Below are 72,089 nucleotides of genomic sequence, written 5' to 3'. Positions count from 1 at the left end.
TTCGTGTAAGACCCTATCTAGGATAGTGGCATTGATATTTGGTTAAATGTAAGACCACGTCTGGGACATTGGCATTGTATGTGTACCGCCCTGATTTTCAGGATTTTTCGGGTTTCTGTGATTTTTGGCAAATTTTGAAATTTTGGTGTTCTGAATATTGGAATTGTGTTTAAGTGTGTTAGAGGGCCTTTAGAAGGCCTAAGCCTAAGTTAAACACGGTAAAATATCAAGGTTGGATTTTAAGTGAATAGGAGACTTGGTTAAGTGGGCTTTTAAGAAGAACTTCGTAAATTATGACGCAAATAAGGCCTTGGTAAAGTGGCAAGGTGGCGCCACAAAGTTCCTAAAAAAATGGTGTCTGGAAAGGAATTAAAGGTCCAGGGTTCAAGTTGCAAGGTAGGCATATGGTTACTTTTTAATTTTAGGCATGTACCGGGCATGTGATCACTTAAGTGAATTTCGGCAAGGGCCTTAGGGAGGTTGGGCCGATTGTTTTAGTTGATATTAGGGTTAGGTTCTTTTCTTTTTCTGTCTTGGAGAATAATGGTTAGCCACCTGAAAGCTTTCACTGCCATTCATCCTTTCTGAGTTCTCACAAAAGCTGAAAACGCAAATTCCTTCTCCTTGGTGCCGATTTCTTCTTCCTCTCTTTTTCCTCCATTTTCTTTCTTCCTTTTTGCTTTTTCTTCTAGCCGAAACCTTCTGATCACCTTACTCACCTCCTCTGTCAATCCCATCCTCCACAAAACCTCCATAGCTGATTGCCATAAGAGCCGAAATCCCGAAAACTCACTTCTTGTACCGATTTCTCCAAGCCAAAATCCTTCAATTATTTTTGTTCTTTTTGATCAACTTTCATCTTCTCTAAACCCTTAGTATCTGTCGGCAACATTACTTCAAAGTTATAGCCTCAAATCATCATCTTCTTCATCACTTAAAAAAAAGCCGAAATACCATAGATTTAGGGACTCATAGCCGAAACTTCAAATCTCCTGGATTCGAGTTCTACTATCGATTAGAGGATAGATTTGCATCAGATCTGCGTAGAAATCAAAGAGGAATAAGTGGTAAGTGCTCATCACCTCAGATCTAGTCTTATTTTACAATTTAGAAAAGCCGAGTCCCTAAAATCTAGGGAGGCTGTCGATTTGGGCGTACGGCTTTAAGGGTCTTTAACTGACGATTTCTTTTGGTGATTAGTGTCTTCTAGAGGTTTGATCGAAGGCTTGGATCTTTGGAACAACTAGACTTAGATCTAGTCATCGATTTTCGACAAAAAGGTAAGATTCTAAAAGCTTTAGGGGGATGGTCCAAATATGGGTTGCTGAATATTGGGATTGGTTGTTGTGGGTTGCAATCTAAGAATTGTGGTAATCAATTGTAGGACATCGTAAGGGATCTCAGTAGCAGTCATCGCGAAACAGGTATGTATCGAACACCCTCTCATAGTTCAATTCAGCAAAAGCCGAAATGCCGAAATTCTAGCATTTTGTAGGCGTGTGAGTGTGCGAGTGCTCACAAGACGTTTAGAAATCATTAAATCTAAAATCGCAAAGTGGTAAGTTAGTCGTGTGTGAGGTTTCGTGCACTTCGGTAATTGGGCCTCGATAGGCTAAAACTGGGCCCAATAGGCTTACGGGCTCATACGGGTTAATAAATAATAATAATATATAATATAAAAAAAGGCAATAAGTATGTTCTGTTAGACTGTAGAATCGAAACTGCTTAAACCGGTAAACTGGTCATAAAACTTGAGTTAAATGAGCTTAAATTGCTAACGGACACTGTAGAGCTCATTAGGGGTTTTAGAGCCCAATGGCTAAAGTTGTGAAATTAAGATAAATAAATTACTGCGATGACAAATGGGCTAGTAAGGACCGTAACATTTATGAGAACCCTTAAAACTGATAAAAGTACTAAAATACCTTTATAGGTGGAAAGTTTACAGTTTTACCCCTAAGAGCAAAATTACTGATATACCCCTAGGGTTAAGGTTGACCTGAATGCATGTCTGACTGTTACTATTTACTGTATGCCATGTTATTATTATCTGATACATGGTACTGGGTTATTGATGGAGAAAGTACTAAAAGTGGCTTGACCACGTACTGGAGGCTTTGCCTCAACTTACTGATATCTAAGCAGCTATGCTGCAACTGTGGAGTGTAGGGCTGGGTGGGTTAAGCTATTCCCCACATGGAGTGAAGGGCTGGTACGGGCGGAGTGTAGCGGTTGGTTATAGGCTGGGTTGGGCTTGCATACACGAATATGTTTGTTCTATTCTAGAATGGGCCTATGGGCCATACTGTTATCTGAAAAGGGGCTAAGGCCCAGTTTATTATATTCTGAAAAGGGCCTCGGCCCAGTACCCGCTGTTATCTAAATAGGGTTTAGGCCCAATGGGCTTGAGCTGACTTGGGCTTTGGATGGGTTTTCCATATACACTGAGTTTTCCAAACTCACCCCCTTTCTCTTCCATCCTTGCAGGTGAGCCCTAGTTGGTGGACTTGGAGCTGGGCGGATTCAGAGTGGCCACGAAGATTAAATTTCTAGTTTTAAATAAGTTTCAAGTAGCTTCCTTTTAAATTTCGCATTTATTTTTGATTATTTCTATTTTGGTTAAAGTTGTAATAAGGCCGCTCTATTATTTTTATTTTGGGTCTTTAAATTACTTAAATCGTTTTTGACTTGAGATTCACATCACTTAGATTGATTCCTTGAAATTGGTTAACTCTGGGTTTATCAAAAATTACTTGCTTCAAATCGACACGGCAATCAAACGTCTTCAAAATGAAACTTTTCAAGGTGCAACAAAAGTCACGTTTTTCTGAACCCTTAACAATCGATAATGGATAGGACTCACACTAGTGAATCGAAACATTTCTCTTAAAACTTCATTATGGTTTTTGCAAAGCTCACCCAAACTTTAGTAAACTAGGTAACTTGGTTAGTGGTAGGTAATGTGACACCCCGGATTTGGCCGTAACGTCTAGGTCGGGTTTGTGGTGTTACATTTACTGGTATCAGACCCAGTTGCAACAACTCGGTTGTGGATCGGGTCCAAAAAGGTTTTTAAAACTTTAAGCCCAAAGAGGGTATTTTTGGAAAATTTTGACTTTTGAAAACAAATTTTCTGGTTAAAGGAGATAATTTTCAAACTTGGTTTCTTTAAATCAAATGTTTGAGAAATGGATTTTAAAAAGGTCTAAATCTTCTGAGTTTGTCTGAAATCTATAAGGTGGCACACTGAATCCCCCGCACCAAGTCTGTAAGTATCTTTCTGCTCTATATATACTGTACTGTACTTAAAATAATACTGTAGATAGTACTGAGCCTTAGATATAGTACTAAGATAATGTAGTATTAAGGCTACAAAACTGAGACTGTAGGGTAAACTAAGCCTTAGGAAACTGAGACAGTAGCTAAACTGCGATTGCGCGAGAACAACTCTGAAACTTTATCTGTTCATAAGATATTCTGTAATAAACAATTGAAACAGTAAACTAATGTTATAAAATTCATAATCAGATAAATCGATATGAGTACGAGAGCTGCTCGGGGAAGAGGCCGTGGTCGAGGCCGAGGTAGAGACTCAAGGTAGGATTTTCTGTGGAGACTTGATGGAGTTACCGTTCAGAGAATTCGATTTGATCCTAGGGATGGACTGGTTGACCAAGCATAGGGCAACTTTGGATTGTGCAGCTAAGAGGATGGTGTTAAGGACTGTCGAGGATGAAGAGGTAATGATTATTGGAAAACGAAGAGATTACTTGTCCAATGTAGTTCGGCTTTGGAGGCTGAGAAACTGATGCGTAAGGGATGCGAGGCATATTTGGCTTTTGTAAGCCAATCTGAAACTGAGGATTTGACTGTGGAGACAGTCAGAACTGTTAGAGAATTCCAAGATGTTTTCCCAGAAGAGCTTCCTGGATTACCTCCGAATCGAGAAGTCGAGTTTGGAATCGATTTGCTGCCTGGAACAGCTCCAGTGTCCATCGCACCCTATAGGATGGCACCGAAGGAGTTAGTGGAACTGAAAGCTCAAATCCAAGAGTTGTTGGATAGAGGCTTCATTAGACCGAGTGTGTCTCCATGGGGAGCACTGGTCCTATTGAAGAAAAAGAATGGGACGATGCGTATGTGCATCGATTATCGCTAATTGAACAAACTGACGATAAAGAACAAGTACCCACTGCCTAGAATTGATGATCTATTTGGCCAACTTAAAGGAGCTTCTGTATTTTCCAAGATTGACCTTCGATCTGGATACCATCAGCTAAGGGTAAAGGAAGTGGATATTCATAAGACAGTATTTAGAACTCGATATGGTCATTATGAGTTTCTAGTTATGCCGTTTGGGTTGACAAACACACCTAGAGCTTTCATGGATCTAATGAATCGAGTATTCCAACCTTACTTGGACCGATTCGTGGTCGTTTTTATCGATGATATTCTGGTATATTCGGAAACTGAGGAGAAGCATGATGAGCATCTACGTATTGTACTGCAAGTGCTGAGAGGGAAGCAACTTTATGCAAAGTTTAGTAAGTGTGAATTCTGGTTGTGAGAAGTGACTTTTCTAGGTCATGTGGTTTCTGCCGAACGAATTAGAGTGGATCCTCAGAAAATTGAGGCAGTTTTGGAATGGAAACCACCGAAGTCAGTATCGGAAATTTGGAGTTTTTTGGGTTTGGCAGGCTATTACAGAAGGTTTGTAGAGGGATTTTCTCTGATTGCTGCACCATTGACGAAATTGTTAAGGAAAGGAGTAGCATTTGTCTGGACAGAAAAACAGCAGAAAGTTTTTGACCAGTTGAAAAAGGTATTGACTGAGGCGCTAGTGTTGATTCAACCAGAGTCTGGAAAGGACTTCACTGTGTACAACGATGGGTCGCATGTGGGGTTAGGATGCATACTAATGCAAGAGGGTAAGGTGGTCGCTTATGCTTCGCGACAGCTTAAGCCTCATTAAGCGAACTACCCTACGCACGATTTAAAGTTAGCAGCAGTAATCTTAACGTTGAAAATCTGGAGACATGACTTATATGGAGAAAAGTGTATTATATACACAGACTATAAGAGCCTAAAGTATCTGTTGACTCAGAAGGAGTTAAACCTTAGGCAACGAAGATGGATAGAGTTGCTTAAGGATTACGACTGTACGATTGAGTACCACCCAGGTAAGGCTAATGTGGTGGTTGATGCTTTGAGTCGAAGGGTTGTTGCTGATTTGAGAGCCTTGTTTACACTTTTGAGTCTGTTTGACGATGGAAGTCTGTTAGCAGAATTGCAAGTGAGGCCTACTTGGACTGAACAGATTAAAGAAAAACAGTTGAAGGATGATTCGTTAGTTCTTCGGTTTTGACAAGTTAAGAATGGTGAGAATGAGGATTTTGGACTGAATACTAACGGAGTTCTGTGCTTTCGTGGAAGAGTTTGTATTCTGAAGGACCCTGAATTGAGGCAGACAATTCTAAAAGAGGCTTATGGTGGACCTTGTGCTATGCATCCTGGAGGAAATAAGTTATATCGAGACTTGCGAGAGGTGACTAAATTGGTTGGGAAATGTCTAACGTGCCAGCAAGTTAAGGCCGAGCACCAATTGCCTTCTGGATTACTGCAACCGGTGAAAATTCCACTATGGAAGTCGGAGAGAGTAACTATGGACTTCATGAGTGGGTTACCTTTGACACCCACCAAGAAAGATTCTGTGTGGTAGTTGTGGATAGGTTAACAAAATCTGCCCATTTCATACCTGTTCGTACTGATTACTCACTGCAAAAGTTGGCGAAGTTGTATGTGGCGGAGATAGTGCGACTGCATGGGGTGCCAGTGTTGATTATTTCTAATCGATACCCTAGGTTTACATCTCGGTTCTGGCAAAAGTTGGAGGAGGCGTTGGGTACACGATTGGATTTCAGTACTGCTTTTCACCTTCAGACAGATAGACAGTCGGAAAGGGTTATTCAAGTTTTGGAGGATATCTTAAGAGGTTGTATCATCGATTTTCGTGGTAGTTGGGAGGACTACTTGCCATTGGCGGAGTTTGCGTACAACAACAGCTACCAAGCAAGTATTCAGATGGCTCCATATGAGGCACTTTATGGGCGAAGATGTCGTACGCCTACGTGTTGGACAGAGTTGGGTGAACAACAAGTGCTTGGATCGGAATTAGTGGCAGATACTGAAAGTACGGTTAAGATGATAAGAGATCGGTTAAAGGAGGCATCTGATAGACAGAAGTCGTATGTAGATCTAAAGCGTAAAGAGATTGAGTTCGCTGTTGGGGATATGGTTTTCTTGAAGGTTTCACCTTGGAAGAAGATCTTGAGGTTCGGCAAGAAAGGGAAACTGAGTCCGCAATTTATAGGGACTTATCGGGATCTTAAACGGGTAGGGCCAGTAGCATATCAGTTAGAGTTACCACCGGAGTTGGACAGAATCCATGACGTCTTTCATGTGTCCATGTTGAGGCGATATCGATCGGATCCTTCACATGTTGTGTCAGTGGGGAAGATTGAAGTAAAGACTGATTTGACCTTTGAGGAGGAACCCGTGCAAATTTTAGATCGAGAGGTTAAAGTTTTAAGAAGAAAGTCGGTTCCATTGGTGAAAGTACTGTGGCGTAATCATGGAAGGGAAGAGGCTGCTTGGGAGTTAGAAGAGACTATGCGTCAACAGTACCCTCAATTATTTGGATCAGGTAAATTTCGAGGCCGAAATTTCTTTAAGGGGGTAGAGTTGTAACGCCCTGATTTTCGGGATTTTTCGGGTCTTTGTGATTTTTGGTAAATTTTGAAATTTTGGTGTTCTGAATATTGTAATTGTGTTTAAGTGTGTTATTGGTCCTTTAGAAGGCCCAAGCCTAAGTGAAACACGGTAAAATATCAAGGTTGGATTTTAAGTGAATAGGAGACTTGGTTAAGTGGGCTTTTAAGAAGAACTTCGTAAATTATGACGCAAATAAGGCCTTGGTAAAGTGGCAAGCTGGCGCCACTAAGTTCTTAAAAAAAATGGCATCTGGGAAGGAATTAAAGGTCCAAGGTTCAAGTTGCAAGGCAGGCATATGGTTACTTTTTAATTTTAGGCATATGTCGGGCATGTGATCACTTAAGTGAATTTCGGCAAAGGCCTTAGGGAGGTTGGGCTGATTTTTTTAGTTGATATTAGGGTTAGGTTCCTTTCTTTTTCTGTCTTAGAGAATTAGGGTTAGCCACATGAAAGCTTTTACTGCCATTCATCCTTTCTGAGTTCTCACAAAAGCCAAAAATGCAAACTCCTTCTTCTTGGTGCCGATTTCTTCTTCCTCTCTTTTTCCTCCATTTTTTCTTCCTTTTTGCTTTTTCTTCTAGCCGAAACCTTCTGATCACCTTACTCACCTCCTCTGTCAATCCCATCCTCCACAAAACCTCCATAGCCGATTGCCATGAAAGTCAAAATCCTGAAAACTCACTTCTTGTGCTGATTTCTCCAAGCCAAAATCCTTCAGTTATTTTTGTTCTTTTTGATCAACTTTCATCTTCTCTAAATCCTTAGTATCTTTCGGCAACAATACTTCAAAGTTATAGCCTCAAATCATCATCTTCTTCATCACTTAAAAAAAGCCGAAATACCATAGATTTAGGGACTCATAGTCGAAACTTCAGATCTGCGTAGAAATCAAAGAGGAATAAGTGGTAAGTGCTCATCACCTCAGATCTAGTCTTATTTTACAATTTAGAAAAGCCAAAGTCCCTAAAATCTAGGGAGGCTGTCGATTTGGGCATAGGGCTTTAAGGGTCTTTAACCGACGATTTCTTTTGGTGATTAGTGTCTTCTAGAGGTTTGATCGAAGGCTTGGATCTTTGGAACAACTAGACTTAGATCTAGCCATCGATTTTCGGCAAAAAGGTAAGATTCTAAAGGCTTTAGGGGCATGGTTCAAATATGGGTTGCTGAATATTGGGATTGGTTGTTGTGGGTTGGATTCGAAGAATTGTGGTAATCAATTGTAGGACATCGTAAGGGATCTCAGTAGCAGTCGTCGCGAAACAAGTGTGTATCGAACACCCTCTCATAGTTCAATTCGGCAAAAGCCGAAATGCCGAAATCCTAGCATTTCGTGGGCGTATGAGTGTGCTAGTGCTCACAAGACGTTTAGAAATCGTTAGATCTAAAATCGCAAAGTGGTAAGTTAGTCGTGTGTGAAATTTCGTGCACTTCGATAATCTGGCCTCGATAGGCTAAAACTGGGCCCAATGGGCTTACGGGCTCCTACGGGTTAATAAATAATAATAATAATATATAATATAAAAAAGGCAATAAGTATGTTCTGTTAGACTGTAGAATCGAAACTGCTTAAACCGATAAACTGGTCATAAAACTTGAGTTAAATGAGCTTAAATTGATAATGGACACTGTAGGGCTCATTAGGGGTTTTAGAGCCCAATGGCTAAAGTTGTGAAATTAAGATAAATAAATTACTGCGATGAAAAATGGGCTACTAAGGACCGTAACATTTATGAGAACCCTTAAAACTGATAAAAGTACTAAAATACCTTTATAGGTGGAAAGTTTACAGTTTTACCCCTAAGAGCAAAATTACTGATATACCCCTAGGGTTAAGGTTGACCTGAATGCATTTCTGACTGTTACTATTTACTGCATGCCATGTTATTATTATCTGATACATGGTACTGGGTTATTGATGGAGAAAGTACTAAAAGTGGCTTGACCACGTACTGGAGGCTTTGCCTCAACTTACTGATATCTGAGCAGCTATGCTGCAACTGTGGAGTGTAGGGCTGGGTGGGTTAAGCTATTCCCCACATGGAGTGAAGGGCTGGTACGGGTGGAGTGTAGCGGTTTGTTATAGGCTGGGTTGGGCTTGCATACACGAATATGTTTGTTCTGTTCTAGAATGGGCCTATGGGCCATACTGTTATCTGAAAAGGGGCTGAGGCCCAGTTTATCATATTCTGAATAGGGCTTAGGCCCAATGGGCTTGAGCTGACTTGGGCTTTGGATGGGTTTTCCATATACACTGAGTTTTCCAAACTCACCCCCTTTCTCTTCCATCCTTGCAGGTGAGCCCTAGTTGGTGGACTTGGAGCTGGGCGGGATTCAGAGTGGCCACGAAGATTAAATTTCTGGTTTTAAATAAGTTTCAAGTAGCTTCTTTTTATAAGGCCGCTCTATTATTTTTATTTTGGGTTTTTAAATTACTTAAATCGTTTTCGACTTGAGATTCACATCACTTAAATTGATTCCTTGAAATTGGTTAACTCTGGGTTTATCAAAAATTACTTGTTTCAAATCGACACGGCAATCAAACGTCTTCAAAATGAAACTTTTCAAGGTGCAACAAAAGTCACGTTTTTCTAAACCCTTAACAATCGATAATAGAGAGGACTCACACTAGTGAATCGAAACATTTCTCTTAAAACTTCATTAATGGTTTTTGCAAAGCTCACCCAAACTTTAGTAAACTAGGTAACTTGGTTAGTGGTAGGTAATGTGACACACCAGATTCGGCCGTAACGTCTAGGCCGGGTTTGTGGTGTTACAATATGAGCTTTTCGAGCTATCCAAGTATCCTTATTGATTACGAACGGTTCAACGGGCATTCTTAGAAAATGAATGACTATGTGAATATGTATCTGATTCAGGTATGTTTGAATTGTATATTATGTTTGAGAATAAAAAGTAAGTACATGTACCTTTGTGAACATATGTTATAAGTATGAGAAAATATGCTATATGTACAAATGAATTGGGAAATGTGTAGTGTATATGAACCATGTGGTTGATGATAGTATTTGTCTACGGAATATATGTAATTTGATGATGTTTATATGCTTATAAAGTTAAGTTTATTTTGTATATGGCTTACTAAGCTTTGGAAAGCTTACTTTGTATGTGTATCATCTATTTTATAAATATCGACGCTACTGAAAGCTCAGGGATCGTCGAGGATCATCACCACAGTAACAAACTTCTTTTTGGTACCTTTTGAAAATGTGAATATTAAAGTATGGCATGTATAGGCTAGAAGTACTTTGATTAAGTTTTGTGATGTATATATTTAGCCATGTGTATGGCTTGGTTTTGGTTGTGATTATGGTTTGATTTTGGTATATGAAATGTGATGCAATATGATCAATATGATTTGTTTATGAATGGCCAAGAGATTTGGTAAGTTTGGTAAGTTTTTGATATGTACTTAATTGTGGATTTGGCAAGAATGTGGTATGAGAATGAATGAGATAAATTGAAGTTACAAAACAAATGTTTCGGTTTGATTATGATTCATGATATAGTATGTTTTGGTATGGATGTTAAGTATGGAATTTGTTGATAATGAAATGGCATGAAAGATGTATGTTTTGGTTGTGAAATGGTTGAGAATTTGGTATAAAATGATGTGGTATTGATGCTTGTAGGAAGGACCTTAAATGGGTGGCAAATTGGCCTTGTAAATGGCCTATTTTTGCCCACACGGGCGTGTGTCTCAACCATGTTGCTCGAGGGCCATTTCGGAATGAGCCTGGGCAGACCACACGGTCACACACACGGGTATGTGCTAGGTCGTGTGGCCAAGTCAGTTTCAACCACGGGCTAGACACACGGGAGTGTGGTCAACCGTGTGGCCAAGTTAGTAGCCTCCCTAATTTTCACATGGCTTGGCACATGGGCGTGTCTTATGGCCGTGTGGACAAGTCAGTATGTATGCCCTATTTTGACATGGCCTAGACACACAGGCGTGTCTAAAGCCGTGTGAGGCACACGGCCTGTTCACACGGGCGTGTGACCTGTACAACTTTGAAAAATGTTTAAGTTTTGAAAAATTTTGTATGAGCTAGGTTTAGTCCCGACCCCTTTCTAAAGCATGTTTAAGGTCTCGTAGACCTATATAAGGGACAATTTTGAATGATTATTATATGTTTAGATTATTTTAGGATTAAGTATATGTAAATGTTTTGATATGTCCGGTAACGCCTTTAACCCTATTTCAGCGACGGATACGAGTTAGGGGTGTTACACGAATGTGCTGAAAACTGCATTTCAGACGAGGTATGGTCACTATGAATTCCTAGTGATGCCTTTTGGTTTGACAAATGCTCCTGCGGTTTTCATGGATTTAATGAACCGAATTTTTCGACCCTATTTGGATAAATTTGTTGTGGTGTTTATTGATGACATCCTGATTTATTCTCGTGACGAGTCTGAACATGCCGATCATCTGAGAACTGTTTTGCAAACCTTGAGAGATAAGCGTTGTATGCTAAGTGTAGTAAAAGTGAGTTCTAGCTTAGGGAAGTCAGATTTTTTGGACATATTGTGTCGGGGGAAGGGATCCAAGTTGATCTGAGTAAGATTCCGGCCATTGTTGATTAGAAACAGCTGAGAAATGTTTCTGAGGTTAGAAGATTTTTGGGCTTAGACGGCTATAACCGAAAGTTCGTTAAAGGATTTTCTATGATTGCCTCTCCAATGAAAAAAATTGTTGCAAAAAGATATCAAGTTTGAGTGGTTAGAAAAGTGCCAACAAAGTTTTGAGAAATTGAAAGCATTGTTGACTGAGGCTCCGATATTGGTGCAACCCGAGCCGAGAAAAGAATTTGTGGTTTATAGTGATGCATACTTAAATGGATTGGGTTGTGTGCTTATACAAGAAGGCAAAGTGATAACCTATGCCTCGAGGCAATTGAAACCACATGAGAAAAATTATCCGACACATGATTTAGAGCTAGCTGCCATTGCGTTTGCGTTAAAGATTTGGAGACATCACTTGTATGGAGAGAAGTGTAGAGTATTCACTGATCACAAAAGTCTAAAGTACTTGATGACTCAAAAGGATTTGAATTTACGGCAACAGAGTTAGAGTCGATAAAAGATTACAAATTGTTGATTGATTATCACCCGGGAAAGGTGAACGTGGTCGCCGATGCTTTGAGTAGGAAATCCTTTTTTGCATTGAGGGCTATGAACACTCAGTTTGGCCTTAGCAGATGAAGGTTCGATTCTAGCCGAGTTAAAAGCTAGACCAATGTTTCTTCAAGATATTTATGAAGCCCAGCAAAGTGGTGGTGATTTGCAAGCCAAAAGAGTTCAATGTGAATCAGGTATGGAATCAGATTTCGGATTAGTTCCAATGGTTATTTAATGTTCCGAGATAAGATTTGTATTCCTAAGAATATCGAGTTGATTCAAAAGATTTTTCTTGAGGCCCATAGTGGTTGTTTGTCTATGCATCTGGGTAGCACAAAAATGTATAATGACTTAAAGAAATTGTATTGGTGGCCGAGTATGAAAAGAGATATTTCTAAGTTCATTTCAAGATGTCTGATTTGTCAACAAGTGAAAGCTGAACACCAAGTACCTGCAGGCTAACTTCAGCCTGTGATGGTTCCTGAGCAGAAATGGGACCGTATTACTATGGATTTCATAGCATGTTTGCCTTTGACACTAAAAAAGAAAGATGTTGTATGGCTTATTGTTAATCGATTAACAAATTCAACTCATTTTATACTAGTACGTATCGACTATTCAATTGACAAGCTAGCCGAGTTGTATATTTTTGAAATAGTGAGGTTGCACGAAGTGCCTTTATTGATTATATCGGATAGAGATCTGAGGTTCACCTCGCGATTCTAGAAGAAGTTGCAAGAGGCATTAGGTACAAAATTGAATTTTAGTACCGTTTTCCATCCGCAGATCAACGATCAGTCTGAGAGAGTAATTCAAATTCTTGAAGATATATTGCGGTGTTGTCTCCTTGAGTTCCAAGGTAATTGGGAAAAGTATTTACCATTGGTATAATTTGCCTACAATAACAGTTTTTAGTTGAGTTTGAAAATGATGCCCTATGAGGCATTGTATGGATGTAAGTACCGAACGCCTTTGTATTGGATCGAACTCAGAGAGAATCAGATTCACAAAGTTGATTTAGTCAGCGAAACTGAAGAAAAAGTGAAGGCAATACACGATTGTTTGAAAGACGCTTCTGTAATAGCCCGATTTTGGGCCTAGCCAGAACAGTGGTTTCAGAACCACAAACTAGAGGTCAGAGAAATTATTTTTAATATTATTTTATGTGTGATGGCATGTTTATAAAGATACATGAAAATTTTGGTGAATTAATTTTAGCGTTTGTGAGCTTAATCGCGAAAAATGACTAAATCGCATAAAGTTCAAAAGTTTTAATTTGATAGATAAGGGAGTTATATTACAATGTATCATAAATTTAGGGTCTTTAAATGGAAAATATACCCTTAAAATAGAGGTGGTCGGCCATAGGGGGCAAAATGAGGCATGTTGACTAGGTTAGGTGGGTTTTGGTGACAACATTGGTTAAAAATAAAATTTAACAAAGAGAGAATGATATCTTACTTTATCTCATCTTCTTCCCACCGTTCATACCAACAAAAGAGGAGTTTTTAAGCTTCAAAAATTTCAGCAACTTAGAGCCTTCACAAGTAAGTGATTTTGATGATTTTCCTTGATGATTTTTACACTTTTAGAACCCTTGTAACATAAGCTTTCGAATAAGGGGACTATTTTGCAAAATGGTTAAAAGTCTAGGGTTTTACCATGAGTGTGTTCATGTTGTTTTTTCAAATTTTATGGAAGAAAATGAGTCATGGTAGTGTAATAAACAACTTTTGTGAAGTAGTTTCCATGAAAACCCTAACTAAGGACCATTTTGCATAAGTTGTAAAATAGGTGATAAATGTGTGAAATAATGAGAATTGTGGGATGCTTTTAGTATAAAAAGTGATCGGCTAGGCTTGGATAGTGAGAAAATATGATAAAAATTAATTTTCGAAACTAGGGGTAAAATGGTCATTTTACAAAAGTCTAGGGGTAAAATAGCCATTTTGACCAATTTTAAATTGTTGAGTACTTAGATTAATATAATGATTAAATTCATGAATTTTTATCATTATAGATCAAGAATTACAAAATCCGGGCCTAGACTAGGGAAAAGCCAAACTAGCAGAATAAGCTGAGATAGCCGCCAAATTTTGAATACCGAGGTAAGTTGTATGTAAATAATACAACTACATTGTTATTATATGTGTTTGAACTAATATACCATAAATTGCTAAATTGTGGTAATGAAAATACATTATGATAATTGAGATAATAGAACTTCCGGGTGAACCTTATGAACAAATCAGATATTCGTGCCATGACATTTGGGTCATTTGTGCGCTAGTGTAAGACATGTCTGGGACATGCATCGGCGTCAAGATGTGAGCCAGTGTAAGACCATGTTTGGGACATGGCATCGGCATTGAAACGAGAGCTAGTGTAAGATATGTCTGGGACACGCATCGGCCTCGAGATGTAAGCCAGTGTAAGACATGTCTAGGACATGCATCGGCACATATAGAGGTGTCAGTGTAAGACCATGTTTGGGACATGGCATCGGCACAGATATGTGAAAGCTAGTGTAAGACCATGTCTGGGACATGGCGTCGGCCTCGATTTCAATAGTCAGTGTAAGACCATGTTTGGGACATGGCATCGACTTAATGGATGAGCCAGTGTAAGACCTTGTCTGGGACATGGCATCGGCATTACACCTTATGTTTGAGGCTTAATGAATATCCGATAGCATTCCAAATGGTTCAACGGCGAGAGTTACAGTTTAAGTTAAACGAGAAAAGTATAACCATGTTGTGAGTGGTACAGGTACCTATTTGAAATGTATGAGATGTGAGCTCAATTTATGCTATGTGAGGTATATTGGCTGGTGATGAGTAAGTTGTGCTTATACCTACTTAAGTACTACGAGCATGATGATGAATGGTAAAGCTGTTGTTATATTTATTGCATGCAACTTACTAAGCTTTATGCTTACCCTGTTTCTTTCCATTTTCTTATAATGCCACCTAATTAGATCGTGGATCAACAGACGTCGGAGGATCGATCACACTATCAATCGAAGCACTTGGTATAGTTAGATCTATTTATTTTGTTTGTGGCATGTATAGGACCCTGACTTTATGATTTTGTATCTTTGTTAATTGGCCAAATGTGTTAGCTTACTTTAGCATTTTGATTCATTTTGTATAAGGCTATAGAAATGGCTAAAGTTAAAAGTTGTTATATGAATACAAGAAGTTATTTCATTAATGGCTAATTTGTTGGTTATTTTAGTAAATATGAAATGTGTAAAGGCCTTAGATGTGGTTGTTGGACTGAGGAATCTTATTATGATGATCTTTAGCATGATGGATGTTGTTATTTTGTGTTTCAGGGTAGTAAAGGGCTTGGTAAATAGCCCTATATTGTCCACACGAGTAGACACATAGGCGTGTGTCTAGGTCGTGTGTGACACACGGCCAGCCCTATGGGCGTGTTGTTTGGCCTTGTATCACCTGGATGTAAAAATTTCAAGTCAGTATGCATGATAGTAAACACACGGGCAGAGACACGGTTGTGTGTCTCAGCCGTGTGGAGGACACGGCCTCTGGCCACGGGCGTGTGCCTTGGCCGTGTACCCCTTATTGGATGCTAACGTCAGAAATAGAATGTCAAAGTTTTTAGACACGGGCTAGGACACGGGCTTGTCATGGTCGTGTGAGGGACAAGGGCCATGGACACAGGCATATGTCAGGCCGTGTAAAAACCCCTGTAGGTTCGAATTTGGAATTAAATTCACACAGGTATGGGACACGGGCGTGTCCCTAGATGCTTAGGCTATGTGTGTCACACTGGCCATCAGTATGGCCTTGTCATAAAGACCACAATGGCGTGTTACCCTTCCACACGAGCGTGTGCCCTATTTTCAAGGGTTAATTTTCTAAAGTTGGTTAAAGACCCGAACTGGTCCTGAATGGTTTCGAATGGATGTTAGAACCCTTGTAGGCCCATGTTAAGGAATTTAAATAAATTTGAAAAACTCTTAAGTTTGATCAAGTCTTAATGATTCAAAAATGTTGGAATATATGTGTTTAAGTGAGGTAACCCCTCGTATCCCGTCCCAGTGTAGGACTCGGGTGTGGGGTGTTACATTTATTAGTATCAGAGATATGGTTTAGTCAGTTCTAAGACTAACCTAGTGCGAGTACGAGCCTAGCTCTATATGCCATAACTGTAGATTGATAGTGTGACGACTCCTGACAAGATAAATTGTGTTTTATTCATATAGTAAATGGATCCTGACGTAGCTAGGGCGGATGATGTGGAGAGCAATGCGTTGGCCCCCGCTGAAGGGACCGCGCCAGTAGGTAGTGAGTCCGTGACGATGAGTTAGGGTAGAGGAGCTAGAGAAGCTTACCTCCATATGATGGACACATGGTATACGGAGTTTGTTCATGCGAATCCGACCACTCCACCTCCCCCACCTCCTCCGATTCCTCAGTATACCCCTGTAGCTCTGCAAGGAGTAGATATGGTCAGAAGAGAGAAACCTCCAGTGGATAAAATATGGAAGCAAGGGGCTGAGGAATCTCAGGCTAATGTTAATGATGACCTAGAAAGAGCAGATTTCTGGTTGGAAAATACCATTAGGGTATTTGAAGAGTTATCTTGTACGCTTGAAGAGTGCGTGAAGTGCGCAGTGTCACTCCTACGAGACTCAGCTACCAATGGTGGAATACCCTCGTGTCCATTATACTGAGAGAGAGGATAACATGGGAATTCTTCCAAGAAGAGTTCTGAAAGAAGTATATCAGTCAAAAGTTTATAGATCAAAAGAGGAAAAAATTTCTATAATTGAAGCAGAGCCAAAAGACCGTAATAGAGTATGAGCGTGAGTTCGTGAGGCTTAGTAAATACACTAGGGAGTGCGTGTCTACTGAAGCTATCATGTGCAAGAGATTTGAGGACGGATTGAATGAAGACATTCGTCTATTAGTTGGCATTTTAGAGATAAGGGAATTTGTGGTGCTCGTGGAGAGAGCATGTAAGGCCAAGGAATTGGCCAAAGAAAAGAGAAGAGCTGACATCAAGTCCCGAGACTCAAGGAAAAGACTGATGGGGAAATCACAGTAGACCTCATCTAAGAGATTGAGAGAGTTTCCTACCCGATCGAATGCGTCAGTGGGGTTCTCAAATAGGAACAAGAACAAGCAAAACACGGCTCCTAAAGCTTAGACCACTTCTGTCGCGAGTGTCGCTAGTGCTCAGCCAAATAGGTCGGAGTGTTCGCAGTGTGGTAGGCATCATTTCGGTGAGTGCTAATGGAATGATAGGGGGTCCTTCAAATGTGGGTCGCTAGACCACTTCATCCGAGACTGCCCTGAATTAGATGAGAAAGAGAAAAAGCAAGAAATGAGGGCGAATAGTGCTCCTTCAAGGGATAGACCACAGAAAAACCCAGGTAGTAGGGCTAGCAGTAGAGGAGCTCCTAGAGATTCAGCTGTGATGTCTGAAGGCCAAGCCCTGGCAAGGACTTATGTCATTCGCGCTCATAGAAAGGCATATTCACCAGATGTTATTACCGGTACTTTTTCTCTTCATGATATTTCTATTACTGCTTTGATTGATCCGAGGTCTACTCATTCCTATGTGTGCATGAAATTAGTACCCAGTATGAATATGTCTGTTGAGTCTACCAAATTTGTGATAAAAGTGTCAAACCCGTCAGACAAGCATGTGATAGTTGGTAAAGTGTGTAGAGACTGTCCTTTAATGATTAGGGGTTATTGTTTTCTAGCTAACCTCATGTTACTACCGTTTTATGAATTTGATCTAATTCTTGGCATGGATTGGCTGACTACTCATAATGTGATAGTGAATTATGGTGGCAAGTTCATTGAAATGAAATGTGAGAATGGGGATATTATTCGGGTTGAATCAGGTGAACTAGATAACTCACTAGTATTAATCTCATCTTTGACTGCCGAGAAATAATTGAGAAAAGGGTATAGTCCTACCTAGCATTTGTGTTGAGCACCAAAGAGTCTGAAGTGAAAATTGAGACAGTGCTTGTGGTATGCGAGTACACGGATGTATTTCCAGAAGAGTTGCCTGGGTTGCCTCCAACCAAAGAAGTTGAATTTAGTATCGAGTTGGTCCCTGGTATGGTGCCTATCTCGATCACTCCGTATAGGATGGCTCCGACGGAATTAAAAGAGTTGAAGGTACAGCTGCAAGAATTAACTGACAAGGGCTTTGGAAGACCGAACTATTCACCGTTGGGTGCTCCGATACTTTTTGTGAAAAAGAAAGATGGGTCAATGAGGTTGTGCATAGACTACCGACAACTCAACAAAGTGACTGTGAAAAACAAATATCCCTTGGCAAGGATCAATGATTTGTTCAATCAGTTGAAGGGAGCCACCATGTTTTCTAAGATCAACTTAAGGTCGGGCTACTACCAGTTAAAGGTTAACGAGCAAGACGTACCGAAAACCACGTTTAGGACGAGGTATGGGCACTACGAGTTTCTTGTCATGCCCTTTGGCTTAACAAATGCCCTGGCAATTTTTATGGACTTAATGAACCGTATTTTCTGACCATATTTGGATAAGTTTGTCGTTGTTTTTATCGATGACATATTAATTTATTCGCGTGAGCACGCAGAGCATTTGATGACAGTTTTACAAACCTTAAGAAATAAGCAGTTATACGCCAAGTTTAGTAAGAGTGAATTTTGTCTTAAAGAGGTCGGATTCCTAGGACACATTGTGTCTGGTGATGGGATCAGAGTTGACCCAAGCAATATCTCGACTATTGTTGAATGGAAACCGTCAAGGAATGTGACAGAGGTTTGAAGCTTTCTGGGTTTAGCTGGATATTACAGAAGGTTTTTGAATGGATCCTCTATGAGAGCCACTCCGATGACAAGGTTTTTACAAAAAGGATGTCAAGTTTGAATGGACAGAGAAGTGCCAATAGAGTTTCGAGAAACTAAAGGATTTATTGACCGAAGCCCCAATTTTATGCAATCGAAACCAGGAAAAGAGTTTGTGGTGTATAGTGATGCATCCTTGAATGGGTTAGGATGTGTGCTCATGCAAAAAGGCAAGGTTATAGCTTATGCCTCGAGACAGCTAAAGCCACACGAGAGAAATTACCCGACCTATGATTTGAAGCTAGCAGCTATAGTGTTCGCATTAAATATTTGGAGACACCATTTGTATGGTGAGAGATGTCGGGTATTCACCGACCATAAAAGTCTAAAGTATTTGATAACTCAGAAGGAGTTGAATCTACGACAACGAAGGTGGTTAGAGTTGATAAAGGATTACAAGTTAGTTATCGACTACCATCCGGGAAAGGCGAACGTGGTCGCCGATGCTTTGAGTAGGAAATCATTGTTCACATTGAGGGCTATTAAAGCTCAATTGTCTGTGACTGATGATGGTTCGATTCTGGCAGAGTTAAGAGCTAGACCGATGTTCCTGTAAGAGATTTACGAAGCCCAGAATAACGACAGTGAATTGCAAGCCAAGAGAACTCAGTGTGAGTCGAGTGTTGAATCAGATTTTTGAATTAGTACCGATGGATGCTTGATGTTCCAAGATAGAGTTTGTGTACCCAAGGATAATGATCTTATTCAGAGGATTTTATGAGAGGCACATAGTGGATGCTTGTCTATCCATCCGGGTAGTGTAAAGATGTATAACGACTTAAAGAAAACGTATTGGTGGTCGGCGATGAAAAGAGACATTTCTGAGTTCGTTTCTAAGTGTCTAGTTTGTCCGCAAGTGAAAGCTAAACACTAGGTACCTTCGGGTTTACTTTAGCCTATCATGGTCCCGAGTGGAAGTGGGACTGGATTACTATGGACTTTGTGACAGGTTTGCCAGTAACCCCAAGAAAGAAAGATGCAGTGTGGATTGTGGTTGACCGACTGACGAAGTCAGCTCATTTTATCTCGATACATACAGACTTCTCACTAGATAAGCTAGGTGACTTGTACATTTCTGAAATTGTGAGACTTCATGGAGTGCCCTTATCGATTATTTCGGACAGAGACCTGAGGTTTACCTCGAGGTTTTGGAAGAAATTACAAGAGGCTTTGGAAACAAAGTTGAACTTTAGCACAGCTTTCAGTCTGCAAACTGACAAATAGTCAGAGAGAGTAATTCAGATCTTAGAAGATATGTTGTGGTGTTGTGTTCTCGAGTTTCAAGGCAGCTGGGAAAAATATTTATCACTGGTGGAATTCGCCTACAACAATAGTTATTAGTCGAGTTTGAAAATGTCACCCTATGAGGATTTATATGGGCGTAAGTACCGAACACCTTTATATTGGACTGAGCTGAGAGAGAATCAGATCACGGGGTCACTTAGCCAGAGAAACTAAAGAAAAGATTAAAGTGATTCGTGATTGTATAAAGCCCGCATCAGATAGATAGAAATCCTATGTAGATTTGAAATTAAAAGAGATCAAATTTCAAGTTGGCGATAAGGTGTTTTTGAAGGTGTCCACATGGAGGAAAGTCCTTAGATTCGGTAGAAAGGGCAAGTTGAGTCCTCGTTTCATAGGACCTTATGAGATTATCGAGAGAGTAGGGCCCGTTGCCTATCATTTGCCTTTTCCCTTAGAATTGGAAAAGATTCACAACGTGTTTCATGTGTCCATGTTACATTGATATAGATCGGATCCTTCGCACGTGATCGCGCCAACTGAAGTTGAGATTCAGCTGGATATGACTTATGGCGAAGAGCCGATTAAGATTTTGGCTCGGGAGATTAAGCAATTAAGGAATAAGAGCATAGCACTGCTTAAGGTATTATGGCATAGACATGGGGTCGAAGAAGCCATATGGGAACCCGAAGAGACTATGAGAGACCAATACCCGAACCTATTCACCAGTAAGATTTTCGGGGACGAAAATCCCTAAGGGGGAGAATTGTAATAGCCCGATTTTAGGCCTAACATGAACAGTGGTTTTGGAACCACTAACCCGAGGTCAGAGAAATTATTTTTAATATTATTTTATGTGTGATGGCATGTTTATAAAGATGCATAAAAATTTTGGTGAATTAATTTTAGCATTTGTGAGCTTAATCGCGAAAAAAGACTAAATTGTATAAAGTTCAAAAGTTTTAATTTGATAGCGTTGGTGAATTCATGAATTTTTATCATTATAGATCAAGAATTACAAAATTCGGGCCTAGACGAGGGAAAAGCCAAACTAGCGGAATAAGCCGAGATAGCCTCCAAATTTTGAATACTGAGGTAAGCTGTATGTAAATAATACAACTACATTGTTATTATATGTATTTGAACTGATATAGCATGAATTGCTAAATTGTGGTAATGAAAATACATGATGATAATTGAGATAATAGAACTCCCGGGTGAACCTTAGGAACAAATCGGATATTCGTGCAATGACATTTGGGTCATTTGTGCGCTAGTGTAAGACATGTCTGGGACATGCATTGGCCTCAAGATGTGACCCAGTGTAAGACCATGTTTGGGACATGGCATCGGCATTGAGACGAGAGCTAGTGTAAGACATGTTGGGACACGTATCGGCCTCGAGATGTAAGCCAGTGTAAGACATGCTTGGGACATGCATCGGCACATATAGAGGTGTCACTGTAAGACCATGTTTGAGACATGGCATCAACTTAATGGATGAGCCAATGTAAGACCTTGTCTGGGACGTGGCATCGGCATTACACCTTATGTTTGAGCCTTAATGAATATCCGATAGCATTCCAAATGGTTCAACGGCGAGAGTTACAGTTTAAGTTAAACAAGAAAAGTATAACTATGTTGTGAGTGGTACAGGTACCTATGCAAAATGTATGAGATGTGAGCTCAATATATGCTATGTGAAGTGTATTGGCTAGTGATGAGTAAGTTGTGCTTATGCCTACTTAAGTACTATGAGCATGATGATGAATGGTAAAGCTGTTGTTATATTTATTGCATGCAACTTACTAAGCTTTATGCTTACCTTATTTCTTTCCATTTTCTTATACTGCCGCCTAATTAGCTCGTGGATCAATGGACGTCGGAGGCATCGATCACACTATCAATCGAAGCACTTAGTATAGTTAGATCTATTTATTTTGATTATGGCATGTATAGGACCCTGACTTTATAATTTTGTGTCATTATTAATTAGCCAAATGTGTTGGCTTACTTTAGCATTTTGATTCATTTTGTATAAGGCCATGGAAATGGCTAAAGTTAAAAGTTGTTATATGAATACAAGAAGTTATTTCATGAATGGCTAATTTGTTAATACAAGAAGTTATTTCATGAATGGTTAATTTGTTAGTTGTTTTAGTAAATATGAAATGTGTAAAGGCCTTAGATGTGGTTGTTGGATTAAGGAATCTTATGATGATGATCTTTAGCATGATGGATGTTGTTATTTTGTGTTTCAGGGTAGTAAAGGGCTTGGTAAATAGCCCTATGTTGTCCACACGGGTAGACACACGGGCGTATGTCTAGGTCGTGTGTGACACACGGCCAGCCCCATGGGCATGTTGTCTGGGCGTGTTGTCCGGCCTTGTATCCCCTAGATGTAAAAATTTCAAGTCAGTATGCATGGTAGTAAACAAACGGGTAGAGACATAGCTGTATGTCTCAGCCATATGAGGACACGGCCTCTGGCCACGGGCGTGTGCCTTGGCCGTGTGCCCCTTATTGGATGCTGACATGAGAAATAGAATGTCAAAGTTTTTAGACACGGGCTAGGACACGAGTGTGTCATGCCGTGTGAGGGACACGGCACATGGACATGAGTGTGTCTCAGGCTGTGTGAAAACTCGTGTAGGTTCAAATTTGGAATTAAACTCACACGGGTATAGGACACGGGCATGTCCCTAGATGCTTAGGCTGTGTGTGTCACATGGGCCATCAACATGGCCATGTCATAAAGACCACACGGGCATGTTACCCTTCCACATGAGCGTGTGCCCTATTTTCAAGGGTTAATTTTCTAAAGTTGGTTAAGGACCCAAACTGGTCTCGAATGGTTTCGAATGGATGTTTGAGGCCTCGTAGGCCCATGTTAAGGAATTTAAATAAAGTTCGAAAAACTCTTAAGTTTGATCAAGTCTTAATGATTTGAAAATGTTGGAATGCATGTGCTTACGTGCAGTAACGCCTCGTATCCCGTCCCAGTGTAGGACTAGGGTGTGGGGTGTTACAGCTTCGGATAGGTAGAAATCGTATGCGAATTTGAAATGGAATGAGATTGAGTTTCAGGTCAGTGATAAGGTATTTTTGAAAGTGTCTCCATTGAAAAAGGTTTTGAGATTTGGTAGGAAAGGCAAACTAGGTCCACGCTTTATTGGATCGTATGGGATCACTGAGAGAAGGGTCGATTGCCTATCGGTTAGCCTTACTATCCGAATTGGAAAAGATTCATGATGTGTTCCACATGTCTATGTTACGTCGATATCGATCTGATCTTTTGCACATGATTTCACTGACAGAGGTCGAGATCTGACCGAATATGACTATGGTGAAAAGCCGATTAAGATTTTGGCCTGGGAAGTCAAACAATTGAGGGACAAAAGTATTGCTCTTGTGAAAGTTTTATGGTAAAGACATGGGGTTGAAGAGGCTACATGGGAGACTGAGGAAAACATGAGAAACCAATACCCAAACGTTTTCACCGGTAAGATTTTCGGGGACAAAAATCCCTAAGAGGGAGAATTGTAACATCCCGAATTAGGGCCTAGTCTGAATAGTGGTTTTGATACCACAATTTTGAAGTAGAAATAATTATTTTATGGTTCTCATGAGGTCTATGATATGAATGCATGCTTGTGTAAAGGTTTCATAAAGAAATTCTATTGATAAAGTGTATAATTTGACTTTAAAGACTAAATTGAATAAGTTGTAAAGTATGTGTTTCTAGAAGCTTTTAGTATGAAATAGCTTTGGATTATTAATTAGAGGTCCTTAAATAGCAATTTGCCCAATTTCTATTTTTATGGACAAAAATGGGAATGAATAGGAAAATTTTGAAAGAAAAACCTTAAGGGCATTTTGGTCAATTAGTTAATAAAAGAATAAAAAGGGAAAAATAAGCCAAAAATCTTGTCCATCTTCCTCCTAGTGTGCCAAAAATTTCAAGGAGCCATAGCTAGGGTTTTGTTCATCTTTTCAAGCTTGAAAGTAAGTCAATCCCCCCGTTTTTAATGTTCTTTTTGTTTTTGAGATCTTTGAAGCATGATCTAGCTATTTCTACCATTATTTTGAGCTAGGTTTCATGTTCAAAAACTTACCCATGTGTGACATGCATGTATTTTGGTACTTAATGGAGGAATATGAAAGTTTGACGCATGATAAACATCTTTTATTAAATGGTTTTTCATGAAAACACCTAAAAAGGACCTTTTTGTAAAAGGTTTAAAATGGGTGGTAAGATGTATGGCTTAATAAGAAATGTGGGTTGTTATGAGTATGTCATAGGTTTGGCTAGGCTTGGGTAACAAAGAAAATGAACACATTTCATTTCACGATCCTAGGGACTAATTTGTAAATATATGAAAGTTTAGGGACAAAACTATAATTTTGCCTAAATATAGTTTTTGGACTGATTTGAATAATGTGATGATTAAATGAGCTGAATTTGGTATTATAGATCAAGAAAAATAGAGTCCAGACCTAGATCGGGGAAAGAACAAGATTTTGGACTAAATTGAATTAATTATCCATATTTTGTACCGAGGTAAGTTCATGTGTAAATAATGCAATATTGCATTATGTTTTAATGCTTTATTAATGTATGAGTTTCTACGTTTAATTGTTACAATGAGTGTATGAATGATACTATGGTTAATGAGAAGGACATTATGAACGAGTTCGACAAAGATGAGACATCGAGAAAATCTCGTTTGAACCTTAGGAACAGTTTAGGATACAACACTACAGGAAAATAGGGTTTTAGTGGCGTTTTTAGTGGCGTTTGGGTAAAAAATGCCGCAAATATTATATATTAGCGGCGTTTGTAATAAAACGCCGCAAAAAACTAAGCAATAGCGGCGTTTTTGGTCCAAACGCCGCTAAAAACTGAACAATAGTGGTGCTTTTGGAAAAACGCCGCTATAGATAGAGGTTTTAGCGGCGCTTTTGGAAAAACGCCGTAAAAAAAAGTAATTTAGTTTATGGGGTTATGGTTTAGTGTTTAGGGCCTAGAGTTTAGGGTTTGGGTTTGAGGTTTAAGGTTTAGAGGTAAATATGGTAAACTACTTAACTTGTGTATCTTGGATTTTTTTTATAATATAAATCTAAATAAGATAAATATAAATTATTATTTTAAAATATATATATCAAAATGGGTTAAATCCCAAAAGTATACATGAATAATGGTTTAGTGTGCAATGGGTTGAATCCCAAAAGCATAAATTATGAACACAATTATTGATATAACATCATTTTATATTTATATATTGCATACATAAATATTTATATTTATTCAATATAAAAATATATTGATGTATTTATTTTTTAAAATGTGTATGATTAAATCAAAATTAAAGTTTCAATTATACATTTAAACCACAATTAGAATTTTACATCTACAATTACACATTAAATCGAAATTCATATATAATTCTGAGATGTATCTCTATCAAAATTTAGGTGTGTACATATAATTAAATATCTAATTATGGTTTAAGGGTTGGGGTTAAGGGTTTATGGTTTATGTTTTATGGTTTAGAGTTTAGGGGATAGGGGTTATGATATAATGTTCATTATTTTGGGGTTTAGGATTTATGATCTAGGATTTAAGGTTTGGCGTTTGGGGATCAGGGTTTAATTTTTAGCGTTTAGGGATAAATATGGGGATCAGGGTACAATTGTATATATAAACTTTAATTGGATCTAGTTCTTGTAAATTATTAACACAATTATTGATATAACATCATTTTATATTTATATATTGCATACATAAATATTTATATTTATTCAATATAAAAATATATTGATGTATTTATTTTTTAAAATGTGTATGATTAAATCAAAATTAAAGTTTCAATTATACATTTAAACCACAATTAGAATTTCACATCTACAATTACATATTAAATCGAAATTCATATATAATTCTGAGATGTATCTCTATCAAAATTTAGGTGTGTACATATAATTAAATATCTAATTATGGTTTAAGGGTTGGGGTTAAGGGTTTATGATTTATGTTTTATGGTTTAGAGTTTAGAGGATAGGGGTTATGATATAATGTTCATTATTTTGGGGTTTAGAATTTATGATCTAGGATTTAAGGTTTGGTGTTTGGGGATTAGGGTTTAATTTTTAGCTTTTAGGGATAAATATAGGGATCAGGGTAAAATTGTATATATGAACTTTAATTTGATCTAGTTCTTGTAAATTATTAACACAATTATTGATATAACATCATTTTATATTTATTTATTGCATACATAAATATTTATATTTATTCAATATAAAAATATATTGATGTATTTATTTTTTAAAATGTCTATGATTAAATCAAAAATAAAAAACTTAAAAATTTAATACTTAAAATTTTAGATTATATTTCAGTTAAAAATATCAATATTCAAAATTTTTAAAAAAATTCAAAAAATGATTATCTCAACACAAAAATTGTGAAAGGAAAAAATAGGAAAAAAATATGTTAAAAATGAAAAGAATATTAAAATTGAGTTATAGTGGCGTTTTTATTAAAAATGCCGCAAAAAATCCAAAATTTTTTTTTTTTGAAAACGCCACAAAAAGCTATTATTTTTTTATAAAAAAAATCCCGCTCACCCCCAACAATTATTTTTTGGTTCCCCGCTCGTTAACCAAATCCCCCAAATAAAATTTATGTACTTATTTCTTTTCCCCGTTTACTCTCAAAATTTGCCCCCAAATTCTTTTTCCTTTTCATTTCACTGCACTGAATTCACCCACCATAGCTACTCCTTTTCTCTCAATCTGTTAGGGATTTAGAGAAACAAATGGAAGTTGAAGAGAAGGAGAACGAGGAAGAAGAAGAAGAGGAAGAGAAGAGGGGGAGGAGGAAGAAGAAGAGAGTGAAGATGAAGGGACTAAAAAGGTCAAAGGTAGTAGTAGAAAGGGGAGTTCTAGGAAATCTGGTTGAGATTCGGCTGAGAAGAAAGAGCCAGTGACGCCTAGTAGTGATAGACCTACAAGGGAGAGGAAAGTCGTAGAAAGGTATTCAGCTCCTTCTGTTGCAAGGTCTTCCTCGTTTAAAACTGTCAATTGAAAAGGTATGCTTTCTTTTCTGGGGTTAAGGCATGGGTTCATCGACTGCACCACTTCCATCCAACAATGGTACTGCCATTGATCAAGGAATTGCTTACATTCTCCTTTTACTTGCTCTGGAGATTACCTATCTCATCCATTGATGATCTTTTTTTATATTTTATTTTTATTGGTATATGAGCTATAAATGATTTTTTTATGTATTTTCTCCATATATCTAATGAGAGAAATTGCAGCAATTTTATATTTTTCTTCTCTCCTATCTCTGTGTTGTAAATCTATGCAGAAAATAAATCCAGTTGAGAATTTGAGATCACATAATCATTTTACTATATATTTTTTTGCTCCTTGTGGAATTTGGAATATATTTAGATTCATATGACCAAATCAATAGATCAAAACGTTTGTATATTAGCAGATGATTCTTGCCTTCTTATCCCTCTTTTTTGTTTTTAAATGAGTAAAGAGTGCATTTTATTTCCCTCTTTATTCTTGCATCTGCCATAGAGAGACCACCTTGTCGAGGAGCTGATTGGCTGTTAATGTATAATTAAATTTATAAGATGTAATATTTAGCCAATTGCTTAGTCTTGTAACTTGGGCCATTTTTGACTTCATGTACATATTTTTGTTAGATTCTTTTTTCCTTACTTTTGTTTTTTATCTTGCAGGTTTTTATTGTGGTTGTGCTTGCCATCTTTCCACTTGTGCCTAAAAGTCTTTCAAATAGGGCTTATCGGCTTTCATTTATGGGCACTGCTTGTTCTTCTGTATACTATTTGTATGCACGATATGGGGTAAACATATTTCTACTGACTTGTCATAAATTTGGTAAATATATGATAGTTTTATGGATAAGGAAAGTGCCTGTTTGGGTGGCTGGGTTACATTGTTTCTTTACCTTCTTTTTTTGGGGGGGGTTGTCTGTTTTAGTTTCTTTTGTTTTGAGAGAGTCCAGGCCTTGTTTTAATTTTAATAGTAATCCAGCCATTCTTTTTTTCAAAAAAAAATACGTATATATGATAGTTTTTTCTGTTGAACCTATTCTATATGTTATAAAGAGGCCAAAAGCATGGACTTTACAAGCTGTTCAAGTGTATTTTCAATCAGTAATTGCAACCAAAGATTTTAACTACTTTATCTACTGCCTTACATTTGTCACTTCACATCTTTGCCTTAAATGTAAGCATTCTTCTGCTCATAAACACTTTTTACATTTTTGCTCCTATATTCTCTTTATTATTATGTAGTATGATGAATTGATATGGACCTTCACTGCAGTTGCTTTGATTCCCATTTTATGCCGATCACTCGAATGCATTGCAAAGTTCTTAAGGCATAATTTTAGTCGTTCTACCTTGTACAGGTAGACCTTTATTCAAATAAACTATCTTCTGTATTACAGTGTTCTAGTTTAGTTTTTTTTAATTAATCTTGTGATCAGACATTAATGTTTACTACAAGAAATTCAGTTAAATTTGCTGGGTGATACTTCTTACTTTTCATGTATTTACCTTTTTGTTTATTAGTGATTCTTTGGATGGCAATGGCATGATAGGTGAGTTCAGTACCCAGTTTGGTTATTACCTAAAAACTAGTATTGGAGAACATGACTTATCAGTTAGATACTTGTTGATCCTTTGGTCTTTGTTTATATATTAATGAATGTGTTCTGCTTGTGCTGTATGATTTTTATGCATCTTATTATTCAGGAATTAATTTTTTTGACCTGTAAAAAGAAAAAGAGTTGAAATTCGAGTTATTAGTTCTCTCTTTTTCCATTTTTAGTTTTAAATGATTTTGAATATAAAGTTTCTTGAACTTGTTTATATTATTTTCTTTGCATATAAAGATTGGTATTTGATGTTTCTTCTTGGATTGATCTTCAGATATGTCCTTTCCCTTCCTAGTGCTTCTGTCCCCATTTTTCTCTCTTGCATTGTTCGTAACAATGATATGTTCAACTTCATATAGATCATGGAGCTGTTACTTCATTGATGCAAACAATGCTTTTAGTAATTTTATGGGGAAAAATATTAAATACGAAATAGTTTTGTATAGAAAAACCTTTCTCAACATCGAATGCATTTCAAACGGTCTAAACCCTTTGTGCTTTGCTTTTATCCATTTTATTACATGAATTAAAATTCTTAGCTTTTTGTTATGGGTATCTAATAGGCAAAATGATTTGCATGCAGATATTTACAGATGCCAGACAGTATGTCATCCACTTTGGAAAGGCTGATCCCGTCTTAAAGACTGGTCCCGCTAGCATGGTAATTTCTGCATTAGAGATTGGAAGTTTCTAAGTCTTCTTTTGTTCACAAATTTATTGGTTTTGTTGCAGATCCAAGAGTTGGATGTAAGCCGTTCACTGACTCTATCAGAGCGAGCAATTGCTGTTGCTCTTGCTATTTCATTGGATAATGATTACTTCTCTAGGCATGGTGGCTAGTAAGAATCATTGTCAATAAATTGATCTTAGTATAACATTTTTTCCCTAGGCCATCACATGATTCGGGCACTTTTTGCTTCTATCTACTTGTCTTTTTCAAATGAAATCTAAGTTTTGCATGATATGTCTAGGCTGACGTGTTGTGTGAGAGTCGTTCTCTGACATAATTAAACTAAGACCTTTTTTCTTGGGTTCAAGAGAGAGCGTTAAGTTCAAACATAAGATCTCTAACCAAATATCCCACCTTAAGTATTGGAATTATGCCCCAAGACATTCGAAACTCTAGGCTTGAGATGCAACTACTGCAGTTAACATAGGAATGCAGTCTAAATGCACTACATATTAAGAAATTTATGTTGCATTTCCAATAGCTGACTACATTCAGTGAAACGCTCCACTTGGATTATATTTTAGCTGTGTGGATGAGGATAAAGCAATAGAAAGTTAAAGATTTTGAGTACTAATTATGGCTATATTATGCATCATGTGTACCAGGGGAATCCCTTTTGTTGCAATGGGGGAGTAGATTGATTCCTTTGTTTCTCTTTTTTCAAAGAGACCAACAGTTTGGTGTTGCAACGATCAGGCGTTTTCTGTTCCATGGAAATAATGTATATATGCTACTGTTGCTACTATCATATACATATCAAAAACTACACCCAGTTTTGTAATAGTCTACTTGCATATTTGCATATATTTAATAATAATCTCATGTCAACTAATTATTCTATTTTTTATTTAATTGTTTTGTTTTCAACATTTTATTTTTATTTGAGTTGAAAGAAGAAAAATACGAATTGCACTTTTGACTTCGAAAAGAGAATATTCATTAGCAGTTAATCAATTTAAATAATTAATGTTGATATTTCACATGGGAACGGATATTTAAATCTTATATTTTACATGGTTATGATTTAAGTCTTTATTTCATTTAAGTAACTTCATTATAATATCTTATTTTATTGATATTTTTATATTTAATCTAATTTTTATTATTTATTTTAGTTTTAATTCTAAATTTTTATTTTTATTTTAATATTTAAGATAACTTGAGTTTTAACTTTTGGATTATAATTGTGTTATTAAGTTATTATTTTAGATTTTAAATTTAAATTCATTAATTTTTATATTTAGTTTTTAAGATAAAATTTTAAAATTTTAACTTAACTAATATTTTTTATCCTTAAAAGTATATATTTTAAAGTTCAAATTTCAAAAATAAAACATAATATAATATTTATCATAGAAATAAATATTATTTAATTAAAAATATTTTTTAAAAGGCGATGATCTTTAGCGGCATTTGTGGGAAAAGCGTCGCTAAAGGCCATGACCTTTAGCGGCGTTTTTTTACATAAACGCCACAAAATGTTAGCAGCGCCGTTTTTAGCGGCGTTTTTTGCGGCGCTTGTAAAAGCGCCGTAAATAGTTTTAGCGGCACTTATAGGCCAAAAAACGCCGCTAAAAACCTGTTTTGCTGTAGTGCAAGTGACATGTCACTAGGAACTATGTGATTATGAGCTCATGAAATTATATGTATATGTGATTGTGAGAATCCGGGTGCTAGTCTTGTATGTTCTACCTTTGGCTGGGTAGCCTGGCATGTGTTGTGGGTACCTGTTAGCTTGTGTGAGCAACCCGAGTAGTTACATCCTGGCTGTCAGCTTGTGTGAGCAGGCCCGTGATTAGCTCGACAGCGAGCAATGTATGATTGTGATATGATGTAGCATGTTGCTACGATTGAAGCACTATGTGCAAGTCTTCCGTGTATCCAATAGTATTCCGAGTGTCCAACGAGTAAACATATGAGTTATTTGACAAGTAAAACAATGATGAGAAAATATGACAATATGTTATGAGTTTGTACAGGTATGTACGAAAAACTCATATGAATGAGCTCAGTATGTGATGAACTTTTGGTAAGAATGAAAATGTATAAGTTATATCTTCAAATTTAAGCTATGCCTATGAATTTAGGATAACACATAAGTAAATTATGATAAGTCAATTGTATTTATATATATATGATTATGTTGCTATTTATTTGCATGTGAACTTACTAAGCTTTATGCTTACTCCCCTCTCTCTTTCATTTTCTTATAGTATCGCCAAGCTAACTTAGTGATCAAAAGACGTCGAAAGCTCGATTACACTATCAACTGGACATTGGGTATAGTTAGTCTCAACATTTTGAGTATGGCATGTATAGGGACTTGGTATTTTTGTTATATGTCATATTGGTCTAGCCAAATGTGTTGGCTTATGGTAATATTTGATTCATTTTGTATATGGCCATGTGATATGGTTCATATTGATTATTTGGGCTGTAACCCTAATCAGTTATGCATGCGTGCAATGTATTATGCTTGACGTGATTGCTTGTGGACGAGATGTGTGATTGATGCGTGATATTCGTAACAGGTTTTAAAAATTTATAAATGAATCGTTCTTGAGACTAACTTATTATCACGATTAAGGTAAGTGTACCTATCGAGCAGTAGTATAGCTCAGCAAGATCGGATTGTCGAACCCAAAGGAACTACGAGTACTAATATTTACTTCCCTTTTATTATCTAGCCTAAAAATTAAGAGGTTTGGTTATCTAAACTAATTACTAACTAAGAATGCACAGAAAGAAAACTCGGGAAAATTCTTTTGGGAAAATTCGATTGATTGAGACAATACCTAAGGAAAAATCCACCTAGACTTCCCTTGTTATTTGACTCTGAATCAGACGATTTATTCATTTGACTTGATCTGTAGAAATCCCTGAGTTATATTATTATCTCTCTCGAGACTAATAACGTATAACCCTAGGTTGAATAATTGAAATCTCTTTCTAATTAGCACCCTAGAATCGCATTAACTCGATCTATGGATTCCCTTATTAGGTTTCACCCTAATCCGGTAAAATCTTGTCACCCTATCTCTAGGCGCACAATCAACTCAGCTTAATTATGACAATTTTACTCTTAGACAGGGTCTATTCCTCCTCTGAATAAGAGCGTTAACTTGAATCAATATCCTGGAATATTAAAACAAGAATTAAGAACACATAATTAAGAACAAGTCAAATATTTATCATACAATTCAGATAATAATAACAAGATCTATCTTAGGTTTCATTCCCCTTAGATATTTAGGGGGTTTAGTTCATATTTATGAAAGAAAACATCTCAAAAGCATAAAGATAACAAAACATAAGAAAACCCAAAACTCCTGAAGGAACTTGAAGGGAGATCTCTAGTCTTGATGATGAATTCGGCTCTTGAGATGGATCAATCGGCTTTCCTTGAGTAATTCCTTGCTTCCTACTCTGTGTCCCCCTCCTAAATGCCTCATCAAGTGTTTAAATAGGCTTTTGAATGCTTAAGATCCCTAAAAATTGGCCTTTTCTGAATAGAACTAAACTTGGGCTCGGCAGGGACATGCCCCTGTGCGATTACTCCACCCCGTGGTCAAGGCTGTTAAATAGGCGCAGGCGTGTGGTCTACCCGTGTAAGTCGTGCTTCGATCCTGCCAAATTGAAACAGCTGTGTGACACGCCCGTGTGAGGAAGTCCAGGCCGTGTTGTTTTCCTATGTGGGTCCATTTTCTCTGTTTTTGGCCTGTTTCTCGATCTTTTTACTCTCTTATGCTCATCTAAGTATAAAACATGAAATTAAAGGATTAGGAGCATCGATTTCACCAAATCTAGGGAGAAATCATCCGTAAATGCACTAAGCATGGGATAAAAATATGTATAAATACGGTTTATCAAATACCCCCACACTTAAGCATTTTCTTGTCCTCAAGCAAAATCCTCAACTCACGATCAAAATAAGTTCTTCTCAATTTATAATCACTATCAATAATATCTCAAAATAATCCATAAGTATTTATACATTGAAAATTCAACAAAAAGCACATCAAAGTTTTAAACATTCTAAGTTGAGCATTTTATCATGAAAACATAGTGTCTCCCCTCATCTAAGTGATTACCTTGATCAAAATATCACAAAGTTTAACATCCTCACTAAAGATTTTCTCAAATCACTCAAGGTGTTTAAGGACATCAATTAAAGCACTCATTAGTCAATATGAGAAGTTATTACCATAGGCTTGCTTGAAAATCAAATCTCCACCACTATATACTGAGATGATACCTCAATCAAAAAGGTCTTTAGAAGGTTGTAACGTGGCTTTAGTTAGGGGGTGTGGTCATAAGCTGAAAGAAAAGGTTAGAATCGAGATTGAATTGAAAAATTACCTAGCTAGAAAAATGACTAGTCATCAGTTGAATACAAGTAAGCTTCTTCTCAGAATATGGAATTAACACCCAAGCTAAAAAATGGTGAATTAATACTGATATGTATGTAAGTATTGTTGTTGTTGTTGTTGTTGTTTTTTTAAAAACAAGTCAAATACATAGAAGAACAAAACATAGCTAAGCAATTAGTTCAGATCAAATCTCGACAAAAATAGGGATCAAATTAGGGGATTTCAACAATAATGGGTTATGGGTTAGTATTGAGGGTAAATCAATTAATGGTTTGTTAAGCTCAAAGAGGTTCACTAAGGGTTAATTATGAAGGTAGGCTTTTGTGGAGTGAGTGGGTTAAACCTAAGTGCCTTTATCATCTTGACATATCAAATCAAATGGTGTGGTCTTGACATGCATGATCAAGCAAGTTCTAGAATAACAATTCAATACTGACGCACTCAGAGCAACAATAAAAGTGAGCATGAAAAAAATAATAGATGCTCTAAAGGCTCAAAATCTCACAAAAATTATGGCTTTTTGATGTTTAAACCTATGAATTTCAACTCAAGATAATACCTAAACTTGGGAAAAACAACCTAAAAGTTTTTAATTCTTCAAAAATCAACTTATCATGCTTGATTCCCTAATATCTTAAAGTTTAAACACTCAATGCATAAATGCCTATATTTTAATTCAAGACATATCAATAAAAATCATAAATTAATTTAAATTCATTCTAATAGTGATATGAGTGATTCATGTGAGAATAAGACACAATTCAGGGATTTCTAATGATGATCTAAAAGACCCCCACACCTAAGATGTATATTGCCCTCAATGTACAAAGATAGATATATAGAAAAAGATAGATTTATAATCATAAGATAGGGAGAGAAGTGAAACTTCCTGAATGATGAATGAATTCCTTGAAGTGGAGTTTTGGAGAATAATTGGCGTGAGAGTAGAGGAGGATACTCCGATGGTGGTAGAGGTTCATTAGTCCATAAGTCCTGCGCCAAAAGAATATTATATCTGGTGGTAGCTATGGTCGTGGTCGAGCAGGACATGGAAGTCGTGGAGAACCTTTCCCTGTGGAGTTTTTAGTTCTTATTCGATGATGAGCTTTGGAGCTCTTTATAACTATGATAGAATCAAGAACTTTTTAAGAAATATAAGGAAGCATAATTACTCGTAATGAAATAGCCGAAATTTAAAATTGTAAAATAATAATTATAAAACCTAATAAAAATAAGCTTAAAGAAAAATAAAAAGTAGTCTTAAAATAGAATAAAAGTAAAAACATAAAATAATAAATAAAAGTTTTTAAACATCTTCATCGCTAGATGGTTCGCGAGGTGAGGGTGGCGATGAAATGTGGAAGTGCTGACAAATCTGCTGTAGAGTAGCATCAATGTTATCGAAGCGCTAAAAACACTGTTGCTCGAATCGAGTAAGGCGCTCAAAGGTGTCAGCGTATGAAGCCACCGCATGAACTGGACGAGAGGGGGGTGTGGCTGAGTCGGTGGATCCTCGTGATGTAGAGGGACATCATCAGGAATGTCCTCTAGGTCCTCCTCCTCGGTGGACTGGGCGAGGCAGTACTGAGGAGGGTATGTGCCATGTCATTTCTCGATCATCCTCATACTTAGCATTCTCGAGATGCCCTGTGGGGACATCTAGCCAATGAGAGTGAGGGAGGATAATTGGGCTGCTGTGTTGAGGAGCTCGAAGTTCCGAGCCAATCGAGTCACATAGGGTCCGATAGAGATGACCCCTCTCCTATGCTGCTCTGTTTGGTGGTGAATGGCGAAGGCAATAAAGTAGGCGAGGTCGATGACGTGCCCGTTCGCCATACTCCATAAGAAAGAGGCGTCGTGGGTGGTGACGACGCCGATGTTCTCTCGTCTCCCTGTTAGAGTGTGAGCCAAGATGGCGTGTAGATACCTCAAGGAAGGAGGGAGAGCCGATGCCTTGGAGCGGTTAGGATCGTAGGTGGCCGAGGCAGGGACGAGGACCCTCTAACATTTCAAGGGGGAGTAGTGGATGTGGCGGTGGAGGGTGTCGAGGTCCTTGTCATCCATAAACTCCTCCGTGTATAGCCCTAGTGCAATCCCGAACTCGAATACGCTCAACTGGCGTACTAGACCACCGAGGTGAAACTGGACTATTCCAAGATCGTCGAAGTTGGTCATGATGGTCTAAAGATGAAACGTCGAGTTGAGTTCCAATGTAAACTCGAGATACGTCAGCTCGACGATCTTAAAGAAGAGCCCCCACGGGTCAGTCGATAGGAGGGCTCGGACCGCATCAGCCAATTGAATCTGCTCGAGTGCGGCCTAGTTAATGCAGTGGCCCACACCTAGGGGTCAGGCCCGTAATATCTGATATAATTCCTCCTAGGGTCCCAAGGGAACCTGAAGGAATGGGTGCTTAATCTCCGTGGTAGGACCCAAAGATGACGTTGCTCCTTTTCTCTTCTTCGAGGCGAGAACAGCGGTCTTCTTACCACGTGAGGACGATATTGTACCTGCATTGAAAAATCGAAGTTCAATCAATATGCCCCAAGAATAGTATGGAAAATCAAGGCTAAATAAGAATATTTTATGAGATTTACGTACGAGATGATAAAAATTAAAACCACTAAATATATCAAGTTAGAAGATTATGGAAATAATGAATGAATGCATGCGAGTAGGCATAAATTTCATGGAAACAAAGAAAAATAGAAGCGTATAGCATAATGGAGTAACTAAAATGACAAAAATTTTTATTAAACAAGCATTAGTATTTTACTATCTAACTATGAATATTCAAAAATAGTTCAATATAGCAAAGGAATCATGAAATAAGCAACATATTTAGAGAAAATAGAGAGAAAAGAGTAAACAAACGCAAAAAGAAAGAACTTGCGGCGTCGGAATCGGTGTTGTAGGTGGTGCACGGGCGTGGGGGTAGGGCGTGTGGAGTTGCAGCGGCTAGGGTTAGGGATTTTTGGGGAGGGAGATGATGAATAGTGAGGGGTTTATATAGATTTTGGGGCACATGGCCGTGGGACACGCCCGTGTGTCCTAATTTTTTGCCCGTGTGTTTCGCGAATTTTAAATTTGGGCGTGTGGGTGCGCACGGCCGTGTCTTGCTTCGTTCGCTTCTCCCACGCCCGTGTACATAGGTCCACGCCCATGTTCGTTTTGACAGTGTCGACCACGGGTGGAGGGCACGGGCGTGTCACACGCCCATGTTACATTCTCAGTTTCAACCACGGTTTCAAGGCACAAGTGTGTCTCATGCCCGTGTTGTTTTGATAGTTTCGCCCACGGCCATGTCGCACGGCCGTGGCAACTTATCGCATCCCATGTTTGGGAAAAATCTTTCCCTGTTTTCACACGACCGTATCGCATGGCCGTGTCTCCACTTATGGTGGGGGCACGGCCTAAGGTACGCCCATGTGTCTGGCCGTGTGGATGGGAAAACCCTGTGTTTCAAGACTTAGTTAATAGGTTAGATGTGAAAAACTAGAATTTAAATAAGTCATTATTTTTAATGCTCGGGTTGCCTCCCGAGAAGCGCTTATTTATAGTCTTAAGCTGGACTTACCTCTCTTCTGCGTGGTCAAGGCGGTGCGAGGAGTTTACACTCCTCATCCCTGCTATCAACTTTATCAACATAAGGTTTAAGACGAGTATTGTTTACCTTAAAATTACTGAATTTGGGATGAATTACCTCGACTGTACCATATGGGAAAATACTAAGTATCGTAAGAGGAATTTCTTCATTAGGTTCAGAAGTGGTAATGCGAGGATCTGCTGCATCTAGTAGTACCTTGTCTCCAACCTTAAGTTGATTTGGTGAGATATTGAGCTCGTCCCGGCTCGGTTTCGGTTTATCGAGTGTTCTCAGTTTTTGTGTCCGCCATTCACCTAACTCCTCAATTTGTAGCCTTCGTTCTTCATAGGTAGGTCCTTTGTTGTTGTTTGAACACGGCTCATATGCGTTCTTTGTAATTGTTTTCTGCACAGAGGGTTTCACCACATAATCAGTACTAATAGAATGATTTATACAACTGCCTTTAATTTTTGATGTGTTACTCGAATTACGAGCTTGAAGGGTGATTGTTTCATCTTCTACACGAAGTGTGAGTTCACCTGTGCGAACATCAATAATGGTTCTAGTAGTCGCTAAAAAGGATTGTCCTAAAATTAAAGGTGTGTTACTATCCTCTTCCATGTCTAGAACAACAAAGCCTACTGGGTATATAAATTTATCGATCTTAACAAGAACATCTTCAATGATACCCCTAGGAAATCTAATGGTTTTATCATCCAATTGAATGCTCATCCTAGTTTGTTTAGGTTTCCCAAGACGTAGTTGTTTAAACATTTTATAAGGCATAATATTAATGCTTGCCCCTAAGTCAGCCAATGAATGATGAACATCTAAACTACCAATTAAACAAGGAATCGTAAAACTCCCTGGATCCTTCAATTTGTTGGGTAGCTTATTCTGGAATATGGCTAAGCAAAATGCATTCAACTCCACATGCGACGCCTCATCTAACTTTCGTTTATTTGTTAAAAACTCCTTTAAAAACTTGACTGCGTTTGGCATCTGTGAAAGGGCTTCAATAAACGATAAGTTAATATGTAGTTTCTTTAAAAGTTTAAGGAATTTACCAAATTGTTCATCTGATCGGTCTTTCATTGTCGCATTAGGGTATGGTACACGAGGTTCATATTCTGTACTCATCGGCTTTGGGTCATTGTGGCCTACCTCATTCTTACCTTTGCTTAGCACCATTTCTGGCCTTGGTTTTGCAACTAACCCTTCCTCATCTTGAATTGCAATCACGTTTGAGTTGCTCCCTTGGGTTAGATTCAGTGTTGCTTAGCAGGCTACCTTGTGGGCGTTCGGAAATCAACTTGGCGAGCTATCCAATCTGAGTTTCAAGCCCCTGGATTGATGCTTGTTAATTTTTGAGTGTTGTCTCAGTATTCTGAAAACGAGTTTCTGACACTGAGATGAATTTTGTTAGCATCTCCTCAAGGTTCAGCTTTTTCTCTTACTGGTAGGGTGGTTGTTGGAAACCCGAAGGATGTTGTGGCCTTTGATTTCCTTGACCGCCCCACAAGAAATTGGGATGGTTCCTCCAACCTGCATTATAAGTGTTACTATAGGGTTATTTTGAGGTCTAAAGTTATTGTTACCCATATATTGGACTTGTTCCTCCTCGATGCTAGGGTTGAAGGGTTGATATTCGGTGCATGCTTCTCCTCCATTCGAATCGCACCTCATCACTGGATGTACCTGGATAAAATGACACAAACCGTCAACCTTTTTATTTAAAAGTTCTACTTGGTTAGATAGCATAGTAACCGCGTCGAGGTTGAAAACACCGGCTGCTTTCGTCAGCTTTGTTCTCATAACTTGCCACTGATAGTTATTCAGTGACATCTCCTCAATAAATTCGTAAGTAGCCTCAAGTGTCTTATTATTGATAGTTCCTCTAGCAGCTGCATCAATCATCTGCCGAGTCGAAGGATTCAGGCCATTATGAAATGTTTGAACCTGTAGCCAAAGCGGTAACCCATGGTGAGGGTTCCTTCTCAAAAGGTCCTTGTATCTCTCCCATGCATCGTAGAGTGTTTCTAAATCCATCTGCACAAAAGAAGAGATATTATTACGTAATTTGGCTGTTTTAGCCGGCGAAAAATATTTTAATAAAAACTTTTCGGTTATTTGTTCCCAAGTAGTGATTGACCCTCGTGGTAACGAGTTCAACCATTGTTTAGCCTTATTCCTTAACGAAAAGGGAAACAACCAAAGGCGAATGGCATCATCAGAAACCCCATTAATTTTAAAGGTATCGCAAAATTCTAGGAAATTTGCCAAGTGAGCGTTAGGATCCTCGTCCTGCAAACCATCAAACTGAACAAACTATTGTATCATTTGAATTGTGTTAGGTTTCAGTCCAAAATTATTTGCAGCAATAGCAGGTCTAACTATACTTGACTCAGTCCCTGTTAAATTAGGTTTAGCATAATCATACATAGTGCGTGGAGTAGGATTCTGATTTACTGGATCAGCAACAATCGCAAGAGGTAGCAGATTTTCTTGGTTTTCAGCCATCTCCTCGGTTGTTGTTGAAGTATCGTCCTCTTGCTCGTCCTCTGTGTATCTTAGGCTTCACCTTATTTCTCTTTGGTTTTTGTGAACTATGCGGTCGATCTCACCGTCAAAAAGTAGTGGTCCTGACAGGTTTCTTCTGGTCATAAACTAGAAAAACCTGTTAGAAGAAAATAAATGAAGAATTAGAAAAGAAAATAAAAATTTAAATTGCAATAAAAGTAAAATGTCTAAAGTAATAAAAATCGAGTGTTCCTAATATCCTAGTTCCCTGGCAACGACGCCAAAAACTTGATGCATGATATTCGTTACAGGTTTTAAAGATTTATAAATGAATCGTTCTTGGGACTAACTTATTATCACGATTAAGGCAAGTGTACCTATCAAGTAGTACTATAGCTCAGCAAGACCGGATTTTCGAACCCAAAAGAACTACGAGTACTAATATTTACTTCGTTTTTTATTATCTAGCCTAAAAATTAAGAGGTTTGGTTATCTAAACTAATTACTAACTAAGAATGCACAGAAAGAAAACTAGGGAAAATTCTTTTGGGAAAATTCGATTGATTGAGACAATACCTAAGGAAAAATGAACCTAGACTTCACTTGTTATTTGACTCTAAATCAAACGATTTATTCATTTGACTTGATCCGTAGAAATCTCTAAGTTATATTATTATCTCTCTCGAGACTAATAACGTATAACCCTAGGTTGAATAACTGAAATCTCTTTCTAATTAGCACCCTAGAATCGCATTAACTCGATCTATGGATTCCCTTATTAGGTTTCACCCTAATCCGATAAAATCTTGTGACCCTATCTCTAGGCGTACAATCAACTCCACTTAATTATGACAATTTTACTCTTAGACAGGGTCTATTCCTCCTTTGAATAAGAGCGTTAACTTGAATCAATATCCTGGAATATTAAAACAAGAATTAAGAACACATAATTAAGAACAAGTCAAATATTTATCATACAATTCAGATAATAATAACAAGATCTGTCTTAGGTTTCATTCCCCTTAGGTATTTAGGGGGTTTAGTTCATATTTATGAAAGAAAACATCTCAAAAGCATAAAGATAACAAAACATAAGAAAACCCAAAACTCCTGAAGGAACTTGAAGGGAGATCTCTAGTCTTGATGATGAATTCTACTCTTGAGATGGATCAATCGGCTTTCCTTGAGTAATTCCTTGCTTCCTACTCTGTGTCCCCCTCTTAAGTGCCTCATCAAGTGTTTAAATAGGCTTTTGAATGCCTAAGATCCCTAAAAATTGGCCTTTTCCGAATAGAACAAAACTTGGGCTCGGCAGGGACACGCCCTTGTGCGATTACTCCATCCCGTGGTCAAGGCTGTTAAATAGGCACGGGCGTGTGGTCTACCCGTGTAAGTCGTGCTTCGATCCTGCCAAATTGACACGGCTGTGTGACACGCCCGTGTGAGGAAGTCCAGGCCGTGTTGTTTTCCTATGTGGGTCCATTTTCTCCGTTTTCGGCCCGTTTCTTGCTCTTTTTACTCTCTTATGCTCACCTAAGTATAAAAAATGAAATTAAAGGATTAGGAGCATTGAATTCACCAAATCTAAGGAGAAATCATCCGTAAATGCGCTAAGCATGGGATAAAAATATGTATAAATTATGGTTTATCAGTGATGAATGGCACATGTGTTAAATAAATGAAGCATGGCTAATAAGTATGACCAAAACTATGGTATAATTGAGTAAATTGGAAGTAGGTTTAACAAGTTGAATGAATATGAAATTGGTATGGAATGCCATATGAAAGCATGATGGTTTGGATACAAGATATGTTGACATTATAAAGGCATGGGTTAATCATGTTTATGAGTATTTGAGTTTCTAATTATACTATGTTACATGCCTTTAAAGTTGAATAAGTTCATGAGCATTTAAGGGTGTCAAATGGCTTGGAAAATAGCCTCAAAGTAGTCCACACGGGTAGACACACGGGCGTGTGTCTAGACCGTGTGTGACACACGGTTTGCCCTATGGGCATGTGATCCGACAGTGTGTCCCCTGCACCCTAATTAATGCAAAACAGAATGCCCTGTAGAAAACACATGGGCAGAGACACGGGCGTGTATCTCTGCCGTGTGAATGGCACGACCTTAGGACATGGGCGTGTACCCAGGCCGTGTGGAGTCTGCACCTGATTTTGGAATTTAATTTACCATATGGTCTGAGCACATGGGTGTGTGACTTGGTCGTGTGACCTTATTTTGGCTGATGATGTAATAGCCCAAAATTGGGTCTAGTTGGAACAGAGGTTTCGGGACCACAAAATCCGAGATAGAAATAATTATTTTATGATTATTTTGAGGTCTATGATATGATTGCATGATTGTGTGAAAATTTCGTAAAGAAATTCTATGCATAAAGTGCTCAATTTAAAGTTAGGGACTAAATTGAATAAGTTGCAAAACTTGCATTCTAGAAGTTTTTAGTATGAAATTGCTTTGAAATATTAATTAGGAGGTCTTAAATAGAAATTTGACCAATTTCTAAGTGATGGACAAAAATTGGACATAGATGGAATTTTTGAAAGTTTAGTAAAGAAGGGCATTTTCGTTATTTGGTAATTAAAAGAAATAAAAAGGGAAAATAAAGCCAAAATTGACTCATCTTTCTCATGGAGGCCGAAATTAGCATGGGGGAAGCCATGGCTAGGGTTTTCAAGCTTTCCAAGCTCAATAGTAAGTCCGTTATAACCCCGTTTTTCAAGTTCTTTACGTTTTTGGAATCCCGGTAATTTGATTAAGCTTATTCTAGCAATAATTTAAGCTAGGGTTCATATTTGGAAAAATACCCATAGGTGAAATGTGTTTATTTTGCTGTTTTATAATAGAATATGAGGTTTTAAATTATGTTAGACAACTTGTGCTACTCGGTTTTGAGTGAAAACGAGTAAAATGGCTTAATCGGTAAAAATACCTAATAGTCATAAGTATATGTTAGAGTGAGAATTTGATGTTGCCATAGAAGTGAAAAGTGATCATCATGTCATAAAACATAAGAATAAGGGATGAATTTTAATTCCCGAGCCTAGGGGCAAAAGTGTAAATATGCAAAAGTTTAGGGGCAAAATTGTAATTTTGCAAAAGTTTGAGTTAAGGACTGTTTTGAATAGTAAATTAATTAAATAAGTAAAATATGATGTTTTAGATCCCGAAAAATGAGATTTGAACCTAGAATGAGAGAAAAATAAAAAATTGGGAAAGTTGGTAAAATGGCCGTTTTAGTATCGAGGTAAGTTCATATGTATAATAAGCATTAATTTATGCATGTTTCAATGTAAAATTGATATATTCATTATGATTCCCGAGGTGTTGAAAGTATGTAAGTTGGTATGATAATAATACAGCAATAATGCTGTAATTTATATTTGAAAGTTAAATTTAGTGAATTAATTGAATTATATTAAATTAAATGATTATGGTGCCAAGTTTATGAATTGATTTAAAAATATGTCTATGGTACATGAAGTGCATTGAATTATCATACATAAATGTGATTTCTATGATTATGGATATTATGGGAAATTGTAAGTCCATATGATTTTTAATAAGGCAATGTGTAATTTAATGTTATTGCCTTGATATTAAATGAGATGTAAGTTTATATGTAAGTAATACATCAATATTACTTGTATTATGATATTTTATAATAATATTGGAAATATATTTGTGGATAATTACTTGATTGGTGAAATTGTTGGAAAAGAGAGAGAAATCCCGGTTGAACCTTTGGAAAGATTGGATGATACAGATAGTATGTAGCTAGGTCACATGTATGGTGCTGAGTGCACATCATGTGTACAAGAGAGCTACAAGACATTATGATGTAGCTAGGTCACATGGGTGATACTATGTGTACACCATGTAGACAAGAGAGCTACGGGATATATGTAGCTAGGTCACATGCGTGGTTCCAGGTGAAGGACACCATGTAGACAAGAGAGCTACGAGATAAATTGGCTAGGTCACATGGGTGGTACTGAGTGTTCACCATGTGTACAAGAGAGCCGAACTATATGATGGGTGGAGCTATGTGCTGAAACCACCAAGTATCGAGGATTGATCCGAAGTGTTCAACGGGAGACTCTCTATGTATTGCTTTGTGAGTTTTGTGATGAATAAGTGCAAGAACTTGATTATGTGAATGATGTGTTCATTAAGTGACCAAGGTGTGGTGAGGTTATAAACAAGTAAGTTATACATGAGGATGATTTCATGGTGACCTTGTGATCATGGGCCTATACTTATGATGTATGAAATGTGGTGAAAATGATTTGTGATATGTATGTTAAAATGAGGTTAATACAAAGAAAGTGTGAAAGAGTGAATTAGCAATAAAACTGTTTTGGACAGTAGCAGTGACGTGATTTTGAAAAATCACAAAAAATAGTAGAAATTGAATTAGAGACTGAATGAGATATAAAATTAAAGCTTAATAAGTCTATTTTCATATAAAAAAAACATAGAAAGAAAAGGATTTCTATATTTTGTGATATTTATGTTTTTGTGAGATTAATTCAGAATGATTACGTGATCCCCTGTTCTGACTTTGGAAAATCACAAAATTTTGGATAAAAATAATTAGAGGCTTAAAATTATATTTTTAAAATCCCTAATGATTCTATTTTCAAGTTAAATCAACAAGAACATTATCCGAGTTCTGTACTGTGAGATAATTAATTTTTAGTGAAGAGAGGTCAGAACTGTTAGAAAGTGAAACAGGGGAAGTTTTAATGAATAAACTGTACTAATTGGCTAAACCAAAAATTATGAAAATTTTATGGTGGAAAGATATGTGAGTCTAGTTTTAGGAGAAATTTATGGATCTTAATTTGGAGCTCTTTAGCTTGAATTATAAATAAGTAAGTGACTATGACTCCTGTGGACAGTTTGATGTGAGCATTTATTAGTAAATTATGAAATCGTACTTACAAGAATGCTATATACATTAAGGATGTGGAATGGAGAGGAGGAGGAGGAAAATAAATATATGTGGAATACATGGAAACTATGGTATATGAAATATTGATATAATGAAATAAATGATATGTGTTTATAAGAAAACAGAAAGAGAATGATATGTATCATGACATGTATATATATATATGACTAGTCTCAATGTAATGCTTGTTGGGTATGGAGTTGAATTGAAATGTTTCAGGCAAACATGTTATTTTGCGTATCTGAATTGTGGTATTTTATAAAGATATGATCTAGTTTTAAATATGAATGCTTGATGATTAAGCTGAAGATATTTTGTAAGATGATAATCTTGGTATAAATATATAAGTGGTACTATAATAAACAAGGTAAAATGAGTATGAGAGACACATGTATGATGATATTCAAATGCTATGTTTGTGGTTTAATTGACAATATTTAATCATTAAATGAATACCATGTTATATGCTTTTGATTTTGTATAAGTGTGTAAGAGATTAAGGTTGACCAAAGCTTGGAAAATAGCCTAGGTATATTCCACACAGGCAGAGACACGACCATATGTCTCAGCCGTGTATGGAACACGACTTTGGGACTCGGGCATGTGGAGCCTTAAAGCATGAAATTTCCAAGATTTTCGTAGGTTCTCGGTTTAGTCCCGAACCCTTTCTAAAGTATGTTTTGGGCTTCGTAGACTCAAATAAGGGACTATGTGTAAGTGAATGAACGTTTTGAAATATGAATGAAATTTTATGGCCCGTATTTTAGTTTAATGTTTGTATGTTTGTCCGATAACGCCTTGTACCTTATCCCGGCCTCGGGTACGGGTAAGAGGTGTTACACATGACGTCATAGTCAGAGAGTTACACGGGTTGAGGACACAAGCGTGTCCCATGCCATACGGGCGTGTGTGACCACATGGCCTAACACGGGCATGTGACCCTCCAAAGCATGAAAATTTTCTAAGTGTTGTAAAAGTTTTAGAAGTTCTCGGTTTAGTCCGAACCACTCCCAATGTATGTTTTGGGCCTCGTAGGCTCGTTTAAAGGACGATACGAATGTTGTTGAAAAGTTTTAAATTTGAGTGGGAATTATGTCTTAGTTCTGCATGATTGCTTGTGTATAAGTCTGATAATGCCTCGTATCCTATTCCGATGTCAAATACGGTAAGGGGTGTTACACACACATTAATTTTGCATAACCGTAGCACTACTTGCAAAACCTACAATTCATTCTTTAGACTTAAACTAAACCTAAATTAAAATAAAATATTTATCGAGTTAAGAAGATGCCAAATCAACTTTAAAACACCCTCTAAGGGTTCAATCAAATCAATGGTGCCATTCCAACTTTTAGATCCAAATCAACTAGACTACTTACTCTAATTTGATGCGAGACATGTACGCGAAAGACTAACGGCTTCACAGCTAGTCCAAATCATTTAAAGCAGTGCCTACCATAATAATATACTGGAAAATTAGTAGCTAATCATCCATTTAAAACCTTAATTTAATCAACTAACACATTCCCCAATAATCAAGTCGAAACTACGCCTTAACCCGCAATAATCACACTTCCGCTTCCCTATTCATCAGATCTGAGTTGCCAAACAACTAAGATCAAATTTCCCTATAACATAACAGATCAGAGGTTGATTAAAATAAGGCATTAGGAATTAAAACCTTGCTGGAAAAGGGTGTTAAATGTACCAAAAACCAAAAGCCTTTTTTGGTGGTTCTAGAGGTATCACACCACCAAAATTGGCCACAACGGGGGCTATTTTGGAAAGCACCATAAAGACTTTTTTTAGGGCTGAAAAGAGCCTATTTTAGGCTTGAAAATCAGTGTAAATCAAGGTTGGAATCAATGGTTTAAATAGATTTTATGACTTAAACTGAAAACCACCAAAAGAGAAACTTTAGGGGTGACAACCATCGCCAATGACGATGGCTTTAGAGATTTTTTTGGGCTGCTTAAGTTATGAGTTTGATGGCTGAAAACTGATCAATTAAATTAGAAAAAGTAACCAAAATTCCAGATCTATAATAGTGAATCTTTTATGGAAAAATTGAAAGGGAAAAATGGAAAAAGGAGTCACTTACCCAATAGATGCTAAGTGGCGGCAACAGAGAACTTTGTGGCAGCAAAGGAGGCTAATTTTGAGTGCAAAAAGGGGTAGATATAAATCTGAAAAATTCATGAAAAATAACAACAACAAAGATGAGGAAATTGACCAAAAATTCACTATCAATAGAGGGGGGAAGGATGAAAAGAAGAAAGGGCTTGATGGGCAGCATTGTGATGGAAAAAGGGAAGAAAACTAAGAGAAAAAAGGGTGAATGGATAGGGTAAGAAAATTTTAACTTAATGGTTGAAAAATACAAGAAAATTTGTATTTATACCTAGGGTTCAAGGCTTGGGCGGCACAAAATAAGGAGAATGAGAAATTTTATTAAAAATTAAGCTATTTTGCAAGGGAAGGAAATTAAACTTGAGACCTTGATCTAATTGCACTGACTCCTCATTTTTCATTTAACCACTAGGCCATTTACTCATCTTTAAAATAATTCTACATTTTGAATTTAAAAATTTTTATCCATTTGTTAACACCGTTGGAATTCTTTTGTATTGGTTGATAATAAGAGAAAAATAAAATAAACTTGGTATCTATGTAACAAAAAAATAACATTGTGATAGGCATAAATTTAATAAAAAAATTTAACGGTGGTAACAATTCTTAAAAATTCACATTATTATGTTAATTAGAATGAAGTATTTAGACTAACCAATGAAATTATAAAAGTTGAGGTATTAGGTTACATCAAATTTAAAGTACATATATTAAATCTCAAATTTGAGCAAAATATAGAAATCATATTGAAATTAGTCATTCTTATAATTTAAAAAGTTGAGGGATTTGAATTAAAATTTACTTATAATGTTCTCTTGTAAAACAAAAAAAAAGGAAAAAATGGACAAGTGTCCATTGTGGGAGGCTTTAGGATATTCCTTTTATATATAGTTGTATAGATTATAAAAACAAAAATTGAAAAAATACGATAACGGAAAATAAATCAGTTGAAATTAATAATATTATTATAGAAATGTAAAAAAAACTTCTAAAAATTATAAACAAATTGTAAACAAATTATTTTAAAAAGTTTTAAAATTTATTAAAAAATAATTAAAAAGTATTAAGGGTCCATTTGAACAACACAAAGTAATTGGATGGAAATGTAATTAATAGGATAGTAATTACACTCTTTTGTAGTAACAAAAAGTTGTAATTATCTGTTGGAAAAATTACTACTGCAAAACAAACTCGTTAGCACTGACTGGATAAATAAAATGTGTGTAAATAAATGAAATAATAATTGTGTCGTGGAAGAACCACTACCTTAGAAGCAAATTTGCCTTTATCGATGTAATCATATAGTGAATGTCACCCCCCAAGAATGAATATTCACATGACCTAATCTAGCATACTTAGCTTCAATACAAATTTTATAGTTATTAAAGCTACTATCATCTAGATTAGAGAGTAGATTCATTCTTATGAGCTTTTTTAAAGAATAAATATTCACATGACCTAATCTAGCATGCCACATATTAAAAGATTTAACAATATAAGCAAAAATGGTGGTTTTATTATCATTAAACATAGTCTTAATCACAAATAAACCTTTACTCAAATAAGCTTTCCCAACATAAGCTCTGTTACAGGAAAGTAAAAGTTTATTGAATTCAAAGACTAGTTTAATGTCTGTCTTATTCAGTAATCCACCACTGATCAAATTCCTATGCATGGTAGGTACATAAAGAACATTATTTAATGCTAATGTTTTGCCAAAAGTAAGTATAAGTAAGATATTTCCTTTACCGAGTACTTCTGAACTGATAGAATTATCCATGTAGGCTTGTTCACCTTCAGCTACACTTTCAATTTCGGTAAACATTTCTCTGTTGGCACATAAGTGTTTTGAAGTGCCTGTGTCTACATCCATTAAGCATTATTCTCGACTAGGTTCACTTTGGAAACCATCACGGTTATTATGTAATCTGAATTTTCAACTAGATGTGCTTGTGGTTTGTTCTCATACTGGCAATCAGAGCATTGGTAGTTGGTTTGGTTGAGAGGCTCAAGCTTGGAGAGATCAAGAATATATTTGTTCATTGTGACAATATATTTGTTCATTATGACAAACATGTCTAATAGTAATATAAATTTGCTTCTAAATTGTTCGAAAAATTACTACTACAAAACAAACTCGTTAGCACCGACTGAACAAATAAAACACGTGTAAATAAATGAAATAATAATTGTGTCATGGAAGAACATTGCCTTAGAAGCAAGTTCACCTTGATCGATGTAATCGTATAGTGGATGTCACCCCTCAAGGTTAACATAGTACTTTAATATTCGTACATCCTAATAAAGAAGATCGAACACGTTTGGTATTGCTCTTCTCAAAAAGAATCGTGAAATAAGATAAAAAAAATAAAGCTTTAAAGTCGGTCAGAAAATTTGGCTGGAAAAACCACACTAGGTTCAATTTCCAAGAAAAATTGGAGGGTCACAAATAGTCTTACTTAAAATTCAATCTTTTAGACAAAATTTCCTCTAATGTAATTTTAGTAATATACCAAAGTTTTAGAGAAAAGAAAGATGAAAGAATCAAGAAGAATTAGTCCAAGTTCATTCTAAACTTAAAATTAAAAAGAAAAATTGTTGCTGATGTGTCACTACCATATCAGTAATCATGGGTCAATTTAGTAGCCATTAATGGTCACACCAACTATTCCTTAAAAACTAATGATGAATGTTAGCCAAATGGCTGATTTAGTTAGTTTTATAAGTTCAAGGCTAAATTGGAGCTAAAAGGTTTAGAGGGATTTAATTGAATTTTTTGAAATTGTTCAGTGCTTATAATACTATTAAGCTAAAAAAAAAAAAAGCAAAGGTGGGAAAACAGAAAAATGAAATTTCAGGCGGAGGAATTTATGTCAATAATCCACCTCATCAATCCGGGTATATTACACTTGACCAACTACATTAATACACAGACACGGATTACTCTAATAAAACATAAATCTAACGGATATGCTTTTGCATCTTCTTCATCTTCAACCAACAAGTCAAAACGCACGGATCACAAATATTTACCGTCGATAACATTCCATCAAACGGTCTATATAATTCTTTGTCATTGCTAACCCCGAGAAAGAGCCTTCGTATTTAAACCCCTTCACATCCCCCCGCTTCAAACAAGTTAAAAACTCGAAAAATAGGATCTTCACTTTACAGGCATTTTAATCCCTTAAATCTCTCTCAACCAAAAAAATGTCGGGACGTGGAAAGGGAGGCAAGGGTTTGGGAAAAGGTGGAGCGAAGAGGCACCGGAAAGTTCTCCGGGATAACATTCAAGGCATTACGAAGCCGGCAATCCGGAGGTTGGCTCGTAGAGGTGGCGTGAAGAGAATCAGTGGTTTGATCTACGAGGAGACGCGAGGTGTGCTCAAAATCTTTCTGGAAAATGTGATTCGTGATGCCGTTACCTATACGGAGCACGCTAGGCGCAAGACTGTTACGGCCATGGATGTTGTTTATGCTCTCAAAAGGCAGGGCAGGACACTATATGGTTTCGGTGGTTAAAGAGGATTTTTAGGAATTTATTATTTAGATTTTGCAAGTCTCTTGCAACAGCTTCTAGTTTTCATTTTGTTTGGGCTTCAATCTTTTAATAAAATTTGCTCTTATTTGATATCTTCAACTTTTCGTCTGAGTATTTGTTTCTGGGTTTTGTGCATCCAAGAACATTTGACCCACGCCCATGTGAATTGTGGAACTTGGGTTGGTGGGTTCTTTTAAAGGGTAAATTGGTCAGTGTTTTTTGATGGATAAATGAACACTTCTGATATCCGGAAGCTCAACGGGCGTAGTGGTACTTTATTTTATCAATTAACATAAAACTTGAATGTTGAACATTTTTATCTTCTCTTTTAAACATTATATAATAAATCTAAAAATAAATAAAAACATTATATTCAGAGCAAACTACTCTTTTTAAATAACCATAAAATTGATTTGCTATTTCTTTGAAATTAATCATACAACTTTTTATTAGTTTCTAGTCTCCTTACTAGTAAAGTTTTATCAGTGCTAATTTTATTACCACCGAAATGATAAAATTAGACGAAAAATTTATAATTCAATTAGTCTCCTAACTTCTCCCTTGCACTCATCTCTCGTCACGCATACATGCAACGTCCCGAAGATAGTATTCATTTGTAAAAAATAACTAGATTAACATATTTTTATGATTTAAAAAATTATTTATAGAAAAATTATATAAAACTGTTGTGTATTTTATAAATGAACATTTTTTTCTATTTATATGAGTTTTTATATCTTTTTATAAAAATATAACTATCCAATAGATATCAAATTGGATAATTACATTTATTAACAATGAACACAATTATATTAGGTATTATTTGAATAACCATTACTTTTTATTAATAATTAAGTAATTTAACTTTTAATAAAAGGAGCTGTAACAACTTAAAATTTTTTGATCTTTCGTACAAGATTATTTTAGATTATCCGATCATAGATTCAATAAAAAAAATTGATTTTTATTGAATTTATTCATAATTAAAATATGAAAAAGCCATTAGTGTTTTAAGTTATTTTCTAAATTTTTGGTTTCATCAAATTAAATTAAGAAAGTGGTAAAATGATAAATTTATCATCAAACATATTTTGGTATTTTAAAACATGTATGTGATTAAGTATTAAATTATGTAAGAGTGAACCGACAAGGTAGTGTTTTGACTTTTCAAACTGTCTCATGTTTGCTTTATTTAATCTTAGCTACACATTGACTAGTCTTTTAACTCTTTGACCATTGGTGATATTTTAAACATGATAGAAATGAAAAAGAACCCATCATTTTTATTCCTTTAGTTGGCCATGTCAAGAAAGCAAGGGAAAGAAACTTGTTCTCCATTCTTGACATTTCCTTCCCAAAATTTCCTAAATATTTCACCATTTTATCTTTAATTTCTTACAAAAATACCTTACCTAAGTTATATTTGACCTTCCTTCTTCACTGTTTCTATCATCTTCTTCATTAACCCCACCTAGGATTTTGTTGTTTAGGGGGAGAAAATTTAGCTACAAAAAGGTAAAAGCATGTTTCATTCTTTATCAATCATGAATATTTCTCACTTCTATTTAATGTTTTTAGTTGAGCATTAAAATGGCCATTTGTGGTTGTTGTCATTAATGTGAACATTTATGATATTTATTGAAGAGAAAGAAGTGGAGAGAGGAACTACAAGCAAAGTGAGAGAAAAGTTGCAGAGTGAAGGCTAAGAGTAGATTCTTCCATTTATTTTGATTATTTTATAGGTAATTTCTTTGATAAAATTCAATAATTTCTTAGTTAAATAATAATGTGCTCTTAATTAAATAAATGTATATTAACATTATTTTACGTTAACAAATGCCATGAGTAAAATTAATGTTAAAGAAATTTGAGTTAGGGTGGTTTCTAGCATATTCTTGATTTGCCTTAAACATGGATTATATTGTAGCTTTATTTGGGTATTTGGTAAATGAAGTGAGTTTTAATAAAATGCTTTGTGATTTGTTAAATAGTTGAGATATAATTCACATGTCAATAGGGGATTAGATGCTGTGATTAGAAGATTGTGACAAATTTAACTCATGGCAAAACATTTATTTGAAGTTGGATCCAATTATAGAGTGTTCATAGACATGCTTTCGGTGTAAAATTTAGGGTGTTTGGTTGGTAATCTCATGTATCTTTACATATACTGTTGCTAAGTGCACTAAGGGCCATGATCAAATAATTCTATGAAAAGTTGTTAGGACGAAAAACAATAAATCAAGAGTGGAAATGCTACAACTTATACTTTGTATACTTGTATAATATTAATTGATTGAGATACATGTTCAAGCTATGCTAGGTAACATAGAAACTTAATTCATTTAATACTATTTACCTGTCTTGTTGTGCTAATATGTTACTTACATGCTAAATTTTACTTAATGGCAAATCAAGGGGTAATCCAAGGTAAGTATTATGTTTTACCATTGAACTTACTAGACTTCATACTTAATGCGTCGTTGTCTTTCCGTATAGGTATGTTTTGCTTTTAAAAGCTTAGTTCACTTCGTGGATCATCATCATACACCATAGCGAGATTAAGTGAGTATGAAATCATTGTATTTGTATTTGTGGTTTCTAGTGGCATGTACTAAAGGGTCATTTGTGTATGCATGTATGTCAGATTCATCTTATTTTTGAACTTGTATTATTTTGAAGCATAACACTTAAAAATTCATGGTATGAATGTTTATGGTAATTAATAGCCTCACTTGGATGTGTTTGAGTGTGAAATGTCTTGGGGAACTTAGTAGGTTCAGAGTTGCAAGCGATTTTGATTCATGACGCCGCGACTGTGTATATCATGTCTCGATCGTGTCAGCTAGACAGTGATGGTTGAAAAAAAGGGGTTTGGAAAACGCAGTAAAAAATAAATTTAGGGAAAAACTAGAGTTTTAAAGATTTTTCCAAAACAATATCTTGGTTGTGATATCTTAAGTAATAAACACTTAATCAAAATTATACCTTTTTGATTGGTCTAGGATGAGTGTTTTGACCGAGTAGTCTTCTCCTCTATTGATGGTCACTAAACTAATTATAATTACGACAAAGGCAAGCGCACCTATCGAACAATAGTATAGTTATGATGAGTAGGGAATATCATATCCACGAGGACTAAAAGTACTAGTAATTACTGTTTTTCTATTATTTAGCAGACAAATTAATGAGATTGATTTTAATCTAAAATTAACTAAACTAAGAACACAGCAGAGAATGAATTGGGAAAATAAACAAATATAACCAATGAGATAGACAATACCTAGGAAAGAATCCACCTAGAATTCGCCTATTATTTTGAATCTGAATTAAAAGACGTATTCACTTGTGCCTTGATCCATAGAAATCCCTAAATTATGTTAATATCCCTTTCGAGAGTAAGAACAACTGACTCTAGGTTGATTAATTGAAATATCTTTCTAATTAAAACCCTTATTGTGGCATTAACTCGATCTATGGACTCGCTATTAGATTTGACTCTAATCCGGTATATTTATGTCGTCTTATTTCTAAGATTGCATGCAACTCCACTCAATTATGCTAGATCTACTCTTAAACAGAGACTTTTGCTCCACTGAAATAAGCACATTTAACATGAATCAATATCTTGAAAATAGTAAAACACGAATTAAGCATACATAATTGAGAACAAGAATAATATATTTATCATGTAATTCAGAAATTAAATAATAAGATTTATCATAGGTTTCATCTTCCCTAGGTATCTAGAGAATTTAGTTTATAATCTGGAATGGAAACATCTCAAAGTTAGAATAACATCAAGACATAAAGAAACTCAATAAAACTTCTAAGGAAATTAAATGGAGATCTTCAATCTTGAAGGAGATCTGCTTCTGAGTTGAATCCGATGGCGTTCTTCGAGTAATTTCTTCATTCTCCTCTGCGTGCTCCCTTAGGTCTTCTTTTAATATGTATTTATAAACTTTAGAATGCTCAGAAACCCTAAAAATTGGGTTTTTCAGCGTAAAAGGGAAGCAATATTCTAAATCGACACCGGCTGGCACATGGGCGTGTAGCTAGCCCGTGTGGGTCACACGGGCGTGTGCCCAGTCCGTGTGGATCCTGAAAACAACTCTTTTTGTCTGGATTTGACTCGTTTTTCACTCCTTTCACTTCCTTATGCTCACCTAAGTATAGAAACATGAATTTAAAGGATCAGGAACATCAAATTAACTAATTTACATAATAAATCATCCAAAAACGCATCAAGAATGGGATTGAAAACATATTACTTCTATGGCTTATCAGCTATCCTCAAGCTCACGTCTGTTCCAATGTGGGTTTGCTTCGAATCAGAAAATTTTTCACAAAAATTTCATGTAGTGTAATTTTGCAATTTCTCTAAACTTTTAGGTCAAGTTATAAATCAGAAAAATATTTCTAGAAATTTTCTAGAATAATCTCTTCAAAGAATTTTCTCTCTACAACCTTCTCTTGAATTCAAGTATGTATGAATAATAACACAAGGCTCTTTTTATATAGGGAGAGTTTAGAAAGTTAACTATAATTAAACTTAATCACTTTAATATTAAATTAATATAATATTTATTAAGAAAATATTAGATTAAATTTAATATTAAATCTTATTAAAATAGTAGAATGTTTATCTACAAGATAAACATTAAATTAAATTTAATATTAAGATAATCACTTTAATATTAAATTATTAAAATACTATTAAGATAAGTATTAAATTTAATTTAATATTAAACTATTAAAATAATATTATTTTTAGAATAATTAATTTAAAATCAAATTCTCTAGTAGAATTCCAGTAGGAATGTAACTCTTCCACTGCTCAACCACCGATGACCAATCGCCGCTGGCCATTGGGACGCTACTGTCGCAGCCACCAACACTATCGTGTCTAGTGATACAAGTGTGACACCTTTATGGCACCTCGAGTCGGTTTGGTCTGGGTTAATGACGACTTGATTGGTTCGGTCTAGCCATCGGTTGGACTGTTGGCCCGATTTCACATACCGGGCTCGGTTCGACCAATTTTTGGGTATTGGTCTCAGTTTTGGGCTTCTGGGCCCAATTTACGATCTCAAGTCCAATTTTCAAGTTCAATTATCCATTGGGCCAATTGTTTAACTTGAAACATAGTTCCCAAAAATATCATATTAATTTTAATTTTACTTGATCAAAATTAATGTTTCCAAAAATCACTTAGATTTTTCAAATTAATTTTTCTAGGAAATTCTTTAATAAAAAAATCTAGTTGAACGAATCTCACGATCACTTAATTAAATTCCAGATCGAATGAATTGACTCAATTAAATAATTTCCAAAGTCGTAGAATTTTCTTCTGATTCAAATACAATCCGGTCGAGCTTTTGTTGAGCTAGCGGAGGGACCAATCGGGCATATACAATTAGGCTCTAGTGATTGCAATTATGTCCAGAAGCATCGCTTCGATAATTCGCAATTACTTAATCATGGAGTCAATCCACAAGAAGTATCATGATTGAAAACCCCTTATTGTATACTCTTTACGGAAGTAATTCATCCAACAGCTTTTTCCAATGACCTCGTCATGTGTGTGGTACCCTTACATGATATCCTTGATTCCTTTGAGTTAAATTCGTTCACTCAATACAATACTATTGGATCTCATTGTCAACATTGTGTCTTCTTAATGATTCTCTAAAGGCCAACTTATACATTGCTTAATCATCAAACATAAATCATTTTTACTAGAATATTAGCCAACTCAAAAATGTACCATTTCATTTACCATAATTCAAGCTAAAAATATCTCATATTTAATACAAATAACTTATAAATAAACATTTGGCTAATTTATAAATCTTTAATACAACATTTGTAATATACATCATCAAATCCTTATAACCCAACCTAACTAATTTATTACATAACCAAATATACCATTATAAAACCGAGTTATAAGATCATATAACTCACAAATCATACCACAATCACATTTTTCATTTCTCAATGCCGATTCATAATTTACTAATAATCATTACAATTATTTATAGATCACATATATTAAAATTTAACAACATCTATTTGCTTATAAACTTACCTCGAATATCGACGGACGGAATAAAACGATTATTCAATTATATTTTGTTTTCCCTCGATCCAAGTCCGATTTCTTTGGTTCTTGATCTAAACATATTCAAATTAAACTCATTCAAACATAATTTCATTCAATTTAGTTCAAAAACACATAAATGGGCAAATTATCATTTTGCCCCTAACATTTCACACTTTTTACAATTTAGTCCAAATTGCACAAAAACATGCAAAATTTGAGTACACCATGCTTAGGCCAAATCTTCCTTATGCTCATACAAGTCCATACATTTCATTTATTCCACATTTTAGTCCCTCAAATTATTATTTTTACAATTTAGCCCTAATTACTCAAATTCATCAAAAATTCCAATACAAAACATATTAATCCAAAACATATCTTTCATAATTCATCAACTAACATCACAAAACTCGATTATTCATCAATGACATAACTCAAAATATTCATCAATATCAAAAATCAAAGCATGGGGTTTGTACATTTCACTACAACGATCTCAAAAACGTAAAAATTATCAAAAAATGAACTAATTACATACCTTAATCAAGCATGCATATGACCGAAACTTTAAAGCTTTATTTTTTTTCTTTTCTCACAACATTCGGCCCTTTTAAAAAGATGAATGCATGGCTTTTAAATTTTATGTTTTATTTATTATATATTATTACTTTAATTACTAATATATCCTTAACGAAATAATTATACAAATATTATATTCATGTCCTTAACTATCCATCATTTATAATTATGGTCTAATTGCAACATAAATACTTCATATTATAAAGACAATAACAATTAGGCACTTTCACATTTAACTACCAAATTTTCATTTTACGCGATAAGCCCTTTTATTAATCGGGCGCTCAAACGATAAAATTTTCAAATGAAATTTTCACACACATAAATTCACAAATAATAAACATAGTAAATAATTTTTAAATATTTTTCTGACTCAGATTTACGGTTTTGAAACCACCGTTCTAAATAGGGTCTAAATCGGGCCGTTACACCATGAATGTCACAAGTGATTTAATTCACAAGCAGATTCAGAATTAATTCATCTTGGGTCTAGTCCAATGTATCATTCTACCTATGAATACATCTATGTTTCTACTTGTCGAGTAAACTTCTCCGATAGCCAAGACTAGCCATCTCCCTAATTGAAATTGTTGACGACATAATTATCCTTCTCAGTATTTGAACCAAATGCTCACTTTGATTCTTTTATGGGATTACAGACTCATTTAGATTATTTACTGAAGTAAGTTGTCTTTCTCACAATGTAAACATTCTTTGCAATACCACTTATCTTCAGTTTGAACTTTAGACAATCAATGAGCTAATATTTGCTTGTCACAATTTCGCTGTGCATGCAAAATATAAAAGACATAAATACAAAAGACATAGTAGTGAAATGTGAAATTAACTTTATTTATTTATTTATTCATCGTTCAAATAAATAGAAAACAGTTACATGTTTACTACAATATGGGCACATTTCCCAACATTCTCCCACTTGCCTTAGTGAAGTAAATGTGTCATGTTTCGCATTTCCATATCCTCTACGTGTTTGTTAAAACTCCTAGTTACAAGAATCTTAGTAAATGGATCCGCAAGGTTATTTTCAGAAGCTACTTTCATCATATCTACAATTCCATCGGCTACTGCCTATCGTATCAAGTGATATTTTCGATCAATATGTTTCGTCCTCTTGTGACTTTTTATGTCATTGGCATTTGCTATTGTTGCACTGTTATCCCAATAAGTGTTATAACTTTTTCTATACCAGGAATAACTTCAAGTTTGGTTAAGAACTTTTGAAGCCATATTGCTTCTTTTGTTGCCTCAAAAGCAACCATATACTCAGCCTCAATAGTAGAGTCAACAGTGTAAATTTGTTTTACAGTTTCTCTATATTATGGCTCTATGGCCTAGAACAAATACATTTCTCGACATCAATTTCCTCAAATCTTTATAGGTTTGGAAGTCTGAATCTATGTATCCAATCGGAGTACAGTCCTCCCCAGAATACACAAGCATATAATCCCTGGTTCTTTTAAGATACCTTAATATATGCTTTACAACTTGCCAATGCTTGAGACCTTGATTCGCCTGATATCGATTAGCCATTCCTACTACGAAACATATATGTGGATGTGTGCAAAACATTGCATACATAAGTCTTCCAACTGCTAAAGCATATGGAGCCTTACTCATATGCTTTTTTTCTTCCGCTATCTTAGGACAATCATTTAAAGAAAGATGAAAACCTGATTCAGTCGGTTGAACGCCTGGCTTTGCATTGGTCATTGCAAAACATTCCAGTACCTTATCAATGTATGAAGCTTGAGATAGAGCTATCGTTTTATTCTTTCAATCCCTAAGGATTCAAATTCCAAGAATATAACTAGTTTCACCCAAGTCCTTCATGCTAAACTATTGAGCTAACCACAATTTAATCGATGACAATTCTTCTACATTGTTTCCGATAAGTAGAATATCATCGACATACAAAAATAGGAAGACCACCTTTTTGTCCTTTATACGCTTATAAACACAATGTTCATTAGTGTTTTGATCAAATCCAAAAGCTTTGATCATTTGATCAAATCTTTTATTCCATGAGTGGGACGCCTTCTTAAGTCTATAAATGGATCTTAACAGTTTGTAAACTTTCTACTCCTTTCCTTTGACAACAAAGCCAGTGGGTTGAGCCATGTAAATGGTATCATCAAGATAGCCATTCAAGAATGCTGTCTTGGCATCCATTTTCCAGATCTTATAATCAAGAGCAGCGACAATGGATAAGAGTATGTGGATAAACTTGAGCATGCTACCAGAGAAAAGGTCTCATCGTAATCGATGCCTTTTTTCTATGTGTAGCCTTTTCTACAAGTCTAGCTTTGTGTGTTTCCACTTTCCCTTCTGCATTTCTCTTCTTCTTGTATATCCACTTACACCTTATAGGTTTAATCCCAATCGATAAGTTTTCAAGTTCCCACACCGTATTGGATTTCATAGAATCCATCTTGGCATCCATAGCCTGTTTCTAGAGCTCAAAATTAGTATTCTACATGGCCTCCTCGTAAGTGAGTGGATCATCATCCTTATGATTGGCTTCCATGTAACACCCCTTACCCGTACTCGAGGCCGGGATAAGGTACGAGGCGTTACCGGACAAACATACAAACATTAAACTAAAATACGGGCCATAAAATTTCATTCATATTTCAAAACATTCATTCACTTACAGATAGTCTTTTATTTGAGTCTACGAAGCCCAAAACATACTTTAGAAAGGGTTCGAGACTAAATCGAGAACTTACGAAATCTTGGAAATTTCATGCTTTAAGGCTCCACACGCCCGTGTCCCAAAGTCGTGTTCCATACACGGCTGAGACACATGGTCGTGTCTCTGCTTGTGTGGAATATACCTAGGCTATTTTCCAAGCTTTGGTCAACCTTAATCTCTTACACACTTATACAAAATCAAAATCATATAACATGGTATTCATTTAATGATTAAATATTCTCAATTAAACCACAAACATAGCATTTGTATGTCATCATACATGTGTCTCTCATACTCATTTTACCTTGTTTATTATAGTACCACTTATACATTTATACCAAGATTATCATCTTACAAAATATCTTCGGCTTAATCATCAAGCATTCATATTTAAAACTAGATCATATATTTATAAAATACCACAATTCAGATACGCAAAATAACATGTTTGCCTGAAACATTTCAATTCAACTCCATACCCAACAAGCATTACATTGAGACTAGTCATTTATATATACATGTCATGATACATATCATTCTCTTTCTGTTTTCTTATAAACACATATAATTTATTTCATTATATCAATATTTCATATACAATAGTTTCCATGTATTCCACATATATTTATTTTCCTCTTCCTCCTCTCCATTCCACATCCTTAATGTATATAGCATTCTTGTAAGTACGATTTCACAATTTACTAATAAATGTTTACATCAAGCTATCCACACGAGTCATAGTCACTTACTTATTTATAATTAGAGATACAGAGATCCAAATTAAGATCTGTAAATTTCCTCTAAAACTAGACTCACATATATTTCCATCATAAAATTTTCATAATTTTTGGTTTAACCAATTAGTACAGTTTATTCATTAAAATTTACCCTGTTTCATTTTCTGACAGTTCTGACCTCTCTTCACTAAAAATTAATTATCTCACAGTACAGAACTCGAATAATGTATTTTTTGATTTATCTTGAAAATATACTCATTAGGGATTTTAAAAATATAAGTTTAAGCCTCTAATTATTTTTATCCAAAATTTTGTGATTTTCCAAAGTCAGAGCAGGGGATCACGTAATCATTCTGAACCAGTCTCACAAAAACAGAAATATATCAAAATATAGAGCTCCTTTTCTTTCTCTGTTTCTTTTATATGAAAATAGACTCATTAAGATTTAATTTGATATCTCATTCAGTCTCTGATTCAATTTATAATATTTTTTGTAATTTTTCAAAATCACGTCACTACTACTATCCAAAACAGTTTTATTGCTAATTCACTCTTTCACACTTTCTTTGTATTAACCTCATTTTAACATACATATCACAAATCATTTTCACCACATTTCATACATCACAAGTATAGGCCCATGATCACAAGGTCACCATAAAATTATCCTCATGTATAACTTACTTGTTTATAACCTTACCACATCCTGGTCACTTAATTTACGCATCATTCACATAACCAAGTTCCTGCACTTATTCATCACAAAACTCACAAAGCAATATATAGAGAGTCTCCCGTTGAACACTTCGGATCAATCCTCGATACTTGGTGGTTTCAGCACATAGCTCCACCCATCATATAGTTTGGCTCTCTTGTACACATGGTGAACACTCAGTACCACCCATATGACCTAGCCAATTTATCTCGTAGCTCTCTTGTCTACATGGTGTCCTTCACCTGGAACCACGCATGCGACCTAGCTACATATATCCCATAGCTCTCTTGTCTACATGGTGTACACATAGTATCACCCATGCGACCTAGCTACATCATAATATCTTGTAGCTCTCTTGTACACATGATGTGCACTCAGCACCATACATGTGACCTAGCTACATACTATCTGTATCATCCAATCTTTCCGAAGGTTCAACTGGGATTTCTCTCTCTTTTCCAACAATTTCACCAATCAAGTAATTATCCACAAACATATTTCCAATATTATTATAAAATATCATAATACAAGTAATATTGATGTATTACTTACATATAAACTTACATCTCATTTAATATCAAGGCAATAACATTAAATTACACATTGCCTTATTAAAAATCATATGAACTTACAATTTCCCATAATATCCATAATCATAGAAATCACATTTATGTATGATAATTCAATGCACTTCATGTACCATAGACATATTTTTAAATCAATTCATAAACTTGGCACCATAATCATTTAATTTAATATAATTCAATTAATTCACTAAATTTAACTTTCAAATATAAATTACAACATTATTGCTGTATTATTATCATACCAACTTACATACTTTCAACACCTCGGAAATCATAATGAATATATCAATTTTACATTGAAACATTTATAAATTAATGCTTATTATACATATGAACTTACCTCAATACTAAAACGGCCATTTTTCCAACTTTCCCAATTTTTGATTTTTCTCTCATTCTAGGTTCAAATCTCGTTTTTCGGGATCTAAAACATCATATTTTACTTATTTAATCAATGTACTATTCAAAACAGTCATTAACTCAAACTTTGGAAAAATTACAATTTTGCCTCTAAATTTTTTCATATTTACACTTTTGCCCCTAGGCTCGGGAATTAAACTTCATCCCTTATTCTTATGTTTTATGACATGCTTATCACTTTTCCCTTCTATGGAAACATCAAATTCTCACTCTAGCATATACTTATGACTATTAGGTATTTTTACCGATTAAGCCATTTTACTCGTTTTCACTCAAAACTGAGTAGCACAAGTTGTCTAATATAATTTAAAACCTCATATTATATCATAAAACACCAAAATAAACACATTTCACCTATGGGTATTTTTCCAAATATGAACCCTAGCTTAAATTATTGCTAGAATAAGCTTAATCAAATTACCGGGATTCCAAAAACGTAAAGAACTTGAAAAAAAAGGGTTAGAACAGACTTACTATTGAGCTTGGAAAGCTTGAAAACCCTAGCCATGGCTTCCCCCATGCTAATTTCGGCCTCCATGAGAAAGATGAGTCAATTTTGGCTTTATTTTCCCTTTTTATTTCTTTTAATTACCAAATGACCAAAATGCCCTTCCTTACTAAACTTTCAAAAATTCCATCTATGTCCAATTTTTGTCCATCACTTAGAAATTGGTCAAATTTCTATTTAAGACCTCCTAATTAATATTTCAAAGCAATTTCATACTAGAAACTTCTAGAATGCAAGTTTTGCAACTTATTCAATTTAGTCCCTAACTTTAAATCGAGCACTTTATGCATAGAATTTCTTCACAAAATTTTCACACAATCATGCAATCATATCATAGACCTCAAAATAATCATAAAATAATTATTTCTATCTCAGATTTTGTGGTCCCGAAACCTCTGTTCCAACTAGACCCAATTTTTGGCTATTACATTCCATATTATAAATACTACCATCATACTTAAAAACTCTGCCACTATGACATATTCCCTAGGTTATTGATAATTTTCAGGTTTTTCTACAACTTTCTTGACAATTAAACTTGGTGATTGTTCAACCACTCTCAAAAGTTCCTCGAGTACCTCTTTACTTCGAGGCTTAAAGTTATCCGTGTAGCTTTTCTCGAGGAAAGTAGCATGAGTAGAAAATTTAATTGTATAATCTTTTGGATTATAGAATAATCCTCCATTTGTTCTTTTTAGATATCCTACAAACATGCACAATTCTATCTGTACATCCAACTTTTTTGCATCATTATCCAGAATGTGTGCTGGACAACCCCTTATTCTAAAGTGATTTAGAGCAGGTTTCTTTCCATGCCACAATTCATAAGGTTTCTTACAAGAAGACTTGGCTGGCACATCATTTAGAATATAGCAATCCGTTTGTATCGCATAATCCCTAGAAGGAAGTACAAAGTCATGAATAACTTAACATTGAATGAACCATGTCAAGCAAGGTTCTATTCCTTCTCTTAGCTATGCCATTCTACTGTGGAGTGCATGGCGCAGTCAATTTGGATAAAATCTCATCCTCTATGAGGTATCCTAAGAACTCATCGGACAAATATTGCCTACCTCGGTCAGACCAAAGATTCTTTATGGATAAAGCTAATTGTTTTTCCACTTCCTTACGAAACTCTCAAAATTTATCAAAGGTTTCACTTTTGCAGTGCATTAGATACACATATCCATATCGAGAATAGTTGTCAATAAAAGTGACGTAATAATCATAACTTCTTGGGCACTAATGCTCATGGGGACGTAATAATCATAACTTCTTGGGCACTAATGCTCCTGGGACCACATACATTAGTGTGTACAAGTTCTAAAGGTTGGTTGGCCCTTGTACCTTTCGCATTAAAAGACCTTATAGTCATTTTACCTTCCAAGCAAGATTCACATTGTGGAAGACTAACTTCTTTAAGCATACTTAATGGAGCATCTTTCACGAGTCTAGTGATTCTTTCTTGGTTAATAAGACCAAGTCTTAAATGCCATAGGTACCCCTAATTAGAGTGAGAAGTTTTAAGCTTTTTATTCACTATTTTAGTTTGAAGCATCGAGTAGTTATTTGGTTTGATAAAGTAGAGATTGTTTTCCATCCATCCATTACAGAGTAAAAATTGACTTCTATGAATAACAATCCCTTTATTGAATGTCACGGTATAATCATTATAAAATAAACATGCTACGGAAATTAAATTCTTCTTAAGTGAGATACATAAAGCATATTCTTTAAAACAATCTTCTTAAAATTATCAAAGTGTAAAATAACTTCTCCCACTGCTTCGACTGAAACATAGCTCCCATCTTCAGTCTACAATAAGAGCTCCTGTCATGCAAACTTCTCGTTTCACTGAACCCCTATAAAGAAACACACACATGGTTAGTGGCTTTAGAATCAATAACCTAGTTGTCAATTGATTCTTCCACTAAGCAAGATTAAACCACAAAGAGTTCCAAACCTTTGCCCTTTTCGGCTAAGTAATCCAAATACTCCTTACAGTTTGATTTCAAATGCCCATTTCTGTTGTAGAAGAAACATTTGATCCTTTAAGGATCTTTTGACTTCTTAGCCTTCTTCCTATCCACACGAGGTAAAATCGAAGACTTCGTTAGTTTCTTCTTTCCCTTAGCTTTTTGGTTCCCCTTAGAGGATAAGGGACCCACAACTAAATTTGCCTCAGGTTTCTCCTGAACCAGCTTACCACCATTCAACATCAACTCATAGGATTGTAATTACTTCATGAGCTGAGTCAAGGTAAGCGCCTTGTTCTCCAAGTCGTAAGCAACCCTAAAACTAACAAACTTATTGGTTAAGCATTTGAACTCTATTTCAATTTGAGTGCTCGCGTCTAGTTCAACCCTATTGTCCTCTACTTTCGTAAAGAATCCCATAAGCTTAAGCATATGTTCTTTGACTGGAGTCCTAGTTTTTTGTTGAAAATTCATCAAATTTGTAATAGCAGATTGTCGAGCCAATATGACTTGGCCTCCGAGCAAATCCTCCAAAATTTTCATGATCTCTTTGGCAGTACGAAAACTCTCGTATTGCTTTTGCAACACACTATTCATGCTTGCTAACATATAACATCGAGTAATCGAGTAAAAATCTCTCCAGCAATTTCTCGCTTTGGGCTGAGCTTCAGGGGGCATGTTTCGTCAAGAACGAATTTGTGTTTCTCACTGTTGAGAACTATCAGCAAGTTCTATTTTCATTTTTGAAAGTTATCCTTATTTAATTTATTCTCATTAAGAATGCTAATAAGAGGAGTATGAGACATATTTCAACTAAAAAAAAAGATTTCACTAATTACTATCTTTGTATTAAGCAAATAATTTTCATTTTAGCAATATATCAAGAATGCAGTATGATGCATGCATCTTGTATTAAAACCTAGGAAAAAAATTTCATTGCTACAATCATTCTCAAACCCATCAACCATGTTGCCTTGAGGTCCGATAATTAACTAGCAAGAACATGGATTACATCTAATTAGTTCATGAATCTTAATTCTCAGGATTCCACACGATCAAATAACCATTTAATGTTTGACCATCATCTCTAGCTTAAATATCATTTATTGGGAAACTATTTAATAAGGGATGAACTTGAGTGTGCAACCATTGACTCAACACCCATCACGAACATGCTTTCATTTTTGAGTCATCTTGGGACAATATTTCTGAAAGTCATCATGACTAGTTGTCCTTACAAGGAAATCCCATCTAGTGAACCCACATTACAAAGTTTACGTTGGGGTGCGGCTAGGGCAGGAACCGACTCGAAACTTTATCATGCTATTACTTAGAGACCATCAATAAGGGCCATAGGTCTTGTTCAAGGACCTTTTCCCACTCAATATTTTAAAAACATACAAGGTTTTTTATCCCAAATTTCAAGAACGATCATACAATAGTCCTAGTGGCATTCTTACCTAATCTAAATGACATGCTTCCAATATATGCATGGTATGTTATGGCAATTTTATAATATTCACATTCATTTGTAAGAATCAATCAATCATAAAAACAAAAAAAAATATTTTCCACAGTTTTTCTTTTAAGAGAAAAATCGAAGAAGTGAATGCGAATTGTGCATCAAGTAGGGTCCAAGGGAAAGGAGGTGTGTAACAGCCCGTTTTTAGTCAAATCAGAACAGTCGTTTCAGGACCACAAATTTAAATTCAAAATATTTTATATTATTATTATTTTAATGTTTACAACATGATTTAATGATTTTGTGAAAGTTTCGTTTAGAAATTGTATCGTTTGATTTAGTTAATTTGATGAAAATGACTAAATCGCGTAAACAGTAAAATTTGTGTTCTATTAGCTAAAGGTGTTTAATAGCTATAGAACCTTAAAGTTAAGTTCATTAAGTGGTAATTAACCCATTTCAGAGTTAATGGATAATAGTGGCTTGGTATATGGTGTAAATATTATGTATTTTAAAGGTTAAATTTGTAAATTGATTATTAATGTTTAATTAAATTAAAACCAAAACAAAAGTTCATCTTTTATTTCTTATTCTAACCAATTGAAGAAGAAAACCTAACCATTTTATGCTAAAATTTTTGCAACCACTTTTCCATCAATTAAGGTATGATGTTTGTCCCATTTTTAATGATTTTTACGTTTTTGAGATCGTTGCAGTTAGGTCTAGCTAGCCCAGGGACTATTTTGCAAAATTGTTAAAGATTTTGAATGTTTCCATTGATGAATAAGCATGTGTTTTGATGTTTCTTGATAGATTATGAATGTTTGCTAATAGATATACAAGTTTTGTTAAGTGATTTTTAGTGAAAAATGCAAAATAGTGATTAAATTGAAAAATGTTGAAGCTTTGTGGTTAAAATGTGAAATAAATGAAAAAATAGGCTACTAGGGGCATAATAGTATTATAGCTACCATCGGTCTATTTTGAATTTCATAATTTGTAATTTTATGGAATAATGACTAAATTGTAAAAGTGGTGAAACAATAGGGGCAAATGTGTAAATATGCTTAAATGAGTATTTTGGTATTTTGGATTGAATTGAATAGAGAGATTATTAAATGAGTTAATTCTGAATATATTTAGATCAAGAAAAACGAAATTCGGATATAGATCCGGGCAAAACTAAAGTTATCGACTAATCAACTTATTCCGTCATTTTCACATACGAGGTAAGTTTGTATGTGATAAATCTCATTATAAGTGTATTTTAAATGCTTTGATAATGTATAAGTTGTGAATACGAGACTTCAGATAAGTTCGACAATGATTCGATGGTAATTTGGCATTTGAAATCCCGATTGAACCTTAGTAATAGTTTAGGATACTAGTGACATGTCATTAGGAGATACATTGAGATGACTTCAGGCCATGATATTAGCACTTCGGGTTTGAGTTAAATCGATTTGGCTTCGGGCCATGAATATCGGCTGATTTGGCTTCGGGCCATAATATCTGTACTTTGGATATAAGTTACCTTGATTTGGCTTCGGGCCATGGTATAGTTACTTAGTGTGCAAGAATCCTGAGTATCCGACTTCTATTCCGAATGGTTCAATGGGTAAATGAATGATGAGTTTGGGAATGAAATTGGTACGAGATGGTACAGGTATGTATACAAATCATATTAGTTTTGAATTGAGAAAATGGTGAAGAAAATATGTTGTTTTGTGAATGTGTAAATGAAAGGTTTGGAAATTGATATGAATACATGCATTTATAATTAATTGTTGAATTATGTGTTTATGGTTATAATGAGTTTATTTCATACGAGCTTACTAAGCTATAAAGTTTGCTTTGTTTATTTTTCTAGGTTTTATAGTGATTACAAAACTAGCTCAGATTCAGGGATCGTCAGAGTTCACTTCACACTATCCACCTATCTATTGGTACCTATGAAATTTGGTATTTTAAGTATATAACATTTATAGGGTCTTTATTTCATGGTAGTTATGTTTTGGTAATGATTTTTTCCAATTGAATTAGTTTGTATATATATAGCCTTGAGTAATGGCTTATTTGAGGTTCTTTTGGTATGGTTGAAACATGTATATATATATGTTTTTGTCTTGTGTAATGAGTTGGTTGATGGTTGTGAATGAATTTTGGATATTGCTTTGTTTGTGAAACTAGGCTAAAAGATACATATTTGGGACTGTATAGTTAGTTGAATTGTATATGTGAATTACGTATAAAATTAGATGGCATATTGTGGTAGATTGTGAAATGGTATGGAATATGCTTGATCTGAGATTGATTTTAGGGTGGAAAATGGTATGGAATATGCATCATGTTGGTGCCTTTGAATTGTGGTGGAGGTACATGTTTTTAGGGTGGCAAATTGGCTTGGTAAATAGCCTATTTTTTTTCCACACGGGTAGAAACACGGGCGTGTGTCTTAGCCGTGTGTGACACACGGTCATGTTATAGGCCGTGTGTCCCCCGGTGTGGTTTTAGAAAAGAAGTCAGTATGCTCCGCACGGCCTTACACACGGGCGTGTGACTTGGCCGTGTGGCATAAGTCAGTATACCCTATAGTTTTGGCACGACCCAGTACACGGCCTAGCACACGGACGTGTATGGCCATTTTTAGGGCACACGGGCTAGCCACATAGGCATGTGTGTTGGCCGTGTGACCCAAGTCAGAGAGTTACACGGGGTCGAGCACGGGCTGAGGCTCGACCATGTGCTCCCATTTCGAATGTCCACACGACCTGTGACACGGGTCTGTCTTTTGTTTATGTGAGACACACGGCTGGGCCACACGGGTGTGTGTCCCCTATTTTCAGAAATTTTTTTAAGTTTCGTAAAAATTTTTCTAGCTATCGGTTTAGTCCTGAACCACTCCCAAAACATGTTTAGGGCCTCGTAGGCTCGTTATAGGGACATTATGCTTGCGTTTGAATAATGTTTTCATGAAATGTGAAATTGTATGCTAAGTAGATGTTGAATTGTTTTATAGGTTCAGTAATACTCTGTAACCCTATTTCGATGTTGAATATGGGTGAGGGTTGTTACATTTATTGGTATAAGAGTTACGATTTAGTCAACTCTAGGACTAACGTAGCATATGTGAGAGTCTAGCTATACATGCTATATATAAATTATGATAGTGTGATGACTCTTGGCATTTTAAAATGTGTTTTCATGTAGTAAATAGATCCCAATCGAGCTATAGCTGATGAGTTTGAAAGTAATGTGCCGTCTCCTACTCAAGGGACAGCACCGTCTGATTATGGACCTGTGTCGTAGTCACGGAGGAGAGGCTAAAGAAGCCTTTTTCCAAATGATGAATGAGTGGTTCACACAATATGTCGAACGAACCCGACTGCTCAACAACCTCCACCCCTTCATGTTCCTCAGCTGGTTCCCGTAGCTCCTCAAGGTTTGGAGCCTCTACGATTGAATAAGCCACCTGTTGATAGAATTAAAAAGTATGGGACTGAAGAGTTCAGAGCTACTGTTGGCGATGATCCTGAGAGAGCTGAGTTTTGGCTTGAAAATATGATTTGAGTGTTTGATGAGCTTTCTTGCACACCGGCTATATGTTTAAAATGTGCTGTATCACTATTGAGGGACACTGTATATCAATGGTGGAATACTCTAGTATCTGTGGTACCTAGAGAGCGGGTTACCTAGGAGTTTTTTCAGACCGAGTTTCGGAAGAAATACATAAGTCAACGGTTTTTAGATCAAAAGCATAAAGAGTTTTTAGAACTAAAACAGGGCCGTATGACTGTAACCGAGTACGAAAAAGAATTTGTACGATTGAGCAAGTATTCTCTGGGGTATGTTTCTACCGAAGAAATCATGTGTAAGCGGTTTGTTGACGGGTTGGATGAGGATATTAAACTTTTGGTCGAAATTTTAAATTTGAAAGAATTTGTTGTGTTAGTTTACCGGGCTTGCAAAGCCGAAGACTTTAACCAAGAAAAGAGAAAAGCTAATTTAGAGGCTAGAGATTCGAGAAAAAGACCGATGAATAAACCTTATCATTCTTCATAAAAAAATCTCGAGATTTGTATAGTCGATTGAATGCATCAGTGGGATACCAGAATAGAGATTGTGGAAATCAACATGTAAGTCCTAAAGTTCAAGCAACTTCTGTCTCAAGCGTTGGCAGTGTGATAAACAATAAACCCGAGTGTTAATAGTGTGGGTGTAACGCCCCGTACCCGAGACCGTCACCGGAGTCGAACACGAGGTGTTAACAGACTTAATTCATTACTTAAACAGCTCATACAATTCATTTTAAAATTTCCAGATAAACTGGCTAACTGCATCACAGTCACTTTAAAAATCATATCTCGAGTTCCGAAACTCAAAATCCAATTCTGTAAATTTTCCCTAAAACTAGACTCATATATCTATCTACTAATTTTTTCTAGAAATTTTGGTCGGGCCAATTAGTACAGTTTATTAGTTAAAGTCTTCCCTATTTCAGGGTTTGACTACTCTGACCTCTGTGTATTACGAATCAAATATCTCCTTGTACAGAGATTCAATGACTATGCTGTTTATTTCTAATAAAACTAGACTCAATAAGGAATCTGTAAATATAAATAATTACTTCTAATTATCTTTGTAAAATTTATGGTGAATTTCCAAAGTTAGAACAGGGGATCCAAAAATTGCTCTGGACCTGTTTCACAAAAATTTAAACATCTCATAAAATATAACTCATATACCTGTTTTGTTCCATCCATATGAAAATAGACTCATAATGCTTAAATTCCATATTTTATTCATCATCTAATTGTATCTCTACTATTTTTAATGATTTTTCAAAATCACATCACTGTTGCTGTCTGAATCTATTTTATGGTAAATTTTACCTATTTCATGGTTTCCATGGATTAGCTAGCAATTTAGCATACATAACACCAAATATGATCATGATTAGCCATTCCAATGGCTAATCATTACCAAGCATTTCCATACCATTCAATAACCATATCATAAGACCATATATACAAAATGATTATAATGCTATACATGCCATACTCAAAATATACAAGCCATTATGCCAAGATGGTATACGGATAGTGTGAGCGAGCCTCCGACCGTTCCCGATTTCTGAGCTGGCTTGTCAAAACTACAAGGAATGAAAAGGAGGGAGTAAGCATAAATGCTTAATAAGTTCACATGCAAATAGCAAGTAACATAACCATATAAGCAAACATAAAACATCATTTGCATAATCATCACCAAGACATTCATATCACATTTTCATTTATCATCTTACCATATTGTTGTTATATCGATTTTTCAACCCCAGGGTTAAGTACATACCTGTTCAAAGTATTCATTTCACAACACTTACCAATACGTCCCTTTCATCTCGAGTATTCCTCGGCTTGAGTAAAATTTTACCCGTTGAACACATCGGAATATAATTCGGATACATGGAAAGTTTTCACATAAGTGCCACATATGTAGCCAAGCTACTATGTAACCCGCCCATAAGTGAACTCGGACTCAACTCAACGAGTTCGGATGCCTAGTTACATCTCACGAACTCGGACTCAACTCAACGAGTTCGGACATTTGCATCCATAAGTGAACTCGGACTCAACTCAACGAGTTCGGATGCTCAACATCCTAGTGGCATGTCACTTGTATCCTAATCTATTC

The 72,089-nt window shown here is 35.8% G+C and overlaps 2 protein-coding genes, 1 long non-coding RNA gene and 1 other non-coding gene across 15 annotated transcripts; all 4 read left to right on the top strand.

Annotated features, from left to right (window-relative positions):
• Nucleotides 1-26,671: 26,671 nt before the first annotated feature.
• LOC107948889 (uncharacterized) lies at nt 26,672-30,306 on the top strand. Of its 12 annotated transcripts, XR_005925671.1 has the most exons (7): nt 26,672-27,918; nt 28,183-28,303; nt 28,403-28,487; nt 28,651-28,679; nt 29,320-29,397; nt 29,469-29,575; nt 30,072-30,306. XR_005925671.1 is itself a non-coding variant. In XM_041111369.1 (6 exons), exons 1-5 carry the CDS (start codon nt 27,871-27,873, stop codon nt 29,364-29,366), a joined length of 330 nt encoding a protein of 109 aa, XP_040967303.1. In that variant the 5' UTR covers nt 26,672-27,870; the 3' UTR covers nt 29,367-29,397; nt 29,469-30,306. The 12 variants fall into 12 exon arrangements, 2 of the variants coding, with proteins under 2 accessions (XP_040967303.1, XP_040967304.1); XM_041111369.1 differs by having other exon boundaries at nt 29,469-30,306; XR_005925670.1 differs by lacking the exons at nt 28,183-28,303; nt 28,651-28,679 and having other exon boundaries at nt 26,674-27,070; nt 27,793-27,918.
• A 9,091-nt stretch (nt 30,307-39,397) lies between these two features.
• On the top strand, nt 39,398-39,504 carry LOC121228752 (small nucleolar RNA R71). Its single transcript, XR_005926327.1, has one exon. It is a non-coding gene; the product is annotated as a small nucleolar RNA R71 (small nucleolar RNA).
• A 10,422-nt stretch (nt 39,505-49,926) lies between these two features.
• LOC107948890 (histone H4) lies at nt 49,927-50,684 on the top strand. The gene has a single exon (XM_016883547.2). It carries the CDS (start codon nt 50,262-50,264, stop codon nt 50,571-50,573), a length of 312 nt encoding a protein of 103 aa, XP_016739036.1. The 5' UTR covers nt 49,927-50,261; the 3' UTR covers nt 50,574-50,684.
• A 1,212-nt stretch (nt 50,685-51,896) lies between these two features.
• LOC107949366 (uncharacterized) lies at nt 51,897-53,305 on the top strand. The gene is made up of 3 exons (XR_001697727.2): nt 51,897-52,107; nt 52,237-52,334; nt 53,092-53,305. It is a non-coding gene; the product is annotated as an uncharacterized lncRNA (long non-coding RNA).
• The last annotated feature ends 18,784 nt before the right edge of the window (nt 53,306-72,089 follow it).

Source organism: Gossypium hirsutum, chromosome A04 (genome assembly GCF_007990345.1).
Source record: "Gossypium hirsutum isolate 1008001.06 chromosome A04, Gossypium_hirsutum_v2.1, whole genome shotgun sequence".
Lineage (NCBI taxonomy): Eukaryota > Viridiplantae > Streptophyta > Magnoliopsida > Malvales > Malvaceae > Gossypium > Gossypium hirsutum.
Note: the sequence above shows the minus strand (reverse complement) of the source record. Positions and strands in the feature narration are given on the sequence as shown.

Bases quoted from the DNA above. Each gene is read 5' to 3' on its own strand.
- LOC107948889 (XM_041111369.1), top strand. From the start codon at position 27,871: ATGGGCACTGCTTGTTCTTCTGTATACTATTTGTATGCACGATATGGG. The intron at 27,919-28,182 runs GTAAACATATTT...TATGTTATAAAG, and splicing joins ATTTGTATGCACGATATGGG to AGGCCAAAAGCATGGACTTT. The intron at 28,488-28,650 runs GTAGACCTTTAT...TTTGTTTATTAG, and splicing joins AGTCGTTCTACCTTGTACAG to TGATTCTTTGGATGGCAATG.
- LOC107948890 (XM_016883547.2), top strand. From the start codon at position 50,262: ATGTCGGGACGTGGAAAGGGAGGCAAGGGTTTGGGAAAAGGTGGAGCG.